The sequence below is a fragment of the Apteryx rowi genome, unplaced genomic scaffold (assembly GCF_003343035.1).
Source record: "Apteryx rowi isolate R43461 unplaced genomic scaffold, aptRow1 scaffold_69, whole genome shotgun sequence".
NCBI classification, from domain to species: Eukaryota; Metazoa; Chordata; class Aves; order Apterygiformes; family Apterygidae; genus Apteryx; species Apteryx rowi.
In genome coordinates this window covers 3,111,867-3,183,955 of record NW_020450971.1, presented here as the reverse complement: position 1 = coordinate 3,183,955, position 72,089 = coordinate 3,111,867, and the positions used below count along the sequence as shown (strand labels likewise).

General features: G+C 40.3%; 1 protein-coding gene across 4 annotated transcripts; it reads right to left on the bottom strand.

Moving 5' to 3' along the window:
- Positions 1 to 28,802: 28,802 nt before the first annotated feature.
- On the bottom strand, positions 28,803 to 70,954 carry CHRDL1 (chordin like 1). 4 transcript variants are annotated; one of them, XM_026086325.1, is made up of 11 exons: positions 70,811 to 70,954; positions 68,746 to 68,858; positions 64,706 to 64,799; positions 44,915 to 45,060; positions 43,798 to 43,891; positions 39,827 to 39,894; positions 38,312 to 38,486; positions 34,757 to 34,951; positions 32,814 to 32,981; positions 31,618 to 31,707; positions 28,803 to 30,334 (listed from the first exon to the last, which is right to left on the bottom strand). In XM_026086325.1, the coding sequence occupies exons 1-11, from the start codon at positions 70,905 to 70,907 to the stop codon at positions 30,204 to 30,206; spliced, it is 1,371 nt and encodes a 456-aa protein (XP_025942110.1). In that variant the 5' UTR covers positions 70,908 to 70,954; the 3' UTR covers positions 28,803 to 30,203. The 4 variants fall into 4 exon arrangements, with proteins under 4 accessions (XP_025942110.1, XP_025942111.1, XP_025942112.1 ...); XM_026086326.1 differs by having other exon boundaries at positions 30,204 to 30,334; positions 34,745 to 34,951; positions 70,811 to 70,907; XM_026086327.1 differs by having other exon boundaries at positions 30,204 to 30,334; positions 34,745 to 34,951; positions 44,915 to 45,057; positions 70,811 to 70,907.
- Positions 70,955 to 72,089: the final 1,135 nt, after the last annotated feature.

Sequence of the window (72,089 nt, the reverse complement as noted above, 5' to 3'; positions counted from 1 at the left end):
CTTGTATCGTGTTGTCAGGGAACAGCTGCATGGTTTTGCTGCTGCCTGCAGATGTGGAGGGAGTATGTAGCGCCTGGCTTGTCTGGCAGTGCTGCTTCGAGTGCACTCATCTGCTTCCTGACAAGGGAACCTCCAAATTTCACCCAGTGGACCTTGGTAAAAATCAATTGAGTAAACTTGATGTTCATGATTTCCTGCTCTCTGCTATTTCTGGTAAGGCTGGATTCCAAACTGGGTATTTGAGTTGCTGAAGGGCTGGGATATTCTGGATATATATGCCAGTTTTGTGGGGGTTCACAGGATGTGCAGCATAATCAATGACCAAGGAAAAGCCAAAAAACCAGCTGGAGCCTTGCTCAGAGTAGGAGAACTTTATTCTATGAAAGGTAATGGAAAACTTTACTGTTCTGTTTTGGTGCTGAGTAATTTGATCTGTGTGGTTATTTTCATTCTTTTCTGTTTACATTTTTAGTGCCCTTTTCTGATTTTTAGACATATATGTACTTTGTCTCCTATCTTCTRTGAGCTCCTGGATAGAATTTTGCTGAAGCCCCTTCCCCCTAAAGACATAGACAAATGCATATTAAAGGTATCTGTTTTTGCAAGAGGTCTGTATTCATACTGTCACTCCTGGATTAATACTACTTGGTTTATGTGTGTGCAGCTGGCTTCTAATTAAACCCCACATCTGCCCTGGCTTTAACACCAGTCAACCATAGTGAAGCCATTAACCCTCTCTGTTACTTCTGCCCTTTGTCCTATGGACACATGAAAGGACTTGCTTGTAAGTAGACTGAGAAATTAAAAAACAAAAGCACAGTCCTCAATTATGCTGGATTTACACTCAGTACAACTGAAGAGAGAAGAAAGAACACGGAACCCAGGTTTCTTGGTGTTCCCTCATTCGTGATAAGATTTTGGCTTTTAGTCTAATTAAGAGCACGTCCAGGACTGAGCTGCAGCCATTCATTCTGCTGGTCAAGGAGTTTTTGCACTACCATGTCTCCTCCCAATCCATTTAGCTGTGACAAGGCCCTTCTAGAGAGGACATACACGCATTGTGTAATGCAGGTTATGCTGTCATCCACCCAAAGCTTCCTCTGTGTCAAGGGAAGCCTTAGTAATTTCTCAATTGCTTTGTGTTGCTTCAGCTGTACAAAAGACCCTGGGAGAGCCCTGGGAGTTTGGCTATGGAGATGGTGCTCTTGATCACGTAAGGCAGAGCCTCACATCTGCCTTGTAGAATTCAGGAGGCTGCTGTCTTCCAAAAGGGATTTCTGTATGATTCCTCTAAATGATAGATGACTGTCCAGTATAGGTGAGAATTCTGTCTCATTTCCATGGAATAAAAAAAGGAATCTGTAATATAAATTAGAAAAAAAAGAGAGGAAAATTTGGCCTCTCTTTGAGCACTTACAAAACTGAATCAGCCCAGCTTTGTGACTTATTATGCAGGCTGCTCTTGATAACTTTTGAAGCTTCATCCAAATGAACTATTTAGATCCTGGGTGGAGTAACACTAATTATGACGTAACGGACCTGAGGTCAATGCATCTCCTCCCAGTGTGTGGTCTGTGAATAATATGTGGGCCTGTGGGTCCCAGCAGCAGTGATCTGTTTGTGAAAGAATTTAAAAAAAAGGGTAGCTGTATCACAGTTAATGCTCCCATTTYCTCAAAGAATCCATTCACTGCAAAGGAGGAAGGAATATGCCTTTTCAACATTCATCTTTTAAAGAGCACYCAGCAGTGAAAGCTCTCTACCTGACTGAAGCTGGGTTCCAAAGCCCGTATGGAGACACCCAAAGAATGTCTCTATTTGAAATACTTGCAAAATAAACTGTGGCCTGGGTATGATGCAGGTGGCTGGCAACTTCTAAATGCAGACTGTTTTTATTTTGGTGCCTACAAATGGATTTAATTGTAATGTTCGAGCTGTGACAATCACATTATATAAGAGGGGATATGAAACAATCTCTTCTCTCTAAACATGAATTCAAGAGCCTTGCTTTAGTTGGAAATTCTAGGACATTAGTCCTGGTTGCTTCTTGGCTCACTTGATGTAGTGCGTAGAAAAGAATGGCTGTGTGGCAGTTTTAAGGGAAAAATAGTGGGATTTTTTTTACCGAATGAAAGTTTAAACTTCCTGTATATGGCTATGCCCCAAAATGCTCTTCAGATTTTAAAATGTTAAGTGCCAAAATATACTGGAGAAGGTCTAAATCTGTGTGTAAAACTGTCTCTCCCTATGTATAGCAGGATGGTTGGTATAATTATTTTCCTGTGGTTTCATTTTGTGAACTTAATACTGTGAAGTTTATTCTTGACCAATGTGGAGGAGATAATGCCTATGGATTACTCCAGAATAAGAGTGGGCCTGGTGGGCATATGTATGTCTCTGGATTTACGGATGTAGGTTTTTCAAATGTCTCAAGTGGGAAAGCTTTTTATTTCTGTAAAGGTTATCCCTCTTGCTCATGTCATGGCCTATGGAGAAGTTCAGATGGGAACCAGGGCACCACCTTAACAAAATTAATGAAAGAAAAAAGCTATGCTGCTCACTAGCTTCATAGCTTCAAAATAGCTGCTTCCTGTATACTTCTGGTCTAGCAACATGCAACATTTAAGATAAGATAACTATCATCATATAAACTCTTTGTCAGCAGGTCCCCTGGGGCCCATTGGCCAAATTTTGCAGCCACATATCAACTTACTGAGGTGTAATAGAGACAAAGAGATGCAGCCGTCAGCAGACAGATTAATCATTTTGGYGTGCTTTTATGGTCCAGTTTTTATTAGCAGAAAGACACCTTTACCAGAGGATATTTCCATTTGCTTTTAACTCAAGTAGATGCCTTATAGACTGTGTGCGTTTGTGTGTATGTGTATGTTTGCTTGTGCCTAGAGTCCACTGTATTTATCCAAGAACAATATCCGTTTCTTCAAATTTGTGTAGGAGCTGAGCATTAAACAGTCTTGCTATGTAGAAGATAAGATGTACATCTATTTCCTGAATTAGGGTTTGTGAAAGGAGGAATTAACTCGCTAAAGGTTTCTTTAGGACCAGTGTTTCTAGGCTATTTTTGCTAAGAAGAGATTGATAGGAGAGGTGATATACTCAAGGGAGAGACGTAGGCTCTTCTGGAGAATGATTCAGAAGAGTAACCTCCTGTGCTTTTTAACTGTCATTTGCATGTTCAGTCCTGAAAAATCCTGTTTTTTCACCAATTGCTATTGGAATATTAAATGTCGCAAGCAGGACTGATTTCAATCTAGAAACCCTGAGAAAGAGGGAAATTAAGTAGTCTTTCAACTACCTACTAGTGCTTGAGCAGTAAAACTCATGATTTTGGAGGCAAAGTTTGTAGCTGACCATTGACTATTATACTATATTCACCATTGTAGTGAACTTTTTTTGGTAGCAAATCCCAGGGATTAGAAAAGAGACTTTGAGAAATTACTGTTGTGGATGAAAACTAGCACCCTGTTAGCTCACCAGTTCTCCTTAACAGTCTGTTTTCTTCACATTAGCCGATCATTTTTTGATTTATGCAGTTGCCATTATCTGTTACCTGGTTTGAGTCACTGAATCGGATAAGCATGCCTTCTGAAGTCGAGAGCATTCATGTTCATGTAGTCTCCCTGGGTTCAGTGATGAATATGATGCACGGTAGAGTCTAATAATGAAAAACTAATAATCAGTTGTGCAATTTTTTCTCTTAGTTTTAATAATGCATAATATGACCTCTGTCTTAGGAAAAAAACTGTATTTATAAACTGTTAAGATGACCTTGGCAAGCTAGGTCTCTGAGGAGATAGCAAGTCTGAACAAGCAACATTTATGTATCGTAACAATTTGAGYACTTTTTCTGCATGTTGATACTTGGCAAGGAATGAACTGAAAGCTGGAGTACATGTAGTTTTTTAGAGGGATGGATGGATTGGTCAGACTGAATAATTTTTTATTAAAGTTACACAGTAATGCTTACTCATACCTTAGATGCAGTTACTAGAATAAAGGTAGATTATGCCCTAGAGATAACAATCACCTTTATTTCATTGGTGCCTGTGCAATTATAGCACCATTGGAGGGATCACATTGCTTTAATTCCATCAGTGTAATCTTTGGACAAGGCCTTTCCCTAAATTAATGAACAACTGGCCCTATCTTCTAATGGCCAACGTTATGTACCATTTTACTGTGGTAACTAAAACATACACTTTCAACTGTGTTCATTTTTGAGTCTCAGTATTTTCAATAACTACATTTTAAGTCATTGTTCCTTGTGAAATTGGAAAAGGAAAAACAATCTTCCTTGTTTCTTTTTCAAGGGAATGCAACATTAAAAGTCCAAACCAGAAACTTTTACCAATGCATTGGTAAAATTGAATTCCAGAGTGAAAACAAATTTTGAAGAAGAGCTCCAAATACACACCTATCTCCTCAATGAAGGATCTCAATGAAGGATGGTGGATAAATCAGAGGCCTTAGGAGAAGAGTCACTTCTGTCCCATAGGCAGGGAATCCTGCCTGACCACCAGGTTTTGTGAAATTTCCATTRTATAGCAGCCACTCAGAGTTTGCTACTGTCATACCGAAAACACACAACTGCCTCTCTTCCAGGTCCAAACACTAGCTTGGAGGAGTGTGTGTGTCAACATGTGAATAAGAAGATTAATAAGAAGCATAACAGCAAGCAGTTTTCTTTTCTACATAACAAACAAATGAGCACCTACACAATATAGACACTCTATATTTGCACAAAGGTCATTTTCATTATTACAGTTATTAAAACTGACCTTATACTAGGAGTAGTATAACTGATAGTTTTGAAGAACTCTGAATTGCTACTGCAATATAAAGAGTCTTTGTGAAAATGAGAATCTGGCCCTTACCTCTTCCCTGTGAATTTTGTAATACTGAACAAATACTTGTTTATGAAACTGCATATTTTTTCGTTTGGTGTTTATTTTGGGGAAGAAAAGCTCCAAGAAATTTCTGATGCTGACTAAATTCTGTGTAAGAGTTGCTGGTCTGAATCTTTTTCTCCAAATCATATTTTCAGTTTTCAGAAGTTTATTGTTACTTTTGCTTCAAGTCATGCTTCTCTGTTGCAGATGATCAAATTGTATAGGAAATCTCATGTCCAGTGTTTATTCATAGACTGGCTTTGCTCCAGAAATGACCCTTCTATTTGATCATGACACACCTTACTTATCCAAGAAAAGTTTATCATCCTCTTAATGAACAGCTGCATTTTCATTGCTTGTTTGGGGAATAACCATCAACTGATGAAATATAGTGTGCTCACCCTTCACTGAATGAATGTGGTCTCCACTCTTCTGTCAAAGAAAACCAAATTTTCCTGTATCCTCTTCTGTCTGGAATGGTTTCAGCAGCATTCCTCAAAAGAACATTACTGGAAGAAGCTAGGTCTGTAAACTAGCTAAACCAACAACAATCACTTTCCTTAACTATTACGAAAATAACTTGGGCAAAGCAGAATTAAAATGGCCTTGTAGCCAGGGTGTTGGTAAATACAAAATTAAATCTGCAGAAGCATGAAATACATGCAACTGGGCAATAAGCATTATAAAAAGGAGACCCATATTTCAGACAACAGTTTTGCTTTCTTACCATATATGTCCTTTCTTCTGGTCCTGAACTGGCATGGAAGAGAATTCTGAATCTCTAGGACATACAGAAATAGCATGGTAAGTGCTAATGATTTTATTATGAGTTTTGGTATTTTTTTTTCTTAAAGTCTCAACTGCTAGAATAATAAGCATCTTGATTTTCAAAACAAGTTTTAGAACTTTTTGTCATGAAAAAAGCTCAGAAACACAAACCTCAAAACTTAAAAACCAATAATCAATAACTTAAAAAAACAAATCGAAAGCCCAAGGTTGATTAAAAAGGGTTGCATTTTGATTTGGCTCATACTTTAGGGCAGGAGAAGTTGACATATTCTTAAATGCTTTAGACTGACAGTCTGTAATATCTCTCATACTTTATCACCACTTAATTATGTTTCTTCTGAAATGGTAAGGGACATTCAAACCTTAACAGAATGTAACCAGTTTTGCTAGCTCCACAAAAATTCTTCTCCTCATATATTCCCACCAATACTTGCTTTGTTGGAACTGGGCTGACTTAGAGACCTGAGACCACCTTTCTGAAGCTGTTGAATACAAAGGCATATAGCCCCATCATACTGCTTACTGGGATCCTTCCAGTGCACTTACAGCCAAGACCAAAATAAGAGCTCTTTCCCTGTAGCGTTTAACTGAGCAAAGTTCTCTCTGATTTGAAAGTTAGTTCTGCCTGAGCAATGAATACAGGGCTAGGCCATACAAATAGTTTCAGTATAGATCAGAAGATTATTATATGTAGATATCCCAAACTAACAGTATTGATATCAATAGAGAGACATACTCTGCTTATCATCTGCAGATGTTGGAGAGGGTGGTTACGATTTGGGTTTTAGGGAATTGGAAACAACCTGATTTTTTTTTCCATTTGGTTAATTGTGAGATGATTCTTAAAACAGATAACAGTGACTAGTTTGGCCAATGAATTTAATGGGATGAAAGGTGAGTATGAAAACAAAGCAAACAAATGAAGGAGAACAAAATAATACAGAATTCAATCAGGATTTGAATAAATGATAAGCCTCAATGCAGAAATTGTTGCTTCTGACTTGTACAAGGTTTAGAATATTTATATATCCTGTGTCAGCCCCTAAATCCATGGTTCCCAGGAAATTTGTTTATGGGTCTTGTTACCTGTCTTGTTGTATAAGTAATCATTTCATCCTTTCTGTTCATAGATTGTTACATTTTAACTTTTTAAAACAGAAAACAAGATTACCTATTGTATTTATTTGGGGGAGGGGGGAGTTTTTTGTTACTGATTCTCTCTTTGTGCCTGCTGCTGTAAGAAGAACTTTCAATATATTGTTTATGCAATAACTGTGGCAGTTTTGTCTTCCTAACATTTTGCCTGTAAAGAACCAAACAATCCCCAGTCCAAGGAGCATGCTCATCAGTCTTGACTTCTTCTATAGCAAGAGTTTTTGCTTTTAAAGCGAAAGCTGACTGAATTTTCTTGGTGTTACAGACATGTGCCATCAAACATAGGTGATGGCAGATTTGTTTAAACACAAATTAAAGAAGAGTAAAAACCAATTTGTGGTGGTTTCTGGCACACAGGTCAAATATACCTTCACATCCTGTAAGAGAGTTTTGTAGTGAACCCAATGCACTTGTCTTCTTTCTCCATGATTCCACTTCCATCATCTTTCCCTCATCTTTTTTGGACAAGCTATTTCCAGCTTCTTTGACTTTTCTTAGGTTAGTTATCTGAGTTTTTTTCCTTTTTCCTCCTTCCTAGATGACATTGTGACCATGCATCCCTGGGTAGGAAGGACACTACTTGTTGAATTCAAGGATTGGCTTGCTATATTCTGCAGAGTACCTCTAAGCTGTACGAAAGAACCAATACTGCGTTAACAGGGCAGCCTGTCATGGAGATCTTCTGCAAGGAACCCCTCATATTCCAGAAATACCAGTACAATGTAGTTCAATTGAACTTCAGCTAGGTTTTTCATGTCCAATGCAACATGCAGGACATGTGGGTATATAAGACCTGTTTGCATCTCTTAAACCTCACATTGTGTGGGGGGCTTTCCTCTGCTCATGTGCAAAGGTGGATTTAGCACATTACTTGCAGTTGTCCAAGTATATAGTTTGCATTATTTAGGAGTGTACTCTAACAGACTGTACAGAGGAACAGGCTAGACAGAACAGCAGACGCAGCATTGCCAGGGTCATAACTGACTGCTAGCAGCATGACGCCAAGGAAGAAAGTTCTTCTATTATTCATATGATGAGACAGCTGAGAAACCTAGCCTGAGAGCAACAGCCAGACAAGCCCCAGAACAAGCAGTAGTGAGGAGGAATTATTTCCCTCCAAGTCTGCGCGGTACCAAGGAGATGTCACAGAGTTGCAGCGACTTGCTTAAGGCTCCACAGAAAGTCAGTGGCAGCATTCAGAATCGAATCTCTTGAGTTAAATCAGTGGTTTGCAAGGCTGCTCTGTAGGCCTTCTATCAGCACGTTACATAATATTCGTCTTATTAACAGGGACCATTTTTATCAAGCCAGAGCCAACGAACCTTAGACTGCTTCAGGGAGGAGGGATGCATTACATGATAATTGCAGGATGCTAGAGCTGTCCAAGAACATTTTAAGTTGAACGTATTTGATATTATGCAGATATAAAAAGGCTGCAGGTGGCTGCTCTCTCAGCTTCACTTCTTGGCTTTTGGACTGTGCCTCTACAGAGGATTTTCAAACACTTCTATGCTGGGACAACAGTCAATGGAAGGCTGCCCAGATACAGCTCGTATCCTACTGGGAGGAGGAGAAATGACCCATCCCCTCATGCTCAGCTTCTCTGTGCATGAGTATTTCATTCTGGCCAACAGACATAGAAAAGGAATAAACAAACGAACTGCACTTTCAGTAAAAGCTCCTACTTAAATAGCTGATTAGAAGAAAGGGCTCCAAACAGTCTCAGTAATAAGCTACTGATTGACTGTAGAAAAAATTAATTTTTGTTAAGTATCTTACTGTATATAGAAAGTTTTTCCTTTTGGCCTACGTAAACAGACAGTTATTCCTGTCCATTAAGTTTTATTTTCTTTTAGTACTACTAAAGGAGTGGGACTGGGAAAAACTGTTTTGCATTGGCTTTTATGAAGTGATGAATCTCATCAATTGTTTATGCTTTTATCGTACTTTATTATATGGATAATTATAAGTTTTATTCTGAAACATCTCATATTAGGCTAATCCAGTCTAGACATTGATTTCTGTGGGCTTTGGAACTTTTTAAAATGTTTTCCAGAAAGGTTTCTTTCATCACTAGTAAATTTGGACAGCAGACAAATGAAATGGATGAAAAATATGTATTTGGATCATGACATGTAAGAGAGGGATCTCACTGCAATAGCCTTTCCCCAAGATATTTGCTTTTGAAGTAGTTATTTTTTAGAAAATCCTTGACTTGCTGTAAAATGTATTATTAGTGAGAAACTTCAAAGCAAATTATTCTTCCCTCCCACTTTTGATTATTTGATAAAGCAAAAGATTCTTAACATAATCATATGGTTAAACTGATAATGTAAAATAGCTTTTTAGCAATTAATATTTGACTGAAAGCCTACTCTAAAGTGAAACCATAATGGATATTTGTTGCACTATCAGATTTCATAAAGAGGATGTTTAGCTAAGCTTATTCGGTACAAACAAAACAATAAAAACAAGCATGAAAAATTCAGCTCTTTAGGAGTTGTTTGCTGTGGAATATCACTCTCTCTGCTGATACTATGGCAGATTTCTCTATAATTCCAAATCTTTTATCTTGGAATATTTTAACATAATCAGTGCTTTTTCTCTGTGAACATAAGGTTTCATTAATTTTTTTAAAGCTGCTGAAAGAGAGAGTAGTACTTTGGCATGGATTCACAACAAGCTTTGATGAGTTCCAGAAAAGTGACTGTTACACAAATACAGGGAATGAAAAGAACTTGTTATCTTTAACAAGAGCTTGATTGGATGTAATAAAAGTTCCTTGTTAATTTACTGAAGTTAGCAGCTATGCTGGTAATGAATTTATAATCAACAACATTTGATCTTCTGCGGAAGCTTTTGCCCCCTTCTCCCCCCAGAAATGCTTCTGGAGAGAGTCCAGATAATTTCCTTTAATAGGGATTAAAACTTTAAAGGAGTGTTGCTTTATGGTGACCCTTTTTGGCAGTTTATCAGAATACTTATGCAGCTGGTGAATATAATGACAAAATTCTGTGGAGGGATGATATTTTTCCTTAAACAATCTCTTCTTCCCCTTCCCTGACATGGGCAACGCATTGTTTACAGCAACGCTGACAAAATAGAGAATCACAGAAATGAGTTACATGAGCAGGAAAGCTTTGGTTGTGTGGGAATGGCTCCAAAAATGTCTTTTGTATAATGCATTTTAAATGAAGTCATTATACTAGAACTTTGAAATAATCAAACAATCCTACCCAAATAGAGATAACTTGTTTTTTTAAGTAATTATGTTACATTTAGAGTTCTGAGAAATTGTCTGTGTTTTTAACACAAATTAGGACTGACATTCACATGAGGACTTACACAAAGGCTCCTCAAATATTGTTCTGCATTTATAGAGAAGTTTTCCTGTTGGCTCATTTTGATTTTATAGTCCTTTTTACAAACTGGTATTGCTGGAATTTGGTGTTTGGGGTTGCGGGGGGAAGGTTATATGCGTGTTGTTATTTTGTTAATTTTCTAAAAGTCTCTCAATCGCCTCTACAGTCCCTCAATTCCAACCCCTGCTAAGCACTATCCTGGTCTACTGGTGTGAGCACCAATAGCAGAGCGACAGATGGACAGGGTAGACAGACGGCCCCTATAATCCATCCTATGCTGGCTTTAGAAGTCTATAAAAATGTAATAAAGAAAAGGGTCTCATTAGCTAGATGCAGGGGGCTGATTGATTTGCAGGCCACACTCAGTTTATAGCTGCCTTCTGTGTGAAAGTCCACCTTACAGTGTGAGTTTACCCTGTTTGCCATGGCTCGTTTAGTTAGACTTAATTTACTTCTGGTAGCGTTCACCATTATTCATGTTTTTGTGGTGACTTTTACCCCAGTTTGGCACCTAAGTATGGGTTCACTCTCATTTTACTTTGTACAAATAAAACTCTTAAGCCAGAGGTCAAGAGAAAAGCTGAGTGAAGTGCTCCTACTAAGTGTGTGTTGTCTGAGACGGCAGGAGCTGTTTAATTGAACAGGAAACTTAATACTGTCAAAACTCTAATTTCTACTTGCATATATATTTGTGCATTGCAACAAGCAACACCTCCAAACACTAAGAAAGGCTAAAGGAAAAGCATTTTGCACATAATCAGTCTCACTGTTTCTCAAAGCAGTCTGTTTGGTATTTTGTTCGTGTGAGTCTTTCCAGGAAAGAGAATTTTTGCTGTGAAAGACATGAAAGCATGTAATTTTAAAATTATAAAAAGGCAGTGGGATTGAGAGAGCTGCCTGCACCTGCAGGCAAACATTGTCCCACACCAGTGGGCAACCCTCTTCCAACAGGCCCATCCTTCTCCCTCTTGCCAAACCTTGCTGCAGGTGGCTTCAAGGAGAAGGGTGAGTGCTCCTGGCCCCGCACGGCATAGCCAGGGAAAGGCACGTTCACAGAGCAGCGCTTCATCTRTTCAGCCATCCCGTCATGGACTGCCGAGCAGGCAGCTGCTGCGATGTGGAGAGCGAGGGCCAGTTCTTGGCTCTGCTGCTGGCCTTGGGTAAATTGCATTATCTTCCTGAGCCTCAGTTTCCCAGTCTGCAAAATGGGAGCGAGGACCATTGTCATCAAGAGGTTAAAAGCATTTCTGTTTCAGATAAATATGAAAGAAGATTTATTTTAGATAAGACTGGGAAAACAGAATGTCTTGCCCATACAGGATGTGCTTGTTGAGAATCCCGCCTAAAGAGATGATGACATATTCATAAAGGTGAATGATTACATGTTCTTTATAACTGTTGATCCTGTCTTACAGAACTGTGGATATTTTTGTTCATATAATCATTTAATATTTCAATGGATCTAATTAAGCTCTTTCTCAATTATCTCCTGTGCCTATAAGTTCTAGAGATTCACGTTCTTCATTAAATGTTTTCTTTTTATCAATTTTGAAATAGTTGCCTTTAAGTTTTATTGGATAATACAAATACTTAGTAAGAATAGTGTTTAATAAACATATATAGTAATTTAAGGAAAGGACCAGTCTTAAATTAAAAATGCTTATAAGTGCAGTTGATGAAAATTGTTTCAAAATATTTGGGATTATTAATATTCAAAAAAACCCATAAAAGGGTTGTTATTTGAATAGCTGAAAGCTCTCACAGTCTGTATTAATGACATTTTAATTCATTTACTCTTTCTTATTGGATATCTACAAGCTTTTCTTTAACTTAAGAGAATAAAATGAGAAAATTGGCAAACTTAAAAATAAGTAACACTGTTCCAGCCAAAAATGATTTGCTGAATAGTATCATCATGCCAGAAAAGATCTGAGTCTTGAGGTCAATCAGGGAATTCCAGTTACCATATAAAATCTTCCATAGTCTTTAAAGTCCATTGGGAAAATTTGTCTGGATTTTTAGCTCAATCTCATTTATTATTATTACTACTATTATTATTATTCTGTCTTCTCCCTCCCACTTCCTTTTCATTCAAAGAAACACACAAACAAATAAGTAACCCCCATGTGATACAGTTAACCAGACAACTCATCCCTACCCTTTGATACCACATCTACCCCACGGAGTTGATTCTTCAAAGCCATTGACAGGATTTGAGGAGCCAGTTTCTGTTAATTTTAATGGGGATTAGACATCCATCCCCTAAGGCAACTTTGAAAAATATCCACCAGATTCTTTATAGCTCTTCTTGGAGGCAACAAAACAGTTACCAGTTATTTAACTTTATTTCCCAAAACAATGCTAGCATAAAATTAGAGGTCATCTTACCTCCTCAGATATAGACAGCCCCATTTTTATATTCAGCTAAATTTTCTATTTCATTTCTATTGAGACAGTTTCAAAGGGGAAGGGCAAGTTTGGAAAGGAACTAGTAGATCATCTTTGCATGCAAAAGAAATAATACTTTGGTTTGTGACAAGTACCTTGTAGCAACCGGTTTATATCCTGTTCACCCTTTCTGCACAATACAATGACATCCTTCTGCAGAAGACTGATTTCCTTCCATCCTGCTCTGAGTGTTTTCTTTAAAACATAAGTTTCACCTTAAAAGTGTAGGCTTTCAAAATAATCAGTAAACCAGGGAAATAGAGGGGAAAGGGAGAATTGCCTGTTTCAAGCAAACTGAAGAAGAGTGAACCCAGGTACCTCTTCTGTTCATTGACACACATACCCTGGCAGTAGCCTGAATTCCCTGTCTCATGCATTGCTGCCATTCTGTCTGGGTGGACTCTGTGCAATAATAAGATCAAACCTCAAACCTTACGTTAGGCCAGCTTCCTTAGAGGTGTCTGCTTTGCAAATATTTACTTTGAAAAAAGTAAGATGTTTGCAGTGTGTATAAACAGAAGTATCCTTTGTTATAGCAACATGGATGGCTGCTAAATTGCTTTTAAATCGCCTTTGTTTAATTTATGTTCTGTGCTGTCTCCCATATATATGTTCCTTAGTTATGTTTTTGTCAGTTGTGTTTTTTTTAAATGTATTATAAATCTGTATTTCCCTCATAAACCAGTCTGGAAAAGGGCATCTGTACTGGAAACTGTTTTTAGTGACTTGACACTTTGGCTCTTTTATGTTGTGAAATGAGTTGTAATTTTCTTAACATAGGCCAGGCATGGTACATAAACCTCTTCCCCCCAGGGAGGCTTTTATGTTTGATTCCTTTAGTGGCAAAGCTTTTGAATTTCTCCCCTTGATTGACTTGATTATGATCTTCCCAGTATATATCCTTCATGTTGATGAATTCCTGGTAGGTATCCTCAAAGGAGTTTACAAGCCTCAATGCTAGATGAAACAGAGGAATTAAATGATCCCTGCAAAAGCTGCTACTAGTGAAAATGGCAAGTTGAGTATTAGTGCTAAAGATATTTATTAATTATTTGGGTGTCTGATTTGAGATACTGGGGAAAGATTCATTTTTAGACAAAATGCTCTGAGGTGTTTGCCAATTTGACTCTCAAGCTGCACGCACTAAATCGGAACCCCATTTGGAAGTGCAGGTCAAAACCTCTAACAATGTTGTCTTGGCTTAGTCTTCTCTTGCGCTGGGTTGTTGCTGGGATGGAGTGGACCTGACCGTCCTCAGGGCCGGTCTCCTACTCATGCAGTAAAAAGGTGTTGGTAGAATCTCACTGCTGCTGGCAGCAGCAAATCCAACAGCCTGTGTGTAACCATTCAGCAGTGTAGCCACCATGGGGACACTTTACAGCCCTGAATGTCGATTTTGCAGGAAAGGATGCTGCTTGCAGTGTATACATGGTAGGCAATCCTTCCATCTTCTGTTACTCAACATGTTGCATCAGAAAAGGCCAGATTTTGCCTGAAGAAACATGTATTCAGATCTTCATAATCAAATTTCTGTGACAGATATGGTGGGATTCCTTAAGAGTTAGCTCTTGAGAGTCATTGCTACCCAGCATAAGCCCTACACACAAGAAGTCAACTCAAGTCATCCAAAACCTTGTTTTGTTCAATCGTGTAGACTGGACCACACAGCACTAACACAGTTGCCCCACTCAGAGCCTTTGCTAGATAAAAGGCAGGTTACCTGGGGATGGAAAACGTTGTTAGAACTGACCATGTTGATATAAGGGGGATAAATAACATATAATGCCTACATGTCATATCTAGCCATTTACTTGTAAGTGTGCTCCCGGTAGGGGTGGCTGGGGCACTTTGAACCCGTTGCTGCGACAGCCTTGGTGAACTCAACAGCTCTGGAATATGCATGCCCAGAAACAAAATCAGGGCAAGATATTTTGACCTTACTATAATTTTTACTATTGGATTTCTAGTGTAAAGAAAGATTTGCAATTTTTTGTATTCAGGGAAGAGAATCTGTATTGACTGTCTAATGGTTAATAAACTATCCTGATCAAATGATGAGTAATTTTTGGCACCCAGTTTTACAGCCTTTTCTCTTTATGGACATAAATGTTTCGGAAAATTAGTGCTTTTCTAACTGGTTCAGGTTGGATGCCACAAAAAGTCTAGCAGGGACTTACGAAAATCTGGCAGAAAGGTGGTGATTCTTCTGGGTGCTGCACATTTAAATGTAAGATACCTGCTTTGAACACGAAGGAGGCTGAGAAGCATTTCCATTAGGAGATGCTTCCTGAGCCAGACTGACCTGCTCCTTCCCCTCTCTGCTTTCACATCCATTCTTTGTTTTTTCTTCATCTAAAATAAAGAGAGATAATTGGAAAAGGAAGCTAAGTCGGGAATGCCATGTTTTTCACACACTTTTTTTTTTTTGCCCTTATCAGAAAACTATAGTTTGTTGGACTCTTTCACAAACTAACTCAGCTTGGCTGGAAGCAATAAGAAAGAACTGGAAGAGCAGGCGGGAGGTTCAGAGGCATAAGTTTCCTGAAAATAGGCATCAATTTAGGCCTGGTCACCTATGTATATAAATTGTTTTCTAAACAAGTAAGATGATAGAAATAATACAGAAATGAAATAAAAGAAAGCATGAATCCCTCACAGTGCAGAGCTCTCTCCCTCCTTTTACCTCATCTTTTAGCCTCTCAACTGTCATTTGTCATTGTTATTGGAGCTGGTTGAAAAATTTCCAAATTTGATGAAATCTGTCATGACCTTTTTTCCTGACTTGAGAAATAAAAGGATGTTTTTTTCAGGGTGGGGAGAAGGGTTGTAGTCACTAGTGAAAGCCAGTTTCTTTTTTTTTTTGACTGGCTTAATGACTGTTTGGGGKTTTTTTTGACTGGTTTATTGTTTGTATTTTGGTAGATCGGTGTGTATGCAAAATGATGCCAGAATGCTAGCAGTGCATACTGCCAGAAATCAGTTCTGATTTCCCTCTTTCTTGCTTTCCCATTATAAAATTAGCTSTGGGTGACAAGAAATATGACTAAAGAATAAGGGAAGCAAAATGAAATGATTAGGGTTTTAATTATTGATCATCTTGTTTACATAAGTTCCTAATCTATTTTTAACTCTCTGGATGTCAGTGGTCTCCTGTAGTGGTATTTTCACACTCACAGAGAGAGATCCTTTTTTACCAGCTTTTCAGTAGATCAAAAAAGGATAAGAAACATGCATTTGTTATGGTCTTGGGATGTTGCTGGATCCTAGTGGTAACCTTTTGACTTTAACCTAGTGGCACAGTTACATCACATCCATACCTGTTTTCCCCGGGAACTTCTTGCTAGCTTTTTTGTGTATTGAGGCAAATCCATGTTGCAGAGAATTGGGATTGTTTTTTCCCCCAAATCAAATGTTACTAATTCTGTCAATGTCTCCAAAGGAAGATGGGAATGTATCCAATACAGAGCTGTATTTTCAGATGGTAGGATTAATAAATGAATGTAAATTGCATAAAAATAAATTCAGTGAGAAATCTCTGAAGTTAGCCACAGTTTTTGGCATTCACAGGCCAGAGAAACATACAGTATGAGAAGATATTTCTCCTTGCAGTTTCTGCTGAGGCTCTGATGTTTTCAGAGCTTTGTAGATATTTTCAGACCAAAAAAATGAAATCTGATGATTCAGTTAAATTCTGGGATTTGCATTTTTGGAGTGAGCCACAATGAAGTTTGAGATGTCTTGTTTGTTTGTTTCAACATGTTTTGGGGATGATCTGCTCAACAACAATGAAACTGGAGCTTGGTGTAGTCTGTAAAAACTTGGGTATGGTGCAGGATAGCTCCTGAAGGTAGGATTGGTAGATATCTGCCATCTGCCCTTCTTCCCAAGGGGCTTGTGCCATTACTATGCCAYATATATTGACATTTGTGAGCAATTTAGGGGAACCATTTTTGTGCTGTGACCAGGTGTGTGGCTGAGTGAATGTTTCCTAGTCCACTCTAATGGTTGTGGTGGGGGAAATATGTCTGGAAATAAGGTTCACCCTGCAGAGGAAGTATGCCAAAAATGGGAGCCAAGATCATAGCAGAAAGACTTGCATGCAAACAAACGATGAAGTGCTGCACAGGGAACTGCTCAAGAATTTGTTAAGTCRATCAACTTTTGTTCAGCCAGAGGCAAGGCAAGACCGGTGTGGTGGCTTCTTCGCCCTTTCTTTTCCATTGTAGATCCTTTCTTCTTGTCTGCCATCAGTTCAGGTGTCAAAGCTCTCTTTTTTCCCCCTTTCCTTCCTTCCTTCATGTCATCTGCTGTCAGGACTGAAGCTCTATATATCAGAAGGGTTGATCTGAGGAAAGCAGAATAACCACTTACAACATCCAGCTCCCTAAAACCACAGGTGCATTGTAGGAGTTTCAGTCTTTGTTTTGGCTCCTTTTATTTCTCCTTCTATTCTTCAGGCTAATGTTCTTGCCGATAAGATGACAGAAAAGCCCCACTGTTTTCCAGTAGCCTCTAGCATTTTGAGCTGGTGGCCAAAACTAATTGGATTTGTGGAAGGAGAAAATAATGAGGAAAAATGTAGATGAGGTAAGGGACAGGAATAGAATGTGGATGAGGGAAATAAGATCCTGGGAACAGTCAACTCTAACATGGCTTTGATTCTATTAACCAGTGTGAATTGAAAAATACATATTTATTATTGCCTTGTTTAGTGGTGTTGTGTGTTAACAATTTAGCTGTCACCTAGAGGCACTTTCCTGAATAACAAGATAGGGTAGTGGGAATAGTGCGTCCCCACTGTACAGTATGACACTGTATTTCTCCCTTACAGCTATGCTCTTTCTTTGTGGCACAAGTTTTTTCAAAATGATCATCTGTCGTCACTGCGTCTGCCCTGATATGATCAACTGCGTAAATAAAATATTTGAGAAAGAATGTGTTTTGCAGTCCGAGGGGCAGAGGAACCAGAGGGCAAGGGGGGCTGACGAGCCTAAGGAAATGATAAGGCCGGTTAGCAGGAGTGATGGGGCAGGGAGGAGAATTCCCTGAATGGTCCAGGCCTGAGACAGCGGGGCAGAGCAGTGCAAAACAAAAGTGCAGCTTTAGGAATGAAGGTTGTACTGAACTGGGAATATCACAGAACATTGATATATGCTGGATACGAGACTGAATTAGCTGCAGTGGTGATACGGTGGTATAGTGCCACAGCTTCTGCTCAGTCACTTGCATGAAGTATATACTCCGCTGGGCTGTCGGCAGGCACAGCAGACTTCCCTGTTCTCCCCCCAGTAAATCTGCCTCTCCTGTGATAAGCTAACAGGCTTTCAGAACTTCCTGAGGTCTTCCTTGGTGTAAATCTGGGTTTCTGCCCTACATTTTGGCATGTTTTGCCAGGGAAAAGGGTAGAAAGGTTTCTCTTTTTGTTGAGAATATGAATACTGGAAAAACTCAACATAGAAATAATATAAATGTGGACATGCCACACCGTAGCACCTGATGACTCATGTAGTTCGCTCCCCCATCCCTGTTCTTCTCACTTGCACAGGTGAGCTATCTCTCATGATGCTGCATGGCCAGGTACTCCTGTGGTGCATCATCTCTGTGTGAGCAGGTCATGCATGATGGCAAACGTGATATGATGAGGGAGACTTCCAGAGGAAAGTGGGGTTGCAATGTACTTGGACTTCAGCTCTCACGGGGTACCACGGAGATACTCCCTAGTAGTGATACTTTCGCTGCCAGTTTTCTTCCAAAGCTTCGCAATTTCCCATGGAAAGTTTTTACAGGGAGAGACTGTTTAGCCTTTTAATTAAGATACACATTCTACACAACCTTCTAACGTTTTTGGACTCTCTCCTATACCATATTCTTGGGCGGGTTTGGAGCGTTACATGGCTGTGCTGATCGGATTCCCAGAGCCCCCTCGAAGGGGGTGTACTTTCAAAAAACTTGGCTTCTGTTGGACAAAGCATAAATTAGCAACACATGCCTCCAAAATGTGAAAGCTTGAAACCTTCACTCCTTTAAAACCCAGCTCCCGTTGGTACTAACTCCCCTTTCATTGCAAGATAATGAACCTTCACTTCTGTTATGTGCCCTTGCCTTCAGCGTAGTTCTCTGCATAGCTCCCGTCGTGGTCAATTATCTGGCAGGAGAGGCCCACGGCAGCGGGGACTAATGCTCAATTGTTGTTGTGGGATCCCTATGCAATGTGCAATTGCTGGAGCTCATTTACAATTCTAACACATCCAGCGCACCCTGCATTGGGAGTCCTGTGAACTGCACAAAAGTTAGAAAGTGGCAGCACTGTTCCTGGCCAAAAGCTCATTAAGATAGACATCTCCGGCTAGTGAACATCACACAGATGACACAGACAGCTCGCTCCAAACGAGCAACATACTTTTGTTCTGCCTCACTAGGGCTTTCAGATAAAAAGAATTCAAGGCTACTCAAAGGGCCAGCTGTGATATGAAGGGAACAGGTTTAAAATAGCTCTCACRGGCAGTAAATCCTTAATGATCGGGTCTTTCATTGGTCTTGGAACATTTGAGGAAACTCAGCCAGCTAAAATTTTTGTTGATTACTTTAACAGAGGACCTTTGTTCATATTATCATGCAGAATAATTAAGCCAATGCAAGCAAGTCCCCTTAGCTATATGCATAATTAAATGTTAGACTGTGATTAAGCAGACTGTATTGGCACAGAGAGCACCTATTCACTTCATAAAAGAGTTCCATCACTGCCTTAAACTTGTTTTCGCCCTCTTTTATTTGTTATTATTTTGGAAAAATGAACTTTATACAAGACAGAATGATCAACTCTATCTGCCAGGAGTAACATAAGCAGTAACTGTATGTTATGGTGACACTTTACAACTCCAGTCAACTCTGCCGGGGTTTTGTCTTGGTCACAGTACGGGTTTGGATCAGAGAACAGCAAAAATGAAAGAGCAAAACAAAATTAACCCCAGAAAAACAAACACTACAAAGGGTAGTTGAAAATATGTCCACTCTTTTTGAGGCAGTGAAAGATGTTGGGTTCCTAGGGAGGAGTTAATGAGATTTAATAGTGGAGAAAAGAGATGTAAACATTTTCAAAGTAGTTAGTCTATATGGCAAAATTCAAGATGTAAGAAGATTTATTTTAACTTACTTAAAAGCTCATTTCTCAAGGGTTATGTCAAATTTTCTCATTTCCTCCCTACTTTTGGCATCTTATGTGCAGTAGTCAAACCTCCAAATTGAAGAATTTATGATTATGTGGCACCTGAAGCTTTGTCAGAAAGAAAAACCCTTTGATCAATAAAATATTTTTATTAAATGCACTTACAACTGTTACTTTGCTGGATTACCTGTCTCATTTGAAAAGCTTATCATTAAACATAACATTCTGAGGTCTCTCAAGCCTCATCACCCACTTTATTTTGGGATTCTCTCTCAGCTGGCAATTGGTGGAAATAACAGTTATGTTATTGGCAGGAGCACACTGGCTTTTCGCATATTTTTGCAGAAATAGGTCAGGATCCTTTTTGATATCTAGGGCAGCGGAGCTGGAGTTTTACACAGAATTTCTCCCAGATAGGACATCAAGAATTCTTAGAAAGTGGATCTTGGTTCTCCTGCTTTTTTGGTCACAAAATCTTGCTTTATTAGAATTTTTGCAGGTACAAGAAGTCAGTACAAGAAGTAGGTGTACATAGATCTACGACTGCGAGGAAGCTGGTAGGGAGGAGACACGATAGAAAGTGGGTTTATTTTGTTRCAAGGGAGATGTCTATATTTTTTTGACTCTTTGGCTTTATATTTATTGAGACTGCTAAGCATAAGTATCTATGTGAGGAAAAAAGGTCTACTGTTAATGTATATTAGATAACATGCTTGAATGTTGTTGTAGACCAGGAGAGTAGTGGCTTTAAGATATGCTAGCTGACTGAGGCAACCCCAGAAGAGGTCTTGGGGTTTATCTGGACTATCTGATGTGTATTAGACCAGAGAGATCTTTATTCACAAGCAAGGTCTTTGGATGTGTTTTCTGAGATGAAAATGAATTCACAATAAGAGCTAGAGTGAGATCCTCATTTACTGTGTTCATCTCGTTGCCCTGAGTGAACTCCGAGTGATGACCACTCCGTAGTCTCTTTACTAATCCTCTGGGCTGGACAGTCCCCTGGGAACTTCTGTTTGGAAATCTATTCAGTTTTCACAGGTTGTTTAGATCTTCTACTTGAAGGTTCAGCAGGAGTAGCAATGCCTGACTTGCAAAAGGCCTGAAAACAATGATTTAAAAAATCGATGCTTTAAAAAATATAAAGATGAGAAAAACCTTTCTCTTTACACTTAAAATATGCTGATGTCACATTTTTCCTACTTTTTTCCCTGTGCCTTCCAGCCAGACTTAAGTGCTTATTCCTCTGTCCGGCCAGATCTTCCTCTAATGTGGAATGAGACTGATCTACACTAGTGGCAGGATCTGACCTGGTTGGAGTCTGGCTGGTGATTAGATTCTTTGCTTTAAGAATCTTCTAGTAGACTGTTTTTGCTGGAGCTTAATTTTAAAGGTACTCTTCTAGCAAATGCTCCTTTCAACATTTTAATCATTGGCAAAATGAAAAAATGTCTGTTCAGAAATATCCTACTAGATGGAGAGGCCAGAAAAAAAGAGCTCCAGTTTTCAACACTTAGTATTCAAATGCAGTTTTGCAGTTGTCAGGAGTATCTCTGCTCTTTAATTTCTCTAGGGTTTTCTTAACTTCCTGCTTGAAAAGTAAATTATTAGTGACTACTTTTTGTTAGGTACTCTGTGTATTAGTATGGGCAGTGGTCATCATGAGCATGGTAGTTATGATAGCTTTGTCTTTATTAAGAGTGATCTCATCATAGACATCATTTGGWTGGGGTGAATAATTCCCAACACATGCTGACTAGAAAGAACTTGGGAGCTTGTTGCAAGCTTAGGTCATGGGAAGAGCCCAGTCACATCAGCAGGAGACTCATCAGTGCAAAGGTCTCTAAAAAAAAGTCTGACTTTGCATTAAGAAGAAAAATCAGGGTGGGAAAAGCTGTTGTAAATTCTTAAGTCTCTTTATAAAAAACAAGGCTTTGACCATTATTTCAATTGAATCTTTCAGTTATTTATGGTTGCAAAATAAAAAAGACTCTAGGMTAGGTTTTCTTTGAATTCATAAAAAATCCATTTTTTTCCCCTCACTTGTGAAAACAATCCATAATTTATAAACTAAGCCTTTCAAACAAAGTAACAGCAGGGTTTTTAATTCCAGAAATTTAGCACATTGCTGAAGTTCAAACAAACCTTTTTTTAAAAAAAAGTTTAGCACTTGGTTATAGTCATTTACATGGTGTGAAGTGAGTGAGAAGGGCTACTGGTAGGATTTGGTTGCATAATTTTACAACTATTTTACATTGATGTAAATGGCAAAGTTGAAGTTAGTGGGTGATCAGTCCTGGTTGTAAACATCCTGTAACGTTTCTCAATGCAGTCACTGGACCATTTTTGAAAGGATGCTACTGTCCGAATAGCTTTAAAAACAAAGGTTTTGTGAAACTAAGCTTATGTGAATAAATAATATGGCATTCAAAGCAAGGAAATATTTTCTGATAGTATAGAATGGAAAGCAGGATCTCAGGTACTTGCCAAAATAGAGCTTTCTGGAATGTATCATCTCTTGGAGCTGTACATGAGTCTCTAAGAAGAAATTTTTCTTAAGTAAATAACTGTATTTACAATCAAATCTTCCCTATTCTAAAAAGAACTTTATGAAGATTAATTGATGACTGTTGTCTATCAGTTTATGAGATATTTGTGCAACCATAACTATAAATACTTGTCTTTCAGTTTCACTAGTGAAACAATGGCCAAGATCTCACTTTTCTTGTTTTGTGCTTCTACAGCCTTTCTCATTCCCAAATATCCAGAGCACACTACAAAACATGTATATAGAGACTGTTTCAGTCTCCACTGAAGTGCAGCTACACTGAACTGCATGTTTAACAGCCTGCAGCCTGGCCATGCTGCACAACACTTTAGTACAGGAAATGAAAATAAAAGCCATATTAATTTCAAGTTACATATTTTAATTGGAAAGTCTGAATTCTCCCACTTAGGGATGCAGAGCAAAAATACACCCCTGTACATAAACCTTAAGCATCGCTTAACTCCTATTTATGCCTTTAACATTAGAGCTCACATAAGGCTAAGTTGATTCATTGCCCCATCCTAGCTGTTGGCAGGGAGGAGAACTGAGCTGGGGAAGAGCAGACGAGAGTAACAGTGCTGGCTAAGGAACACTGTGTGGCTGGGAACCTGCCTGGGAAAAGTATGAAATGTACCTTCGGTACACTAAAATCTAAAACACACTAAAATGTGTTTAATGCCAGTACTGTATGTATCAGTATGAATTCTTCAGCCTTCATGGGAACCTGAGTTGTGGTTTTTATGTTTTTCTCCTCCTAGATAGTTCATCTCACAGGAAGAGACTCTCCCATTCTATTTCCAAAAGTTGACCAAGAAGTTTTGTACATTGTTTTTGCTCTCCTATATGAGAGCAATGGATGAAAAATCAGTTTTCTCTGTTTTCTTTTAGGGCTTAGTGCTGGTCAGTGTTGAGTATTGTTACTTTAGTTCTGTGAAAGACTTACATGTATGCTGGACTCCAATATTTCTGTGAACGTGCATAAAATGAGAACTGTGCGTAAGTGAATTTGTGCAAATGCTTTGTCGGATCAAGTCTGGAACAGGGTTTGGCAGGCTTGAACCTCAGCAAGGAAAGTTTGGGGGATGAACCTGCAGGCCTTTCATCCTGCAAGGTATTCAGCCAGCTCCCTGGTTTCAGTGGTATTGCTTGAAGAAACACTAGATAGCAATGGGCTCTCTTTTGCTTACGCCACTTTGAAATGAAAATAAACTTTACTCTGTACCTGCAGTTACACTGGTTTAATTAAAAGATATGATTTAAAATTGCTTTATTTAACCTTGACTTTAGTCAATGTTAATTGGTGCAATATTGGTGTGTGAACACTGAATTTAAAGCCGGTGTGCAACAGTTTATAGGATCACATGGGCAAGCTAAGACGATAGAGCAAATTTTAAAGTAATGTTGTTATACCTGCAGAGGTGTTTACACTGACTGAAACAAACTGGTGCAAGTTTAGACAACAACTCCTTTTTTTACTCATCAAATCAGAAGTAACATCATTTTCCAAGTCTCTCTCCTCTTATCACCTTTCTTTCTTTCTTTCTTTCTTTCTTTCTTTCTTTCACCCAGTAGCTGTACGTGAAAATACTTGCATGTGAACACAGGGTTTGATCTCATGAAGTTGCACTTGGTGGTGACTAAGGTAGACGTTGAGTACCGCTCAGCTTCTGAACCGTATGTGGACATAGAAAGATTTTCTGCCCTTTCATATTTTGACTGTCCATGCACTGTTGGGACAGGGGAAGGAAGAGGTAGTATTTCAGTTCCTGGTTATTTCTAAAGCTGTTACTTTTGTTGCTTTGGTTTATAAAAAGCCTTTATCTTTGAAGGAGCTTGATCCTCCATTGTGTATAGAGTATTCTAACAAATAGTTTGAAAATTAACAGGCACAAAAATGGAGTGCTCAAAGCTCATTCCTGTTTCCTTTAAAGGGGCTGGGACTTTTGCTATTTCCTTCAGTGAGAATAGACTGCAGTTTTAAATTATCTTGGCTTTAATACAGATGATTTCTTGGTGTTGTGATCCTGAAACAAACAAAAAACCACCAAGACAAACAGGAGAAATAAAACTATAGGAGATCAGATTGATCTTGGTGGAGAGATCAGCTGACTATAGGTGCCGCYTGAGAAGCCCTTTAGCTGCCCTGGAAGCTTAGTGTGGATCAGATGTTGCGTAGCCAGGTACTATCTCATTGCTTCTTGAGCTGAGGTCAACTGAGGACAGAGTTTTTACTTTGAGTGGTAGTTAAATCAGGCTCACTACCTTGTCTGATTATATTGAACTGGTATCCAGTGTTTCTACATTAAAAACTGTTTTCGTGGGTTAAAATCAATTGTTTATTTTTGCTCTGGATGCTTTGCATTCTTGCTCGCAGTTGGGTTGGTGTTATGTGAGAAGGGCAGGGTTGTGGGTGCATACTCAGATACTCATGTAGTTGCAGACATACTTTACCCAAGAAGTAGAATGGTCCAAAACCTCAGTGCAGAAGATGAAGACATTTTTCAAACCCAAAATGAAAGCAGTAAATGGAAGTAAGGACTGACTTTGTCAGCTCCCACCCCTCCCACAATAAATCTTCCAAATCTTGGCTTTTATCACAGATGGATAACACAATAGGCACCACAACACACCAATATTACGCAATACTTCATGTGCTATCAATTATTTTGGAAGTATTCATCATTTGAATTGTGAAATGGTTTGACCTTTTTTCCTAATGGAGAATGTATGAAGATAGGAGTCTCAGGCTAACACACTCTTTGTCTTCTAGTGTGGGGGTGTATTTAAAACTTATTTCAGAAGAGCACAGCACTGAGCAGGCCTCTCCTCTGGGTACCCAGCCCTGCCTGCTTGGTCTGCGGAGTCACGGGAGTCAGAGATGGTCTCTGTTGTATGACAGGCAAAGAGGAGGCAAGAGAGAAATCAGATCCTTTAGTGTGCTGCTATACAGCACTTGCATGTTGTGAAATGAAGACGACACAGAGCTCATCTTCAGTGGGAATGCAGCTGTGCGACCCTGGCTGTTAGTGACTTCCAGCCTACAACTACTAAGAAGACCAGCACCTCTCAGTCAGGTTAGGCCTGGAGAAAGAGGCTGGTGCAAGAGGAGATCAGGCTAGAATAGGTACAGATGTTTAGCACGTGATCTAGTGGAAAGCAAGAAATTTCTTGTAACAGATGCCTTGTTAAAATAGAAAGGTAGCTAAGATGAATATGCAGGTTATGATGAAATAACAGAAAATAATTTCATGAAGAATTTCCAGAGATATCCTGAATTTCAGATTTGATGCACTTTGATCCCCAGTGATTTGCTGTGGAACCACTTTGAACAATCACCTGATACTCTCCATTTTAGTTACGCTGTTAGCCATGTGTGAGTTAATATTTTACACTTTTTTCTTATTTTTTTTAGGAGCATCTCTTTTTATTATTTAGCACAAATTCATTCCATTAACATTTTCCCAATTATTTTGAGCTTCATCTAGTCACAGAAGGCAATATATCCTGTACTGTTCTCTCAATTGTCAATGTATGATGTCTTTTTTAGTTGGATGCCTTATATGTTAGTGCTTTGATTTTCAAAATTAGTCATGGTGGGTAGGTGGAAGCTGAATTAAATTTGGTATTTCCCAAAGGTCAAACACAACTCTGAGCAGAAAATCTCTATATTGCAGGTCCTATGCTGTCTCCTCAGGCATGTGATTGTTGTTGCTCTACAGACAAGTCCTGAAAGCAGACAGACAGGGCTCTTGAGACTGAGGAACTAAAGTAAGCTGATAGTTTGAGCTTCCTGCTGATCTTTCTAATTTGCCTGTGTGCATTACCCAGATTGTGATCATTTTTATCCATTTTCAGGTTAGCTAGGATGAGTGCTAGTGTAATTTGGCTTGCAAAATTCTGCAGAAGAAGTTCCTGAGAGACAAGCTGAAAGATGATAACCCGGCTAACACTATATCACATCTCTGTACACTGGTGCTAGTTCCAAGCCAAATGTTTAGGAGTAAAGTAGGCTTTGTCATCCGGAGATAGGCTGCTTGGCTGAGCATCACAAAGTTCTTTCTTAGGGGGCATCCTTGGAGAAACTGAGGCATGGGGCTTTGTGGTGACATGCCCACCTGAAACATCGAAATAAAACATACACACCTTTATAAAGTGCAGGGAACTATATGGAGTAAACATAAACTTTGAGTGCTCATTACCCTAAGGTATTTTTTATATTTGCCTGGTTTGTGTTAATGAATACCTAAAAACATACTTTTTTCCTACAAGTACCCTCCCACTTTTTATCTCTCATAATTGGTTTAGTGGAAGCGTAATGGCCTAATTAGGTTTTATCCTTCTGTATATTAATGCACCTTAAAGGCTCCAGCAAGAGGCTTAGGATGATGGAGCAGCAAAATGTGAAAATGAAGTCACGTGTGTAGAAATCTCATTAAACCCATTCTTTCTACAGTATTGAACTACATTTCTGTTGTAATCAGGAGAATCTAAACTTTAAAAATACTAAATCTGAATTGTTTTTTACAAGCGGGGCAAAATGCATAATTGAGTAACATCAGAAACAGAGAAAGATTAGTGTGAGAGATTCCTTCATCAGTTATTAGGGTAATTAACAGACATCTTTTTTCAAGAAATCAGTTCTACACAGAAAAACTATGCAATCAGTAGTGATTCTTAAATCTCTTCTTCTCAATGTGAAGGGAAATAGTAACTCTTAACTGATCCTTTTGAAACATTTAGTCTTCAAAAGAATAAACTGCTGAAGTGCTGGTGACACAGCTGTCCCATTACAAACTTTAAATGTCTGATTTTCACATGTACTGAACAGCCAGGACTCAGTCTTGGTCCTGTGGATGCTGAGTTCCTTCAAATGGCAAGCTTTTAATATCTTGGTCTGAAACTGCTCCTGTTTTAGTATCTTTTCTGTTGATTTAAATAGGAGCAAAATTACCACCCCTACGGATTAAATGCAGCAGCATATAACAATAGTTAACTAATTGTAGCTAAATCCTGCGTGTGGAGGACCATACAGCTCCACTGAGTTCACTAAGACTCCCATGTATGTACCCCACCCAGCTTGTCAGGCCTGGGAGCCAGAGTTGCCGATTTAGGCTTTCTCTGAGAGGTGACAGCAGCAGAAATGCAAATAGGAGAACTGAAACAATATATATGGGACCAACAACACCATACACGAAATGTCTTGTTTTATTAACAACTTTAGAGTTTATTAATTTATAAAATCAGGTCAAAGTGATACAACAAGTACATAAATAAGTACCATAACAGATGTACATCCCATGAAGAGAATGAAAAACCATGACACTGTGTATTTTATTGCTGTAAGTAACCAGAGACTGTAAAAATGCAACACTGCATTTACTAAATGATGCTTATGATTTTTTTTTGCTTTTCTCAAAGAGTGTTTATTATACAAATAAATACACAATCCAGACTCCACCTGTCCTGTCACAAATACAAAAAACAGGCAGCCTTCTTCTTCTTCTTAAAAAAGTTACAAACACTGTACACTTTCCACTTAGTCTTTGTTCACCAACTTCTGCTACAAACAGACTGTCCACGAGGTGGGCCAGACAACTGTGTCTTCTGACTGGGTTTCTGTCTACAGCTCCTCAGAATGCCTTTTACAGTGTCTTCACCAGAAGAATGATGTTTCAGTCATGAGTTACTAGAAGATTTATAGTAGAATCTAGCACTTCTACAGCACATTTCAACCCAAAAGATGCCAAGGTTCTGGGTAAACTGCTTCTCCTCCAGTTACATTGCAGTAACTTCTAGTGTGAAACACACCCCTGCTGAGCAGCACACAGCAGCGTGATAGAACTTAGGACACACCGTACCCCTTTTAAACACCAGGACAGAATTTATGAAGGCAGAAGGCTATGTTCCCATTGGAAATTTGGCTGGGACAATTCACTTAGCTCTCCTTTTTAGGAAAAGTGATATAGGACTTCTAATGGCCAGATGCTAGTTAGGACTTCCTATGTACAGCATGATACCAGTTCTTGGTCTTGCTTCTATAAGGTCTTACTGATATCAAGCGAGATTATTTTGTTCTTGCAAATCCACCTGGATGCTGGAGGAGCTCCCTTTTTAGCATGTTTTCCTGGTGTGCAGTGGAGCATGCTGATCACATTGCAGTGAGGGAAGTGTTCCTTAATATTATCTGCTCTCTATCCTGGCCTAGAGACAACTTGGTGGTTATATATAGGCAGAATCACAAAGGACTTGAGAATTAGAAAGTCCTGGATCACCTTCTATATATTTTCCAAATTCCCTTCGGCTTTTTCATCATGTTCATGTCTGCCCTCCTTACATGCCTTCTGCTCTTCGTGGATATCCCTCCAACACGCTTCCTCCAATCCTGCAGGCAGCACAGGCAGGAGGCCTGGCTCTGGGGCCTCTCTGCAGAATGACAGACCTCAGAATCCTCACTGTCACTGATGATTTCACTCCCTGTGAGGACCAAGCCCTGGTTGAGACCATTTCATAGAGCTGTGTTTCCTAATGCATGTTTGAACAGCTGTATCCCTGTCTACTTGTGGAGTAGAAAACGGGGGCAAAAGCAGGCAAGAGGCACCTTCATCTTGGGAACAAATTCAAGAGTGCTGCCACAAGCCAGGGTGGCATGATTTTGGTGTCTCGTCAGAGAAAGCATTTTTCAAAGTGATGACCTTATACTTCTTTTTCTGGAGATGGGAGCCACCTTTCTTAAGCACACCATAGGCGTGCTATACTCGATTTAACCTTTGAACTGCGTATCTCAGATTTCTTTTACAGAAATACAGCAACTTGCACTCTGTTCTAAAGGCCTGCTACAACTGCTTGGTATTTGTCATGGGAGAGGTTTGTCCTTAAAGTTTGTTTGAGAATTGAGAGGCCACCATCAGAAAAATGCAGCAGTTTAGTTTTGTTACAAATTCGAATGAATCAATTAAGGAAGGTCACAATTCTAAGGAGTTACTAATCAGAAAGTTTAACCCTCTAGGAGTTTTGACAGTGCTGGAAGTACTTCACCACCTTCTGCCACATCACTTGGTAAGGCAGTATATCAGCCAAGACCATGTGTTAATAGGGCCCACAAGAATGAAGTTATTAGGGCTGTGATAGGGAGCTAATGCGTTACATTTTATTTAGAGAAGTGGGTGGTGGAAACTGAGTGAAAACCACTTAAAAGTGAACGTTTTCTCAAATTGCTACAAAAATATGGTGATTGCCACTAACACCTGCTGTTCAGTTTATGGACTCAGTTTGTTCAACTGCAAGACATCATCCCAAAGGCAGGCTGCTTACGAGTTTGTTAGCTTAAATCTGTTTTTTATGTCTCCAACACAAGTATTGTATCATTTGTGTTTTTCCTCCCCTTCTAAAAAATCTATGAGTCATTTCAACACCAGAAATGGAATAAACTCAGCACAGGAAATAATACTCTCTGTAGCTCCTGCGTATTTATTAGGTGTCCTTCTTTTCATTAGTTTGAATAACTTGCCAAATAATAGTAATAAAAATGTTCTGTTTTCTCTTTTTAACTTGTAAAGAAATGCAACTCTAAGAAACTACAGTCTCTCTTTCTCCTTCCCCCACCAGTAATACAGAGCCTCCTAGTCTTTTTGAGGAGATATTTAAACGGTTGACACAGACCACTACACATAAAGCAGCAAATTTGCTGTGCATGATGTGAATAATTACTGCATTATAGTTTTGGTTTTTAGGGCAACTGTTGATTTAAGCAAAATAAGCCTGCAGTCCAGCTGCAGATCCAAGTTTTCATAAGTTTTCTTGTGTTTCTCCCTCCAGTGCTGTCTCCCTTAACAGTGACCCTTTTCAGACTTTTCAAGGTACAAAACCTTTACCAAATCCTCGAGCTCAGTCCTGCACACTCTGCTTTCACACATTTGGCTGATCTGAGCTTCTCCCTCGCTAAATATTTTCCACTGGCCTGAAAACAAAAATACAAAGGAGAAAGATACCGACTTAGAAAGGGCATAGAGAACTTTGGAGTCATTTACAAGCACTCTCTGGACAAACTGATTCACAATGGTCAAAGAGAGAATGTCTAATCCTCCCATGGAAAATATTTGAAGCATCTTACAATCATGCAATAGAGTCCATGCAAAATAACTTTGTTAAAAAAATAATCAAGGAGCAGAATATTATGCCTTTCTTTAATTCAGTAGTGCTATAAATTGACCCTATTTATTTCAACCATTTCTGAAGTGAGATACTCTGGTTTATGACTGAGTGATGTGAGAATTTATATTTGGTGGTAAACTGAAGTATTTAAAAGTCAGGAAGCAACAAATCTAAGTGTTTCATGCAATGTGAACTCTGCCTACCTGTGTATAATACAAACTGTGTTTGTTAGATATTACCATTACTTTACATTTTTGGTAATGTTAATAGACATGCTTGCTGTTCTGGTGACTAGAATACTATAGTACAGGTGACAGTGACTGGCTTAGGGAAAACTGAAAGGAAAAAATCAGTAAACTCTTTACATGAGAAGGTGTCTACTCCTCATTAAGCCTGTATTATCAAGAATAGATTATTCCTGTGAAAAATACCTCCCTGCCTAACTGGAACCTCATAAAAAATGGCAACTTGTAGTGCAAAAGAACTGGGAGCTAAAAATGGCTCTACCTTAATTAAACTGTCAAATCAACTGTCATATCCCAAGCTGGATGAAATGCAAAAAAGAACTGAGTCAAGAGTGATAAATGAATTACATCTCCTTTTAAAAAACAGGTTTTAATAATGAAGATATTATTAGAAACATAGGAATAGCTTCTTTCAAATATAACATATATATAGGAGAACTCCTTTAATCATGCTGAATTTTTTCCTGTCTGAATAACTTTCAGAAAAATTATGGTCGCTTGAGATGTTGCTTACATAAAGCCAAATTGTGCTGCTGTGCTACAGATCCACTGACATCAGTCATAGTACTTCAGACTCATGGCAGTATGAGCAGAAAACAGTCTATCCTGTATGTTCTCAAAATGACAGGAGGCTAACACAGCATGGACATGCACCATTGTTATATGTATCTATATTTTTAATTGCTGCATTTTAATCATTTTGATTTATATTTATAAAATATTGAAGCCATGTATTGGAGGAAAATTAGCATATCTGTTTGCGAATGTAGAGTAAAATGGAGTGTTTTTCAAGGCTACAATTATATGGAGAAAAGAAACCTGAAGCAGTCAGAATTTTACTTACTAGGGGTTGTCCTTGTTATCTGCTTGAAGTAGGGAAGTTCTTCGAATTCGCTCTTGGATACTTTCTCAATGTAGAAGTGACGCAGAATCCCTTCAGCAAAGAAACGAGAAGTACATGTTAGAGGGAGCGTACGGAGTGCTGTGGGCCTGGCTTGTCGTTCTGCCTTAGCGTAGAGTTACTACCGTGTTGAGCCATGCTGTGAAATCATCCTTACCAAWAACTTGGATTTTCAGCCTATTCACTTTGACTCTGTTTGCTACCTCCATGTTTTTCTTCTGTGAGTTTATGATTGCAGAGAGTTTCTGAGGGGGGTGAGAATTAGCTGATTCTTTTCTAACATAGCTGAACCTTTCCTTAGTACGAGTAAATACAAGATTACAACAGAAGCCAAAATCCCAGCGTCCTGAAGAAAAGTAGTATGAATTTGCTGTCAGATATCATTTTGCCTGTCAGGAGCCAGCAGACAACATCACTGTCAAATCATCATTTCTTGAACACACAGGGCAATTATTAACCACCAGACCCTCTGTGAGTACTCTGCTGGTCACAGTTTGGGTTTGGCTTTGGCTTTGTGCTTTAAAAAGAATTCTGGAAATGCATCACTTACATGGAAAAGGGTTGCACCATATGAGTTTTTCCTAAGAGAATTACATGCTTTCTGCTTAAAGTAGATAGGATTTGTAGGTGGCTGGAGAAAATAATTTTTATTATACTAACTGTTCAGGACTTGCGGAAGTGCTTGGGCTTCTGAAAGGTTTTCTAATTTTTTCTAACTGCTAAAAAGTTACTACTTCCATCCATAAAATGCTTCTTGACGATATTCTAGATCATCATGGGTGTAGTAACACATCACTAAGGCTGATTTCAGTGGAAAGCTTGTTCATCCATCCTAAAGAAGAAGCTTCAAGCAGTTGGTTAAACCCTGGCTATCTATTTCTCACAAATAAATTATACAGGGTTTTCCTGACAATCTATTTGGCTTTGCGTTTTTGCTCACAATGAAGGCTAGGAATTTTCAGAACTAGAATTTGGGGTTTTATTAAGACTTTTTGTATAGCAAAACTTGAGTATGTTGGAAGGGGCTGTCATGGCGATGTCTTAGATAGTCAGAAGGACAGCAGTCAGGATGCTAGGGTTGGCTTGGGATTTTAATGGAAGATGATATGCTGTTTAAAGAAAGAACTTGCCTAACTCACCTTTTCTAATTGTCCACACATGTATTTCTATTTGAGGTGGCTTTTCAGTCTCTACTGCAATTTTTCTGATGGTTTCTCCTTCCTCTGTGAAAACGGATTCATAGACAGGCAATGTCTCTTTGCCACAGAAGTAATCTTTATTGTCAAAGCTTTGACTTGGCACTTCTTCTGTTTAAAAAAAAAGCCCAAAACACGTATTACAGCTTTAACCATGTCCTCCAGAACTTACTAGGCACAGACAGGCAAGCAGGTTTAGTTTAAAAGTAGATTTTTCATATGTATAGTCATTCAAATCCATCTCCAGCTAAGCCCTGGACATTCAGTAGTATTCTGTTCTGCTTGGATCTGAGTGCGTGTGCATGGTGGCAAGATAGTATACGGATTTATAAGCCAGTTTCATAAGGAAATGAGCTGTATATAGCCATGCTATTGGTCTGTCAGTATCCTCATAATTTTTGAACCTGTTGTCCACTTTTCAAGCAGATCTGAAATAATGCTAGAAGACTCAGAGGTAATTAAACAACTAAATGAAAACCAGCACTTGGACAGAGTGAAGAGACCTGAATTAGTGTTTTGCTGAGGAAAAGGGCAGGGAGAACTGATGTATTCTGCATTTTGCTTGGCAGCAGCCAGCTGGCCAGTTGGCGCACAAGAACTTGGCCAGCCAGTAGGTCTGGGCAAGCCTGGACTAGCCACGGTGCACCTTATCTCTGGCCCACCTGGTGTAATCATAGGGAATAGAATTGGAAATTGTAAATATTTTGGTGATAATTGGAAGTTGGGCAGGAATGTAAGAGAGACAAGATGCAACTTAGAGAGAAACTCAGCTTTTGTGAGTTCTCCTGCTTGTGGAAAAACCTAGTAGTAGGTACATCTTAACACATACAAGACAGACTGCAGAGAAAGGGTCAACTTTCCTAAAAATTGGCACATGGGATCTCAAAGAAAAAGATAGTAACTTTCTTTTTACTATTACATTTTCCATTCAAGCCTGTCAGCTAGATTTTGCTGACTGTTCTTATCTTCAAATGAGCCCAATAAAAGCTGTGGATCTCTGATTCACAAGTATCCAGAAGGATCCAGCTACTCACCTCCTACCTACCTGCTGCCACTGCACCACGCTTTTCCCCAGGAAGCAAAGTGAGGGGTGCTTTCATTACCAGATATGGCTGAACAACTCATTTCCTCAGAGTGTTTCTGCCCAATGCATCACCAAACAGGAATGGGCCATACAAATTAGAAAAGAAGTGTAACGGCCCAGAAGGGGAATAGGACACTCCTTTGCCCTTTATATCACATGCAACGTGGCTGGTCATTTGGCAGACCACCCAGTAGATTAGCAGATTTTTCACTAGTTGTAGGCATTAATTTTACTAAGTAATGATACAGAAGTTTAATGATTAGTGCAGCACAGAAATGTAATACTAAATTTGTGTTAAGTTAGTATTTATCTTAAGGATTAAGTTATGTAATTGGGACAAATCATTCTGTAATCAGCACTTTTGAATCCTTGCAGTATGTTTTGAAAAGCAGGAATGATAGTATCTCCATGCAAATTTTGCAAGCTAGAAAATGATCTGAATGTTCTGAGAGCATTGCAGTTGGGGAAGTATAGGAGAGTCTTCTGAGGSTAATGAACTTTCTGTGCATGTTTCTGTAATATTCTCTGTGGAAATGAGTGTCAAGAAGTCATGCTAACACTGGAGGGAAAGCCAGTGAGCGATCAGAACGCCCCAGCAAGCCTCCTGTCTGCAGAAGAGCAGTGAACGGGAGGGCTGGCCAGACAGCTCGGTCTGTCCCACACTGCTATCCCTGCACACAGGTAAGAGCAACAGGCACAGCTATTGCTATTTTCATCAGACCTCCTTGTGACCAGAAGGCCTGAGCCAAGCCCCTTAGCATGCACAGCAAGAAGGTGGTCTGCGATCAACTTTTTGTTTTACCTGGACAGACTTTACAGCATTTTCCTTCTACTTTCTGAGGGTATTTGCAGGGATATTGTTCTGGACAATGAATTTTCTTACATTCTTGTTTGGTGACGTTGCAGGTGCACAACACACACTCTACAATTCCAAAGGCCCGGAGATTAGGATGCCAAGATTCACCATGTGAGTATGTTTTGCCATTTGAAACACACACTACGAAATAAAAGGAAGAAAAAATACAACTGGAAAAGGTATGCTCACTGGCTACTCCCCCATGAATATTGGTTTGATTCATGCACATTTGTTTAAAGCAGTATCTCTGTACGTAATTCATTAGTGTCTCTGGCCCATTTCTCTGCTTGATAACTTTAGTGGGAGTTTTGCCCCTATAAAGACAACGAGTCTAAGCCTTTGATCGCTCTTTTCTGAGCAGCTTTGCCTTGATTCCAACTCTGCCGACACCAATGTCCCTGACTAATTTCAGCAGAACAGTGAAGGTGGCTGATTCTAGTTTTTGACTAGCTCCTCTCCAGTGCATGTGTTTCAGTTGTGCATCATTACCTGGCTTATAAAACTCACTCCTTCCCCTTCCTGATCTCAGTCCACATATAGGACACAGCTGCTAAACTGGCTCTGGCTTCTAGAATTAAATCTGCACCCGACAGCATCATGACATTTGCTTCTGAGCCATCTGCACAACTTTTCTCACAATTAGCTGAACACTGCCTTTGCAGGGAGAGCCATGCTATCAGCAGGATGGATTAGTGCCACCTGGGACTTTTATTGCTTTCACATGGGACTGCCTGCCACACAACACACAGAGCAAAGCAGCAGAATTTTGAAACTGATGTTTGATTTTTTTTTTTTTTTTTGGTGGAGATATATATGTCTATAGGTATGTAGAGATGTTTGGTTTTTGGAATCATAAGAAAACATTAACATGAAAAGATGCATATGGGAATAAAATTTCATTCCAACAGCATCTAAGCATCTCAAAATATTCATTCATCAGTGCCCCTGAGAGAGAGAGAGAGAAATACAGCTGGCAAAATGAGAGTGGAAAAAATCCATACCTGGTAGAAGCCAGTTTGGGTCACCCTGCAGCTAATGGGAATTATATCACTTTACACCATGTCTGCATTTGCCCTATAAACCTTACTTCTTTCTTTTTAAATATTTTATAAACACAAAGAAAAATGCAAACTAATCCTAACAAGGTGAAAGAAAGGGCACTGCCTGATTTCTAAAAGCAACTAAAGTGAAGCTGGGGTATGTTGTAAATATTTTCAATTCTTCTAATATGCCATCATTTTTATTAATGCTTTTATTTGTAAAATATGTTCCTATTTTGCCTGTAACTTTCAAAAGCAATTTAATTTTTATCTGTAATCTGAAATTTACATCTAACTGGTAACAGATGTGACCAACTGGCTTATACTTTACTGAGTTACTGAGATTTATGGTGGGTGTTCTTTGTAATGTATTGTCTTTCATGGGGTTATGCCATCATTTGGTTTATAATTCGCTACTTTTTAACTCTTTCCTAAGTCCTGCTTTTATTTTAAAGGTGGAAAACAGTTTTGTTTCTCACATAAAAGCAAATTAAATGTTATCTGTATGCTCAGAACATGAGAGAAAACAAGTATAAATGAGATAGAACTGATAAGTAYTTAGCTGCTCAGCAGGTTTATTACATGCTTAAATAATGTATTATTGGTTATATTTATGCTTATATAGATTTTTCCCCAATTAGAGTTTTCCAGATCCTTTATGGACATATATGCTCTATGATTTCTCCCTGACAGAGGAAGGAATAACACTTGATATTGGTTGTGTAGATATATATTCTTGCTGTTTTAAGGATATGTTAAACAAAGAACAATTAACAAAGTACTCTGAGGTAGCAGATGAAGCCTCCAGTAGAAGTCAAAATACGGCACATATTCTAGTTCCCAGATGCCCTGTTTTCAGTGCTCTTTATGTTCAGAATTATAAATTTCTATCCGGGCAACTGCACAGTATTTGCATGTCAGGAGAACTGTTGTTTATTTTTTAGCTTGTTGAAATGTGTCTCAAGGGGCATGTGCATTAATTAATAAAATACTTGTTAATTGCACAGGAACAAAAGAAAAGACATGGTCAGCATTCTGGCTTCTGTCATGGGACCTCTCAGACACTCTCCAGGCAGTGACTGTCTGAAGTTGTGGCTGTTACTATACGACATCCAGAAATATGCTATTTGTCTGTATGCTTTTTGTTTGCTGAGACAAATCAGTTAGAAATTGCTTTGATGATGTCTTCATGTGTGAATTACATGTCAAAGATATTGCACTGCATGGAGATTCCTGCTCCTAGATTCAGCATAAAACACTGGCATGATCTGAATGTTTTTTCATGGTTGTTCAGGTGGATAATAAAGATCCTATGGCCAACATTCCTTCTGTTAGTTAATACCTTAAAAGATTAGCTGGCCATAATACAAGGGCTTTTAACTCTTTGTGGGTTATTTCTGAGTGCATACTGACTGGTATTTGTGGATAGCTGTTCTTTACATTTGCTCTTTTACACCTATTTCTTTTATGGCTTCTTAGTCCTGTTCCTGCAAACCTCTGTCCACTTAAGTACACCCACAGAAGTGACCACAAATTGAGCACCCTACCCTTTTTATTATACAAAACCTGCTGTCCCCACTAACTGGAGAACTGATATTTTCCCTCCGTTTTCTTCCTTCCTGTAATGCAGCAAGAATATGGCCTAGCCAAGGTTTGACGTATGGGCTTAAAGTCTTGCTGTCCCCATAACCTAATACGTCCTGTATTATATTAGAAGGCACCGATGAGTCTTACAGTGAGATTCATTACCTTCAGTATCTTTGCCTTTCTACATCTCAGACATCCAGCCTAGGCTAATTGCCTACTCTCCTCCTAGCATTAGTCACGGAGGAGCAAGGCACCCCCTGCACCCCAGTGTCTCAGACAACTTGCTTAAGGTTGGGGCAGTCATGGTTTTTCTGCCTTGAGAATAATTCACTGTGCCTTGGAGGCAGCGAACTTCCTGATACCATGGCAAAGCTTTATGATCTCATATTTGTGGGGCAGTTTAAACACATGCTGTTTACAGGTACTTAAGCTACAAAATAGGAGACAACRTAAAGAAAACAAGCACAAACAGACTATTTCCTACTGGGCAAGTCACTGTGTGAACCAGTTAGCAAATCTAAAGGCCTGGCGGTGCCAGCTGTCTTTAATGGCGTAAAGCTCTCACTTCCCTGGTCACAGCAGCAGGAGTTGTTAGAATTACGCAGCACAGTCCTGCAAAGTAATTCAGAGAGCAGCATGAYAGTGTGATGCCCAGGCAGAGTGCAAGGCACCAACTGTCGTATGTGCAGGCTCAGTCAAGAGCTGCTTTCACATCTTTAATAATTTGTTGTTTTTCACCTTTCTGATTTGCACTGGGTCTCTTGGTACCAGTGTGAATTTGCAAGACTCTGCTATATATATGGGGAAGTCTTTTAGAGCTATAGGTGACAGATACCTGACCCCGAGTAATAGTGTAAAAAGTGTTTCTCTTTACCTCGTCCATGCTTATGCTTGTTGTTGATGACAATTTGTACTATTGTTCCTGATGCTTGCTGGGGATCTGGGAGGACTCCACGGTTGCTCCTGCTGTTGGGAAAGCGAGGAACATTGCCTGCCTGCCTAGCGGAGCTGGGCAACGGGTCGTAGTGGGAGCGATGGTAGGAGTGTCTCTGTTTGGAGACAGAAAGAGGGCAGGAAAGTTAATGTCTCGTTCCAGTGAGCATGAGGAAAGAGGCTGTTCTAGAAGCTGAATTCAGACAAGTGTGTTGCCACTATCATCAAACAACCTTTAAATATAATGGATGGCACCTTACTAAATAAAGGCCACACAGGTTTTGCAGATAGTTAATACGGTAACGAAGTCATCTGCACATATATAGTTGGAACTCATCACTGTATATGTCAGTGCAGATGTCTATATCTAAGTTGGTTATCAAAAGTCCCTAATCAAGTCAGTGGAGAGAAAGGCACTTTTAGAACATGATCTGTCCAACCTGTTGTGGATCTCTACCTCAGGGAGAGATGAATCACAACCCAGAAGTGCCTGTTTCCCTCCATTTACTGAAAGAGAGTTCAGAGTTAGACCTCTGCTTTACCCCTGTGTAGGATTAGGTGAGAAGAATTATAAGGTTGTCTATTTTCCCTTACCAAAACTGCTTTGTACAGGGGATCTGGTGGCAGAGCACAGGTTGAGAATGACTGTCCAGCTTCTTGTTCACCTGCAGCAGCTTTGCACTCTCATTTAGGGCCAGGTTTAGCCAACCTTGCGCAGACTAAGCAGAGCCTTACTAGAAACTGTCTGAGCTTGCAGACTGGAAAGTTTATTTGCAGGAGAAAGTAGTCTGTGCAGCCTGTTTTTTAGAGCAAAACCACTATGGTTGTTTTCAGAGAATTATTTTCCAAAATACCCATGGGCATGAAGGGAGAGTGTGTATTACAGCAGCTACATTGAAAGGCACAGTTCTTCTCGGTAATCCAAAGACCTGTTGGTTCACGTGTTTAGGTGGTGCCCCTAAATGCTTAAAAGCTCCTCATATTCTCTCTGAATGCAGTTATAAAAATCCTCTCTTATGGAATAAATTGTTAATGGTTACTCTTAACACTGGAGATAGTGAAGCCCCTGAAGTAAGTATATACATGTGGATATGCCAACTGGGAAATAAGTGTTTGTCATTATTATTTAAAAGCAATGCTTTTTTGTATAGCAAACAAAACACTGTGGAATTTTATTCTCAAGAGGCATATACAGCAAAGACCAAATCCAGAGCCCCCAGGAGCTGATCGGCATTTGTCATTCAGAATTATTCATGAATTCAGGTTGAGTTTATTAAGCAGTTTGCAGAAGTGGAAGAAATCTGTTTTGGGCTAGATTCACAGAACCCAGGATGAAGCAGTAGATATTCTTGCAGCTTGTCAGACCTGGCAACATCCTTTTCTCTTTTTTCCCCAAAGTACTGGTAATGCACAGCACAACAGGAAAATGTATCTTTAAATTGTGGGTCACACTTACAGCTTCCCTGTTGGCTGGCTGCCGGAAGATATCTCCGTCGGAGTGCTCCCATGATAATTCTCCCTCTCCTGTATGTGAAGCAGAACAGTATCAGTTAGGGGAATAATTGTGTAATGTCTTGGGAAATACGTAGGGGAGAAGTCTCACCTAGCTTTACAGCTAAATTTAAGGTGCAGGTTGCATTTGTGTGTAGAAGTGGCTTCATTGTGCTGGATTCTGTACGGACCTAAAGGAAGATCCCTTTCCAGATATCTTGCAAACTCAGGACCAAGGTTTACCATCAGATTTATGTGGCTTAACAAGATGCTTTGGGCAAGATGATTTCCAGCAACCATTTGCCTCTGTGTTCTCGGGCAAAGGCAAGGAGCCATGACTTAGCTAAGCTCACAAGGAAAGGCTAAACTGGGTCACCTTCTGTCTAGCACAGGCACAGTTGTTGTTGCTCCGTTGACATGTAACTTGATTGTGAACTGAATCCAGAGTTGCATTCTTGTAGCTGGCTCTGAGGTGTAGCCATTAATAACTAACGTTACATTATATATATATAAAGAAAAAAGTAAGCCACATTTTGTGCTGCAAATGTTCTGACCCCATATTTATATATTTTTTTTCCTTCTTATTTGTTCTTCATTTAATAGAAGTGGATAATTCAGACTTCATCTCCCAGGTATGATTATGAACCAGGGAGGCTCTGTCATCTGTTTAGGAAGGTCACACCTTTGTTGAAGACAGACTATTTGATAAATAGAAATGATGGCCGTGCTGAGTGCATGACTCACTAAACAAAAAGCAGAAGCTGTTTCAGGCACATGCAGTGAGTTATGTCAGGATATATGAGAAATTGGCCCGCTAAGGCTGGATCCCATCTAAGCTCATAGGATCCTGTATTTGCATGTATGGAGTATGAACTGTTCAGCCCTGCTGTTTTGAAACAGGCAAATAAAATACTCCAGAATAAGACTCAGTACACTAAGTATATTCACAACAAAGTAAGGACATTCTGACTTGTGTTGTAAAAGAGAATGGGATTTTCCAGGGCACCTGCAATTTGTGCTTGTGATGCAGAAGGAATGAATGCTTTGGAGAATCCATGTGAGGGACTTACGGAGCCAGGCTCTGGTTCCTTACAACCAAACATGTGATTCGCCAAAAGGAAAGTTGGAAAGAAGAAGAACCCCTCAGTTTCTGTTCAGGAGTAGTGTCTAGCTGTTTTCTGGGTAAAGACAGCTTCATAAATACAAACATAACTGAGCATGAGCCACCGCAGAAAATATAGCAGGGAAAAATCAGTTCCGGCTGGAGAGAGTATGGTTTAAGTAGGTTTTAAAGACGTATCAAGAGATATTCCTTGATAAGATGAGCTATGGAACTTGAACTGATATTTGATTCTTGGAAAATTTATATGAGAATAGGAGAAATCATTTAGTGTGGAGCTGACTTTGGAATTTTCCCCAGCCTTGGAGTTCAGATATAGGCACAGATAAAAACTAGTGGCTTAAAGCCGAGCTCCAGACATGCCGAGCGTTGCCACTGGAATGCAGTGCAGCACCACATCATGGGCCTGGTGGTTTGCGTGACTGGCACAGATCACTGCCATGCACGGACTCAAGCCTGGGGCCTGGAAGCAGGGTAGCTGCAGTATTTAGGAGTGGGTGGTACTGGCTTGGGTGAGACATGGTGCTGACACAGGCATGCTTCCAGTCCTGGAGTTAACTCAGTCACATTTAACTCAGTCGGATCCATCATGGATCCACTACTTTATTGCATGCTACATATTGTCATCTTGCCCTCTACCTATGCAGTTTATGAGAGCTTTCCCCTTGACTTAATGGAAGCTGGATCCTGATGTAAACTAACATCTGAACTATAGGGYTTGGAGCCTTCTCTAGTCAGTAGGAGAGGAATGAATGGGATAGTCAGCAAGTTTGAATATATTATGTTAGTATTTTTTGGCCATGCAGGGAACAGGAATTGACTCTCAGTTTCCTCCCCATGAGCTGTGCCGGTGTCTTGATGCAGACATTTTGTTTAGGTTTGCATTTCATAGGGATCACGGGGGGAAAATAAAACAGCTTGTGCCACATTGAAAAGGACAGGGTTAGTTAGGAGAGAAAAGATAATTTTTAAGGTTTTTGTATAAGAATTATAAACAGTGGAATACATTTTAAGAAAAAAAACCCTGCATAAATGGAGACACTGGGTCTCTTCTACTGCATAATCCAATTTAATCTCACCTCTTATATGAAAATACTACTTCTAATGAGCTTGTTTTCCTTAATGACTGCCTCTTTGGTTTCAGTGACCGATTTCTCCAGCATAAGGCTAGTTTACAGCATAGCTAAGGTCTTATACTTTGTACTTTGAAAGTCAGTTTGATTTTTATAACTGTAACAGGTTGGTTTCAAACCTGTATCACCATGAAAAGAAAATTATCCCAACCATCCCAAGGAACCAAAAATAGCAGTCAGGGGACATATACCAGGAACCAGATGATTACTTTAATTGAACTGTCAATGTATTACATTTAAACCAATATATCACTAGATTTCATCCTGGGAAGCCAGGAATATCACTTTGCCTGCTTGAGATCAGAGAGCTTTAAAAGCAGTTTGCCTGCAGAAATGTTTCAAAATTTGTAAAGAAGATAYTGGGGAGTAACATGGCTAAGCAGCAGAGGATGAGGCACAGTCTCGGTCTTCTCCAGACAGCAGAGTACTGCGTAGAAATGCTCATCCTTGCTCTGACGGAGCTGAGGTATTTATGCAGCACACAGCATTGCCCTGCACAAAGATTAGTTGAGGTCCTGCATGGTGCCGCGCTTCAGTGAATTAGCACTGCRTCTCGGCAGAAAGCTTGCTGCACTGACATGACTACACAGTTTCTGTTCAGCAATGTGCTCCTTCGAAGCCTGCTCTACTGCCTCTGCACCAYGCTGACATGACACCCTGCACCACACCATGACACCGTGCACCACGCTTTGCTAAGCACTGATACACCCTGAAGTACCCTCTTTCTGGCTCTGGCCCTTCACCTCTCAGGGTTTCTGCTCCAGTCTGTGTAGTTAGTAAGCTCCTTAGGACAGGGACTGTGAGACTGTGCTAGTCTGTGCTTCTAAACTCTAGCACCATATACAAAATTATAAAATTGACAATATAATACTCCTTATTTTTACCATGCAATAGTACTGAGTTCAGGACATAGGTGCACAGAGATGCAAGCAGGAGAGATTTTCAAAGCAGCCTGGCGTCACTCATCTCAGTAGAGTGGCACATCTGAAAACCATAAGCACCATTAGGTGCCTGTCTGCATCTTTGAGAACTGTCCATAGGTGCTTAGATACCCTAGAGATGGTGATTCAAAAGCCACAGTGTCAATGGTGAGATAAAATACATTTAGAAATTCTCAGACATTTAGATAGGCTTTTAGACAGACATTTAGGCTTAGACATTTAGAAAGGCTGGGAAGGCCGGCGGTACACTTCTCTAGAATCAAGTTCCCTGTGTGTACAAGATTTAAGATGCAATTACTAGCAAAATACCAAAATTACCTGAATATAGGTTAACACCCAATTTAAAGTGGAGCAATTGGCTTTATCCTATGAATTGAAATTCTTGTGTCTTGTACAACTAGGGCTGGTCTGGTAATTGGTCAGATAGAGGCTTATTTTTATTTCAGAGCTGTTCTACACAGAACAATGGCAGCTATTTCAATGCATTATTTGAATCCTTGATTTACCTTCTTATGGGGATGCAACTTTGTCATCAGTGCATTCCCTCCTTGTTTCAGTTTAGGAAAACAAAGCGAGCAATGTTACCCTGCTGGAATGCAAGGTTTAATTCCCCACATGCATTGCATTGTGAGTCAACGGGAAACCTGCCGACCTGAGTGACAGTGCACCAGTCTGAGAGGGGTCTGACAGGGGAAGAGGTGAATTCAAACCCGTGTCCTTCTACAGATGTACTGGGACTTACCTCTGCAAACCGGACAGCAGGACTCCGGAACAGAAACTGGGAAAGAGCAAGTTAATTTGGGACACGTCTTCAACCCACAGTATACATTCCCTTCCTGCCAGTGAAACACAAGGAGCATTTAGAAGGAGAGGCATCGATTCATATGATACTGTATATGCATTTTCTGTGGATATATATACTGATGTTTACACAAATGTCACTCTAGTATCCAAAAGCAAAATGTCAGACCAATGAAAAGTCTGAATAGCATTTCTTAAATTTATTGTCACACAGAGGAAAGTCCCTTTTTTAAAAAAACACACAGGAAAAGGGAGAGATTGAAAAAAGGGAGGTGGGGGGAAGAACCTCAATGAATTTAGGCTCAAAATATGCCTGACATCGTTGGGACTAAAATGACCCGGTGTCAGCTAACCCCCCTGCTGTCCCTCTGGTGTGTCTTACCATTGACCTGGAGGGAAGACTTATCAGTGACTGAAACCTTCAGTCACAAAGTCCCTTCACTACTTGGCCTGTTAAGTCTCTAGTTAATGCAGAATATGATGATTTGATCAGAGGAGGTCCAGAGTTGTCAGTACCTCGTACTGAGAGCTGGCTGGTTTGAGAGGGTGTTTTGTTCCGACCGGAGCTCGGGAGTGTCACTGGGTGCCYGCTGGGATGTGCTGCATCTGAGTGGCGATGCCTCGGGGATGGATTTGTGGCCTGCTGGCAGGTTACAGGGCTCTCCAGTGCCAGCCTGTGGGGTGCTCTACCTATCAGCTTAGCCCAAACGAATCTAGTTTCAGTCAATGACTTAGGGCTATATTTTCCAGGCAGGTTGAAGTGAAATACTCTCTATATGCCGAGCAGCAATATTTTACCTGCTGCCTGCGCAATGTAAGCTCACTTACAGCAGATGCTTGACAGGGTGAGCTTTGTACACTGTGTTTTAGTAAGAGGCGGCCTGGCATTTACCAGGTGCTGCAGACTGGCTCTGAGCACTCCTGTGAGCTTCAGCATTAATTCCCAATCCCCAGCCTCTGCTGTGCGCTATGTATTCCTCRCATTTCAGTGTCCTGTCCTCTAGAAAGGAGAAATGAAGCATAGAGAGAGCACGGCTCTGTCAAACGATGTTACTTACGGAGCAGCTGCACTGGGCACACTGGTTTGCTTGCCTGCTCTGGAAAAGCCCTTCTGCCACAAACATTTCGCCATGGTGGTAGGTGGTGCCATTGTACTCGCAGGATTTCCCGGTGATTTTGCTGCTTACTGAGAAAAGGGAGTCTTCTGGAAGCAATGGGAAAGGAACACTTCATGTTCATGACAACTAGCAATATCATGAGCGCAGGGAAAGAAAAGCTTCCCTTCTCCCCTGTTTATCTTACTTCTTAGAAATGGACAGGTTTAGTCATGCCACAAAACAAAAGTGACATTCTCAAGCTGCTGAACATTAATAATTCATACTTTAACTGTCCCACTTGTTTTAGGATTTCTATGATCAACTGCAATGCCAGCACTGAGGGCCATGCCTCATGCTGCTGTATTTCCTCTTGCTCTGTTACAGCATTTGCTGCCTACTAGGGTAGGCAAGTGCAGTTATGCGCCCACTTATTACCTCTATATGTTTTTTCATGCTTTAATGTAGAAGGCATTAGGTTCTGTATATATATAGAATCCCACTGTCACTAATACCTTTTCCAGCATTGTTTCCCCCTTCTTAGGACTGGCATTATTTTATTAATGATCTGTAGTGTGGTAGCACTTAGGAGCCTTAGTTGTGGGTTAGCAGGTTGTACCATAGGGCGTGCGTGATGCTGCCTTCATGCCATCCACAGGCACAAACCTGCTGGTGCACAAACTGCTGATGGAACTGTGTCAGAAGCAAACAGGCCCAAGAATAATTGTACCATGGAAACATTGTTCCCAGTGGCCTTTACGTTTTGTTGTTGTTGTTTATAGTGGTGTTTTCAAAATGGGAAAAACCTATTGAACTCAGACTTCAAAAGCCACCCAAAAAGCTGCTGTTTCTCTTATATGCATATGAATGGCAGATGTGCAAATTAGTACACTTTGTTTGCAGAACTCAGTGCACAGGATGGAGTGCACAAGGTGGCAGTGTCAATTCAGCTCCGAAACCTGCTCTGCACCACACGGGTCAGATTTTCTTCTATGACTTAAAGCTATCCATACCTTATCTTAGAACATCCCCTACACTCTTTTAACTATTATCAGTAGACAAACTGTGCAGAGGAATTATACTTCACCTACAAAATGTAAGTCACACTGATACTTATTGGGCTGTGATTCCGGCACTATACATTATACATTTAGGGAGGAATAACCCCATGCACCAGTACCGGCTGGGGTTGACCTGCTGGAAAGCAGCTCTGCAGAGAAGGACTTGGGAGTGCTGGTGGACAAGTTAATCATGAGCCAGCAATGTGCCCTTGTGGCCAAGAAGGCCAATGGTATCCTGGGGTGCATTAGGCAGAGTGTTGCCAGCAGGTCAAGGGAGGCAATCCTCCCCCTCTCCTCAGCCCTGGTGAGGCCACATCTGGAGTGCTGCGTCCAGTTCTGGGCTCCCCAGTACAAGAGGGATGTGGCACTACTGGAGCAAGTCCAGTGAAGGGCTACAAAGATGATTAGGGGACTGGAGCATCTCTCTTATGAGGAAAGGCTGAGAGAGCTGGGCCTGTTTAGCCTGGAGAAGAGAAGACTGAGAGGGGATCTTATCAATGTCTACAAATATCTTAAGGGAGGGTGTCAAGAGGATGGAGCCAGCCTCCTTTCAGTGGTGCCGAGCGACAGGACGTGAGGCAACGGGCACAAACTGAAACACAGACACTTCCATCTGAACATGAGGAAAAACCTCTTCACTGTGAGGGTGACAGAGCACTGGAACAGGTTGCCCCGAGAGGTTGTGGAGTCTCCTTCTCTGGAGATATTCAAAACCCGACGCGATCCTGTGCAACGTGCTCTAGGTGACCCTGCTTGAGCAGGGGGGTTGGACTAGGTGATCTCCAGAGGTCCCTTCCGACCTCAACCACTCTGTGATTCTGTGATTTACATTCACAAGAATTTAGCATCTCAGCATGGGAAGAGGCATTTTGAACAAGAGCTCTGTGGAAGTAACAGTGGTGTGTTTATTCTCTGGAGCCAGAATCACTGCAGATTTCTAGGAATGCAGCTGAAATTTTTTTAGTGGGTTTGGGCCTTCAAGTAAAAGAAACCTAACCTGAAAATTCAGGTTTTGCTGTAGCCACTTTCCTATCTATCAGATAGCCGTGGGGAGATTTTTATGTGAAATTATGCCACCAGAGAATGCAAGTTTTTCAGCTGGGAGCTCAAGCAAAAGAGCAGGAGTTTTCTGATGATAAGCACTGGTGTTTAACACAGATATTCAGAGCTTTCCATAAGAGCATTTTTTTAATGTTGGCACTATCAAATATTAATAATCTTTTCAATGGTAAATGTCAAATCTGACTGTGAAGCATACACATCCTACAGTATTTGAAGGTCTAGTAGGTTAGCAAAGAACCTTCTGCTGTGCCCCAGAGAACAGCAGAAGAAGCGAATTTAGCCAGTTAGGGCTCCTTGACTGACATTTAGTTTCTCTTCAGGAGATAGACATAGTATTTGCGTTTCCACCTTTGAGTCACCAGAGATAGCATTATTTCAGTGCAGTCAAAGGAGTCTAATGATAGGTTTCCAAAATCTTATAAATAATACAAAGCTTTAACAGCATCTGTGCTTGGCACAGGAGTGCAATGCTTTCAGCATTTTCCGTATGGTTTATTTGTAATACACATTCTGGAATGGCAAGATGTATGCTCTAATTAAGACATATCTTGTGTAAGTCATTAGCAAGAGATTCAAGTGAAAAATTCAGCTACTGTCACGTTAGGCATGGATACTGGAAAAAATGAATAAAGAGGCACTTCTCAGGACTCTGCCTCCTCCAGAAAGTTGTGTCACCACAGTTTCTTGGGCTTTCTGGGAATGACCTCATAGAAAGCAGAAAGACAGACTGCCAAACCCTTGGTTATCCCCTTGCACCTCAGGCAACTGGAAGAGCAGTACAACTTGAAAGAGAATGAAAGGAGAAATGAAAATGAAAGGAGAAATGAAAGGAGAATACAGATGGTTCTTGCCTGGATATGAGGGCCTGYTAATGCAGCCTCTGCAGGACATTGCCTTGCCTGTATGCAATGCCTGTCCAAAAGCAACCAGCAGTGTTTGGCTCATGGTCTGATGCTCGCAAAGTCCAGTGCTTGAAAGGCTCATCAGGACTTTTCAGAGAATTTGATGAAGAGAGTAAATTTTACTGCAGTTTTACCTTGGTATGCAACACTGCTCAATTAAATCACTATGAAATCTCCAAATGCCTTTAAATTGTCGATTCTAAATAAGGAAGAGGGATGGTGAAACTTTTGTTTACATGATGTTTCTACTTTTACCACAATATCCATGGGACTGTTGAACTATTGCAGAGTTCCTGTAGAATCCCAGGCAGCAGGAGATTAGGCCTTGCATACCACATCTGAGTCTAGACACACAAGCCTGGGAGGCAACGGCTGCTGCTTTTCCGGCTAGAAGAAGGGAAAGTAGGCAGCAGAGGGAGAAAACCTACATTTCTTATATAGCCAGTGCTCACACTGATTCTGATTTCTGCCTTGGTTTCCAGCACTGTCAAGTTAAATGATCACCGTGAATTTCCTAACCTGGTCAAAAAAAGATGCTTTAGATTGCTGAGTTATTCGTGGAGGAAGAGGCTAGGCAGCAATCAGATGGCTTGCTCTGGACCAGCTCAGGCCAGCAGCTCAAGGTCTGCTGCTGCATTGTTTGCTTAATGTTAGGGCCTACATGAAAAATAGATGGACTCCTTGATAACTATAATTTTCTCTCTGAGACCCTTGTAGGTCTCACAGAGAAGGGACAGGAAACTATGTGAGGGTATCAGAAACGTGTCTGAAGATGATGCAGGCTGGCCATCTGAGATCGGCAGMGGACCAGGAGGGACGTAGTGGAATTCTGATAGCGAATTTTCTAAATGGCACTTCAGGTGGGAATGGGATTATTTGTCCCAGGAAGATCTTTCAGTAACAAAAGTAACATCAAGAAACTGTGCCTTGTCCAACTCTGCTGCAGATGCTAGTGAAGAAAGGCTTTCATTTTAAATGGAGCTACTAAAATGTTGCTTGGCCCTGCAACCCTGCAGCAGATAGTTTTCCTCACATATATTTCTTTTAAAGTTGATCATAGAAGTTAGGCCTACAACAGATAAATTCTAACATATAGCCCAAAACAGATGTACATCTGCCTATCGTGGGAATAATGGGACTGGGACTGAATTCTATCACTGTTCTGAAGGCTTATTTGATGTAATGACGATAACCACAATCAGTTTCCACCACAGGTAATATTATTTTAGGTCCTGAGGCAGCACATACCTGTGCACATGATTATCTTTTAGCACATGAACTGAATGGGGCTATTTGAGTGCATAAAATAAAGTTTGGAAGAAGGTTTCAGAATTGAGACCACATTACTGTTATTGCAAGCAAATGTATACCATCATATATTGGAGACAACATATTGGAGAGTGCAGCTGATCCTCTGCAAACACAGTATCTGTCTAGAATTGCAAGGAAGCTTTGTTTATATTGCATATCTATATATAACTTCTGTCTGGTGCAATTTCTCTCTCTCTTTCTGTCTTTGCTAGTGTATTGCCTTTCTACAACTAGGATTTGCCTTGGCTTCTTTTCTAGTGCTCTTTAAATCATACCTAATTAGAGGACTTCAGACTCCCTCATGATATCATGTTCTCCTGTAGAATGTGAAATTAGAGTGATTGTGGATTGTTTTAGTAAGTGCCAGGTTTCAACTTTGAAAAATCTTGGCATTAATGTTCATATCAGCATACAGTATTCTGTGCCTCAGTTAAGTTATGTTAGAATCAGATTAATTAACCGCAAATATACTGCATTGCTCAAAGCCCCTGTTTGTAAACCTTATTTCCTAATGAGGGTTGTTCCCAAAACTTTATCTGGCATTTTAATGGTGCTGAGTAACATTGCTTTAATTTGCTGCTTATGCAAAGTACCAGACAAACCATCTGTGTGAGTCCTTTTAATTAACAGGGYTCAGTCTGAGCTTTTCTTTTTGGCATTCACAGCACATCAGTGGAAGCAATATAAAATGCATAGGGCAAAGATATTATAGCATCAATGGAAAAGGAAGTCGTCTTGTTTCTGGGGTTGGTATTTATTCTCTAAGGGCTCAGACTTCACTACAGAGGATGATAAGCAGTGCTTACTTACATTTGCCTGTGATTTTAGGGGGATCAGGATAAGACCATGACTTAGCAATAGTACTGATTTATCACCAACAACATTAGCATTAGGTAATGCCAAGGAGCTAAGATATGCAACCTCAGCTTAGCACATGACTTGCTCTGGATTTGAATTTATCCTGTAAGTAGCTTTAAAGATTAAACATGGATGAAGAAATCTTTCAGGTTTTACAAACAGGCAACAGAATACAACTGCATCAAAAATGTGATTAGTTTCAAATAATCTTTGTTTTAAAAGCAATTGGAGACTATGGCTACTGTGCTTGAATTATTATATCCAAGTATTCTTCTCTTCCAAACCTGGGATTTCGTCCACCACTAATCTACCTAGGCAGTTTTTCACTGATTTACCATATGCACAACATGTAAATCCTGGCCTTAATGAAGTCAATAGAAAGATTTTCTTCTGAATTTAGCCTAGGTTCCTGCTGTAACTCTCTTTGCTTAAGATTATGTGTGAGGGAATGGAAGCTCATCCTAGGAGGAACTATTGATCTGGACAAGCAAGATTTATATCAGTTCAGATCTACAGTACAACCTGATATGAAACTTCCCCCGAAATAGAATTGCATATTACTATATTTCACTTATTCCATGAACTATAGTCCCTTTGGCAGGGGGTGTGAAGAAATAGTAAGGCAAAAAGTTCATCATGAAGGCATGCTAATTAACTGTGAAGTGGCAGCAGGTGCTGTGCTAATGCTTTCCCAGTAGTTTGTGACAAAACAGTGTTAGATATAGATTTGATAAACCACAAGAGTTTTATGGAAATTTTCTGGTTCAGTGGAGTTTCTTAAATCACAGATTTTTCATGGAAACCTGCCTGGGTTCCTGATGGTCTGTCAAGGACTTGAGATTTCCATGGTCCAAGGTTTGAGGGCCACCACGCTACATATGCACACCCTGGCCAAGGAGCCCAGGGCTCCCTGGTTTCGGGAGCTTCCAGGCTCCAGGGAGCCACTGATGCCATACTCATGGATCACAGTCAGTTTTGCAAACATCATCATTTAGCTTCTTCTGTTTATAACTGTATTCCTTCCTGGATTCTTATAAAAGCTTGTTCCTGAGATGCTTTACCCTTACTTGGATATGGAGCAGAAAAGCAGCAGTTATCTGCAACTAATCCCTTGAATAGCTGAGAGAAATTCCACTGGCAGTTCCTGATGTTTGAAACAGTGGTAACTTCTGTAAAAGTATTTCTGTGCAGAGAGTGAAAAACAGTAACTGGCTAAGGGCAAACTAGCTTTTTGGAGAACTTCACGGAAGGGTGACTTACTTGAGGAAAGGCTTCAGGATCCAGACCTTACTACAGTCAGTGAAATTTTCAACTTGGATCCTTCAGGATGAAGTCAGGAGGCACGGATGCAGTAGCTAACAAACAGCTCACACTGTTTCTAACTAACTCATAGGCTGGCAAAACAGCCTCAGAATCAATGGGCAATCAGAGCATGCTAATTAGTAAGTTATTGTTTATTATGTGAAGTCTGACCTTCAAGACAAGAAAATCCATTGCTTTTGGGTGGCCTTAGCCGTTGTGGACAATGAGACCAAATAGCTTGGCTTTCTCAATGTTATCGTGCTGAGTTTTACTGATCTGCAACTAGTAATAGGCTGAAGTGGTAACAGAGGGTCCTCCTGAAGTGGAGGTTGTACAGGTTTGGCAAGGAAGGCGTGAAGGCGAAGTTCATGCTTCTGCTTACCTCTTGGTATAGTCTGTTAGGACCCTGCACAGCACCAGATTAAGGGGCTGTGGATTTTTATTGCATCTCTATTGAGATACTTTCTTGTACAATACTCTGGCTGTTCTCGTTTGTACTTTCCTTAACACTCTCACTATTGCTTATTTTAGTATCAGAACATCTGGCAAAGATCACTTAAAAAATCCTACAGACTCTTCACTTGCTGACTTAGAAACTATTTTTAAACTGCAACAGTCAGAGTCACCTACTGTCATTTACTGAAAAAGATGGGCTTTTAACATCAAGCAGAAACACTAGGCACTCAGCCTGGCGTGGGTTTTGCAGTTTGTCTGTTTTATGAACCACCCTTATAAAAACAATCAAGTGCTAAACAATATGAAATTAATCATGAGGTTTAATGCCTTAAGAAACTTACCATACTGGGAGCTGTTCTGAAGATGGTAGTCTCTCTGGTCTTTTATAAGTAGACAGATGACTGATAGATTATGAATTTGAATCCAGAGAGGATTTTGTGAAACATGTTTGCTGAATCCACACGGAGCATAAGCATGTCCAGACCAAGAGAATGAGGATTGGTTCTGGCACCCTATTCACTAGGTAAGCAACTGCATTCTGCTATGGTTCAGAGGCAACTGTTTGCACTGATGTCTCTCCTGCCTAGTCCCGTGTACTCACAGCGATCTTCGCTACTTCCTGAACACAATTGGGAGAGCCAGTTTCGTTGGAACAGGTACTTCAAAGCTCTCAAGGTTGTATCCTGGTGCAGGAGACTTATCTTTGGGCACCAGCTAACAGGTGTCCTCACATGCTGCTTCTGTACGGAAATCAGGACACCCCAAATACAACAACATAACATCATGTGAAACAATAATACTTGCCTTGGCGTTTTAAATTGGGGATTTTAAATTGGCGTTTTGGGGGATTTTAAATTTGGCATTTTAAATTGTAGGATAACTACTCAGAAGCAGCATATAAAGAGCAATTATGAAGAATCTTAATTGAAATAAAACCTAGTTCTTGAAAATGTGCAGATCATGAGCATTTCTAATGCTAAAGGGGAGCACAACTAAACTGTGAGAGAACTGGGATTCATGTTTTGCTTAGTGAAAATTATATGAAAGCTGAACCTGCTTAGGTACATACACTGTTCAACACAGTGGGCAGCACTTTGATGACCTCAGATCTGTGTTTGGAAAACCATTTGTTTGGGTAGGAGTTGCACATCCCCCTAGCTCTCCTTGATAGAAATTTATTGTTAGTTCTCCTCCTTCACAGAGTCAAGGTCTTTTCCCTACAACCAAAATCATTCTCTAGGGTGACTCACACAGAAGTCAGCAGAGGATGAATCTTGCTTATCGAGTCTTTGTCCTGGTGTTTTCTATAACAATGTTAAAGGCTAATACAGCAGCCTTCACATTCCACTGTGAAGGATAAACTCCTAGGAAGGCCCAAAATACTGACTGAAGTAATTTAGAATAACAGTAATGGGATAATTTATTCATGTGCAGAAAGTTACATTTCTGGATAAAATCCTGCAGATGGAGTTGCAACTTAYAAAGTTGGTTGAAAAAAAAGTCCTGGCAGCAATGGAGAATAAAAAGCTAATTTGCACTGATTGCAATTCATGCCAGGAGCTGGAAGCATAAAATGCAGGGAGCAGAGCGTTGCAGATGAGATGCTGGAAGTTTGCTTTATGTTATGCACCTTGTTACCTCCCTAGCTCTCTTCGACTGCTCCCAGCATGCAAGTTACAGTTGCCAAAGGCCTACCACAGTGCAAAAAATGCTGTTTGTTCCTATACCACTGATGTATTTTTCATATGAAACAGGCTATCATCCACAGTGGGTGTRCATCTGTCTCAGACTGGATTTCACTTTGTGTTTGTGTATGGGGCAGGGGTTCCCAAAATTAGCCAGCCTGAGTACTGTCGTTAATAGCAACAGCTCTATCCTGGGCCAGGCACATGCAGAGTAGGAAGCGTGCCTCCCACTCCAGCTTCTTCCTTTATCTGAAAGTGGAACTGGGGCTAGTAGTGGCAAAAACAGTCCCTGTCTTTTTTGCCAGGCACCCATGACATTGGACTGACTCATAAATATCTGTTTTGGAATTCCTGGTGCAGAGTGTTAGAACTTTGCTAAGGTCCCACCTTGCACATGGTGARCAGGACCTTTTACACCACAGTATAGATTAGTCCATTGCTTTCAAATGGGTCCTAGTAAGACCAGGGGAATGACCTCTGGGAAAAGAACTCCTTAGTGAATAACTCTGGAGACTCAGACTCAAAGTAAACAAGGTATAACATATTAATTTTGGGTTTGGGGCAGCAATATTGAAAATTAATTCAAAGCCTGTGAGCTGTGCCTTGGTACAAAACATTTCTCTTCAGCAGGTAGTGCTTTTTCACCATGTTGAGCTTATGGAGGAGAAACTAAACTAAAAGGAGGATCCTGACAAATGAAGTGGTGCTTGATTGTGGATGAGAAAGCAACAGTGAGTGACATATCAATATCAGTGAGAGTGTAGAGGGTGCAGAAGAGAAACAAAACCAGTAAATCCAATCGCTTTGAAATTACCTTTGCAAGGTGACCTGGGCTAAACTCTTCTCTCCAGCTTGAAAARGATATGTGTCTCTTCCTGTTGCTGGAACAGCCTTTTTGACGCATGGATAACCTTGTTTAGATGTGAGCAGTCCTGCAGCTGCTCTGATTAACACTATCTGAACCAGCCTCCTGTCACCTAAGGAATCAGAGCTCTGAAAAAGTGGTAAGGAGTCCTTTGAACCCTGCTGCCTTAGTGTCTGCGTCCAAGAGGTTCAGCCAAAGCTCTCCCCAGTCCTGGAAAGAATCTAAGTGCTAGTGACATTCCAAGTAAAAGATAAAGAAACCTGCTCTATTTCTTAGGCTCTCCCCTCTACTGCACATAAGCCAATAGAATATGGTTATTATATATAAGAAACAGCTACTCAGTATCAGACAGATATTTGGAATGGAGGAATAAATATGTGTTGAAAATCTGATCCTTACAAATTCAAAACAGAGCAGCCTGAGACTTAAAGAGGTGAGGGAAGCATCCTGCAGAAAGAGATTATAGAGCTTGCTAAGAGAGTGAGAGTCAGCCAGATTTTGATCTTAGTTACGTTGAATAAATCTGAAACAACTCTGTTGATCGGACTAATCCCAGTGCTTTGTGTTCAAACTAAACTGTATTTAAAAATATATTATTTTCAAAAAGATCCTCATGCTTATATGGGAAAAGGATCACATAAATAATATTCATCTGTGTTTATGCAGTGCATTTCATTCACAAATAGCAATACTTTTATATAACACAGAACATTTGCCTGTTTTCCTGCAGTCCCAGTGAAAATAAGGTACAGTGATAGCAGTGGGCTTGCTTTGTACCCAGAGATCCAATTAATGCTTATGTTGTGCTCCAGAAGGGCAAAGAAGCGTATAGCTGGGAATCTGGATTTCCTCCTTCTGCCAATGTGGTTCATTTCCCCCAAAAGTCCTTTGGTGCAGGCAACATTCTCGGATCATATCATGGCATGACTGTGCTATGCTGGGGCAGCTTGGTGAGGGGGGCCAAATGCAGAGGGGATAAAGGAAACAAAGATGACAGGGAATCTGCGTAGCACTGGCAGCTCTGTCTCATATTTCTACCATATTCCTTAGCATTTCTAGAGAGGGGACTATATCACAGTCAATAAATGCATCTGTTTTCATAGAAGGCTTAGTCCACAAACTATCAAAGCTAATAGAAATCTGTTGATTGACTACAGTAGACTGTGGATCAGTCCTCATTCCCTCTGCATTTGGCCTTTTCCCTCAGTCCATGCATCACAACCTAACTGCTTATAAATCTATGATTTAAAGAAACATAGATGATGTGTGAAGGTCCCTTTAAAAAACAGCAAAAACAGTTCAACCATGTTGTTTTTAAAGCAGTGGCTGAAGCTGACAATAAATTTGGATTGAAAAGCTGTGCTGTCCAAAAACTGCAAACACAAGTCCTAAACAAAATCCATATGTGCCTCTCGGAGATGCAGGTGTCAAAGATATTAAGGCACAAAATGCTTTACATTAAAATAACTTCAAGGACAAGGTTAAGCTCCAAAAACTCCAATGTAATTCAGAGTTAAGCACAACAGTTAGTCTTTAATATGATCAGATGGTAGAAAGTATATGAAACTCATTGCTTGAAGGAACTAGTAGCACCTTATCTAGGTAGTATGAACTTTCATACAGATTCAAGCCAAAGATGTAGTTTCAGTTTAAACACTCAAAAGGTTACTAGTTGTTTTTTAGCTTTCTAGGGCTAATGTCAGGCTCTTCACATTATTTTAATATATTTTCTGCAGCTTAATTTCCTGTGTTTTCTTTTATAGTGGCATAAAAAAATGCCCAGCAAAACTCTGAAGTAGTTATAAAACACTTTCTAGGTTGCTCCGTTTTAATTCCTGGTCTAAGGTTGAACCATTATATGAATCTATCAATCATTCTTCCAGCCAAGGAAGCAAATTGAAAGAAGTTTTGGTGCATTTTGAATCCTGTCTGAAGTATCTTTGAAGCTCTGATGAAACAGTTATCTTGGAAAAATTCTGAGCAACCTATCATGTCAATACAAAGACTGGAAGTTCTAGTCCTGTCCTCCATRTGTGCAGATACATTTTTTTTTCAGTGCATATTGGAAGCTGGTTTACAGATAGATTGTTTGAATTTTTAGCGTTTAAAGGAACAAAATGGAAATAAGTGATAACCTTGATCTGGCAGTGACAGMAAACATTCCTTATGAAGCTAGTATCAAAGGCAAATTATAGAAAAAAATGAATATTGATCTGAGCCCAGGTCAATATGAAGAATTAGACATTTCACAAGAATGCCTATTTCATTTTATTTCCAAATCAGATTTTTTCCAAATAAACAATTTACTTGAACCATCTGACAGTTACCCACTGTTAGGACTATGCATAAACCAGGACATCTCACTAATTTCTGATGCTGTGTAACATTCTGTGAGTCCTTTATATTCCAACTTGTTTGTACGCACAGAGTAACCATAAACAGGCATGGCTTTGTATTTCTCTGACACCTCCACAGGAGTCAAGTGCAGACTGCAGAAATTTGAAAATTGCTTTTATCAATAGATAATAGTAAGTAGTTCTCCAGTTATGACTACTAACTGGTGTGTATGTTGGTGTGCCTGTTCCCCAGCCTCCTGTACTGTGACTGCCAAAAGCTCAGGTCACAGGTTATTTCTGATTTCTTTTTCATCATCTGAGAAGTACAAAGGTGGGCTGTGAAGGCAGTGGCACAGCTACCAGGCCTACAGGCAGTGTGATGTCATGTATTAAAGGTCTCGAGATTCAGATGCTGAGGTAAAGTAACAAGAGAAGGTAGAGATGGACATTGGAGGGGAGCTGAGCATGCACTGTTTCTTCCATGAAATGAGGCTCATGTCAACCATGTGACAAAGTGGGCAGGATGCTGAGAATGTAGCCAGTTTTTCCCAAAAGTGAGATGTGCCTATAGCTCCAAACTCATATTTCTGTCAATATTCTCTTATTCAAGTGCCGATTGCCTATTCCTTGGTGTCAGGAAAGCAATCCTAGTAGGACTCACTGGTAAGGTGGTTATGAACTTCAGAGAGGAGTTCATCAGTTAGAGAATATAGATAGGTATTATTCTCTGAATGAACAGTTCAGACAGAAGCATGCATAAAGGTTTTAAGTGGTCAAGATTTTCAGGAGTCTGACTGTTTCTATATTATCAGACGGACAATCCAGCTGCTTCCAAAACTGTAGACAATGTTGTATGAATAAAGAATAAAACAGGTAGGACTTTCAGCATGCAGTTGATTCATTAATGTTCATTAATGTTCATTAATGATTATGAAGTCTTCTCACTCTTGTATTCCAACAGTAATTCTACAGAACTCTCTTTCTGCACACTGAGTTCTCTTTTTCCTCAATTTTTTAGCACTGTATTTTTTATGGAGACACTTGAAGGGACTTTCAGTTGTACATGTGGTACACTACTCCATCATGGCTAGATTGGACTTTGTAGGTGACATTTAGGTCAGGTGTTTGAACTCCTCCAGGGCTAATGGTTGATAGATACAATGGAGCTATGTGAAGGCTGCCCTACTCACAGTACTTTTAGGAACCGCAGTTATTGTAATGTTGTACTTTCAATGCCAAACTTAATTGATGCTTGTGCTGCCTTTGATCTTTTTCATCTGAACATTTCTGCCAAGATCTAACCTTTCTCAAGCAATGATTTATACAGAGATACTCCTCCACAAATCCTTAATCCCAATTAGTCTGAGTATCCTTGATGCATCAAACACGATGCTCCAATCAGCTGTGTGTAGTGGACTTAGAATTCAGTATCAAAATCACTAATATGCTGTTGATGTTTTCCACCAATGATGTATTTTATAAGATTTCTCCATAATTTTTCAAGCCTTTCATAAAATGACAGCTCCTATTGCTGTTTCTTTTCATCTCACAGACTAAATCTAGGCCTTTAGGTGGTCTATAAGGTGCCTTTTTTATTGTTATTTTCCAAAAATACGCCATGTGTCGACTTTCAGTAGCTACAATATTTGCTCCTGTCAATTCAGATTTCAGTAGGGATCACAAAAGAAAGAAATGCTGTCTGCACTTTATTCTTCTTATGAGACTCTCTCTGTGGCCTTCTTCCTTACTCCTCTCACTATTGTATAGAAGAAAGGAAATCACAGGCTCAGAGACTGTGTGTACTACTGCCTCAACAAAATCTCTCTGTGGGGTAAGATGGAAAATGGGTCTCTTGGCAACACAGTTCGTGAAGAAATTTGGTTGTTCAGGGACTTATGCAATAGAGGGACAGATTGGTATACAGAGAGGAAAAGAGTTTCCATGGTTGAAGCTTGTCAGAGTTGAGAACCCCCAGGATCTTTCATAGCAGGGCACAGATCTGATCTTTCAGACAGTGGAGAGTTTCACAAGTTACATGTGAAGTCTGGATCCATCTCCATATTCTCATAAAATACTCAGGTGCTTGAACCATCAATACTGATTCAGACAAATCTTTTAGAAGGATGGTATGCTCTTTGACAGGTTATTCTGGAAGATTTTTGATCTTGAATATTGTTAAAATATTTGGTTTTCAATCTGAAAGTCAGGATATGAAGTGTTTCTGACTTGAATTTCAGACAGTTTAGCATCAGTTGACAGAGGTGCATCTTACCTGGGAGATAACAGCTGTTCTTTTACCAACAGCATGGAAAACAGCATCTGCTCAGTAAAAGACTACCTAAACATCTCTTAATATTAACATTTCTTCTTAACGTTTCTACTCCAGCCTCACACCCTTCTATTTAAGGCAATTAAAACTCCTTGTGACTCCAGTGAGATCTGGACCATGAGTTTCTCACTTAGTAATATGAGAAGGGTTGGTGGTTGCAGTAAGAACTGTGTAGAGAACAGAAGATTTAGGAACAATGTCCCCCCCTCCTTCAAAATTCTTTGTGAAATAGATTGGGGTTTTTTTGAAAGGAAGGATGGGAAGATTGGAACTGAGAACCTGAGAGCTTTGATGTGTGAGCTGGGTAGAAATCAAAACCTATCCACCAAATGTTTTAAATTCAGTGTATGTGCATTCTGCAAAGGAAAGCCATTGCACCAGAGCATTCCAACTGCCCAGGCTGAAGATTTTGGTTGCAATTCAGTGCAAGATGCATTGTATTATACACATGCTTCTGTGTTTACTTATATGATATAGGGTCAATGGGAGGTGTAAGTACTTAGCACATTGCAGGACTGAGTTTTTAAGAATATCTAAGCTACAGAGTGCCGTGTGTTACCTGGGCTAGCTCAGCAACAGGAAGGCATCAAGTAGAGGTAGCACTGAGCTCACTGCAAGTTCATTTTCTGTGCTTCTCAAGAGGGTTTCACCCTGCAGTGAGCTCTGTGCTGTCCTAATCCAGGGTCTAAAGTAGCTAGTAGTTTGGAGGCATGGGTATCACTAAGTCATGCTGCAGTCTACCATGTAGACGTAGCCTCATTTATTTTTAGGTGATGTTCTCGGACCACAGTTGTCAGATACCTGATCTGGTCCGTCTTTGTGTTTTGTCCAAGTATTTATATATGTACCACCTGGCATTTTGCTGTTATATCAATATCTAAGGAACAGCAAAAAGTACATCAGAAAAGTAGTTTGAATTTGATACAGACTGAAAAATCATAGTACAATAGGAGCCTAAACATAAATGTGTTACTAATCATGAACTTTCCTGGAAGCCAGTATGTTCAGTCAGGGCAGCAAGCTTAAAAAATACTGGACCCAGATGGGCTGATTCATACATCAGCGTGCAGTCTAATCCACTGAGAAATCAAACCAGGAAATGGAATATGGAAACCCTGTCTAAATCCTGCAGTGTGCATCTTTACTTCTAGTGTAAGCTTGCTCCATCTTATATTTACATATTCCAGAGTGTATTCAAAAATTCTAAAACTTAAACGAGAGTCCAGATGCTTTCAGTAACAATCGTTCAATGTAGAAATTATACAATTTAGAATAAATGTTCCATTTGTAAAGGCACTGTCCATAATAGTGCCATAAAGATGCTTTAAGAACTTGTACATCAAGTTTGTTTTCATGACAGGAGATAGGAGGTCTGAAGTCCTCTTGGTAGCACCAGAGCTGATCCAGCTCTAAGAATGGCAGTGAATTATCTCCCTAACTCTGTAAATCACCTCTCCTCTGAGGCTGCCTGAGAATCCTGAGGTGGGAGAAGGGAGTTCAAGCTCTGAGGCTGTGGTAAGATGTGCAATTTTAGTTCCAGCTCAGCTGATAACCCTTAGCCCAGCTTAGCATATCTGACTGCAGAAAGAGTACCAGTGCATCTGATGTCCTTTTGGGGCTCAAGGAGTGTAAAAAGAGTCCCAATGAGATGTGAAGCTAGTTTCTTTGGTCACATGTGTGTGATGATAAGAATATAATTCAGATAATAAAGTAAAATATTTTTCAGAGCTGCAAAAGGGAGGAATATTTAGTTCTGTGGAAGACACAAGGTCTGGATTTTGCCAATACTGTGAAGAATAAGTTTCAACAAGCTATGAAAAAGCTAGCAATGAATCTGTGGTAGAAGCTGGTAGGATAAACCACTGGCAAAAAGTGGAAGATGCTTCATAATATATGTCTGACGACTGTTTAGGATTCATGGTGGCTGGTGCCGGGGAGACAGGATACAAACACTGCATCTCTTTGTGCCAGCAAGACCAGTGTCACTATGGATGCGGGAGACTAATTCCAAGGGGAGAGCAGTGCCAACTTTTCTCAAAGGAATCCCTTCAACAGCTCCTCCACTTAGGTAGTTATGAAGTTCAGTTTCCAAAGAAAGTTGCCGCCTCCTGGCATTACCTCTGCTTCATTAAATAAGGAGGCACTTATTTGGGCAGTTACGCTCTACAAGGCCTGCAGAAAGTCAGGAGGAAGAGCCTGAAGTCACTGTGACTAGCACTACTCATTTCTGAAATGCAGCTCGAGAAACAGGGGAAACATACGTGACAGAACATAACGAGCATTTATGAGAGTGATTCAAATCGATGGCTGATGGCCAGAGCTTAGGCATCTTCCATTACAAAATAACCAGTGGAACCTGAGAGGTGAAATTCCCGCGTATCATGGGATGCTGCACAAAAGACATCGTATGTCAGACACACGGAAATGGAAAACTGGAATGAGATGTGCAAGAATAATGACTGAGATTCCTATTCAGGTCAGGCATGAACATTACCACTGAATACAGAGCATCCAAATATGAGGTATGTAATCACTGCAGAATGCAAATAACCACGGAAATCCCAGAAGATTCTTGTGATTTGCCTAACATTGGTGCAGATCTGTATGTGAATTACAGATTCAGTTAGGGAAAAAATATTGCTTAGTGGCACTCTTACTCATACTTTTTAATGAGCTACTGCCCAACTCATACTCCAGCAATTTACAGCCCATCATATGTGGCAGACAGGCTACAGCTGGATTCCAGGAGGAGTTAAGGGAAGATAATGGATCACAATTCAGGAAGGTATCATGCTGATAATTTTCAGGATTTATCAGTTTAAACACAGTATAAAATGCTTGCTGAAGACTGTATGAATAGCAAGAACTTTATTTGATAAGAGATTTGAGAGTTTACTGGGGCCCTTACTCTTTCTCACTAGGTTATTGCAGAATGCCTTAAAATCTTCATTGGGATCACCACGTTTACAGCCATATGAACTGAGAAAAGCCAGAGTTCACTACCAAAAAGCACTTGAATCAGAGACAATCCATCTAGAAGCATTTATTATTATGTACTAAATACTGAACAGAGATATTAAAAAAACACTTTCTGCCCCCAAATGTCAATTACACRCAAGAGTGGGATTTCTCTGTTTTAACTTTAGCTGTCAAAAAAGTAAGTATCTAGCATAAGCTATTTGCCTGGGCTCCCTCAACAGTCAGTGGAGAGAGAGAGGCATCTCCAGAGAAAAGTTCTTCTCATTCTGGATAACGGAATGAATCACCCTCTGGGGACAGTGTGTTTCCAACAGCTATAAGGGTATCTAGATAATTCCCTTGCCTGTTGGAGTTTAGAATAGTTGTAAAAACAGACCAGTTTTTGGATGCACAGGTCCTTCTTTTCATCTGAAAACTAAGGAGGGGGTTGTGTTTCCAACATCTTACCCATTTTATCTAACTATACTAGTTGATCAGATAAAAGCTATTTACCTTACAAACTTTCTTTCCTAAGTGTTAGACCATGATAGCTAAAACTGTCCCGTCAGCTAGGTGCCAAACTGGTAGATCTAAAGTTGGATAGGATGGATCTCATCCCAAGACACAGGAAGAGTGAGATTATCCAAAGAACGCCCAATAGTTATCATCACTGCAAATGAGAATACAAGCAAGAAGTGGCTGACAGCCTGCTGAAGCTACAGTCAAACCCTCCATACCAGGGCCAAGCGCAACTGCTGTCCCAGCAGGTCTGTGCTAGCGAGGAAGAAAATGATGTCTAGGTGCAACCTAAGTTTTTTCAAACCTTTTGGGGATCTCCAGGGTGCTGCTGAGACATAACCTACCTAGCCACCGATGATAAAAACAGTAATGACAAGAGAAAGAGACTTGAGGTATCGTTCTGTAGACTTACTGTGTACTTCAGTGGCTGAGAAGGCTATTGTGGAAAGAACTGTTTTGATAATATGATGCCTTGTGATCAGAAAGCCATTAAGATATAGTGACAGTAATTATGACGCGTCTGACCTTTTTATCTGTAAATTGGATCAGGTTGCTTTCCTTGACTATACAGAGGTATGTGGAAAGAAACACTGCTTAGAATATAAGATAGAAAAGACAAAGCACTGGAAATGTCTTGGAGGAAACAGGCCTGCACTGATGAGCAGGGATTAATCATGTAAGTTTGGGAAGCTGCCRTATCTCTTCAATGATAACTGGCATTTAAAGGCACATGCTGCTACAGGATGTGTTAAAACCAGCCTTGTGGACTGACAGCTGTTACTATCATATGGTATATATACTCTTTGTACTCTGGGACAAGGCAGGAATATGCTGCAGGAAGGATGGGACTCACCTCCCTGAACTACAGACAGTAACAATGTAGGTGTCTGTGTCCAAAGCAGTGGTCTAATTCTGTTACAGTCTACAGAAAATATCAGAGCTTCCAGGATACAACTCATCTGACCCGTGTAGACTTCTGTCATGACACCAGATGAGTTATGCACTGGAAATGCTTGTTTATCCTCACTGATTACAAGGGGGTTCTAGATACCTAGATCAGATATTGCTATCTACGTCTGGTCAGATGAATCCTACCAACAGTAGACCAGTGGGTTCCATTTACACTCCAGTGAGTGCAGCCAGTCCACTCCAAGCCCTGCTGAACAGCAAACTGATTCCCGCGTGCAGGTCCCTCCACCCTCTGCTCACAGGTTTTGGTCAGGGAACAGCTGTTTTCCTCGGACAGTGAAACTCCCTCCGGAGCGAGTCAAATAAAAACCCTTTCTACGATGCTGCATGAATACCCTTTTATAAGTGGAAATGAGGGGTGCCACTAAGACAGACATTTAGGGAAAAGCCCCAGTCAGATCTAGCAGCCATTAGGCCATGTCGGGAATGTTGTAACAGCCTTATGAAAGATCCTGCCTAGTCTCTTTCATACAGTGGTTCTTAATAATGAGCATATAATAAATGTACAGTCTGGAGGAATTTACTATACAGTATCCAATTGGATTTATATAGTCATAAACTTCCACAGCACTGCTTCTATGATTTACAACACTCCCTACTAATTATGAAGCAATGCCTGGATATGAGAGGTAAAAGGCAAATGTTACCAGACTGGTTGTATAGTGATATTATACAAATGCACATTTGCCACAGCAATTTAGAATTACGTATTAACAGAGAACCATTGCAAGTAACGATGTGTTTTAGCCTGCTCTTATGAAAAGTACCAAGTAGAAACTGTAGGAAGGCTGTGGGACAGGGTGTTTACTGTGATGGTGTTCGGAGATAAGAGAAGGAGTGGGGAGGGGATGCTTCACAGACAGCTGTGAATGAACTTCTGCTACCTTCTGCCTGGTGGGAAGGGTTTGGACTTAGCAGCTTAGCTGATCCTTTTCAAAACCTATACTTCTGATTTTCTAAAAAGAAACCACCATCAAAAATACTACAACTCACTATAGAACAAGCCTACCTCATGACCTGAGCGGGTATAGAAGGACGTTTACTTCACAGAAGTTTTCCAGCACAGACATTTCACAATTGCTGTTACTCAGCATAGTAAATAGCTATTTCAGAAAGGATCGTGTGTCCTCAATATAAATTACCTGGGCATCGTGGGCAGCACAGCTGTGGTACGTGCACAGGAGAAGGACAGTGTAGGCTTGGGCATCGTATCCTGCTGCACAGTACGTTTCCATTCTGCAGGTGGAACATAATACAGTGCTTTAAGGGAATGGGCCAACTTGCAAGTTTCTGTGCTCTCCATTCTACACCTAGATACTTGAAAAACAAATGCTTTTTTTTACAACATTCTGATTTCACTTACACTGGGGTAAGCCCAGACTATTTCCACTGCCCCTGAATTTATGCTGAAGGTCAGAATGTAGCATAAACTCATACAAACATTAAAATCATAGGAAGTGCTTAAAAATGGATTTCAACAATCTTCGTCTGTGTTTTCTTTTGAGCAGATTATGCTTAAGACTTGTTTTTGCAGAGCTAAGACATAGATAGTGAATAGTAGGTCTCTGAGATATCCCCTACTGAGGGTTAGTTCAAGACCGCAAGAGACAATAGTGTCTGTAATTTTTCCTGAAAACTGTGGAGAGTCTTTTGTTTTCATTTGATGGGTTCCCTGGTAGACAAAGAACACCAGTTGGTAAGTAGCCATTTTTCTAAGAAATACGAGCGAGTCTTGAGAATAGTGTTCATTATTCATGTCATTAACATAATATTCTATTTGACCACATCTAAGTTTGATTTATAATTAAAATATAGGGAATTTTCAGTCTCCAGTGTCTGTAACCAGAAAAGACTATCCATTTCAGATTCCCATTTCCCATCAATAATTCATCCTCCTAATTTAGCTCTGAGTTGCTCATGTTTATAGCAAGAAAGATCTTTCAGCATGAACACTGATACTATGCTATGATTGTAGTTTTGGGTGCTGTTAGAAATAAAGCCACTTCATTTTCATATGCCTTCTGGAGCACTGAAATGTTTCCAGTGGAGGTGCAGACTGAGATTTCATATGTGTAGGCTTTTCTAGCCATCTCCTTCAAAATTATCCATTGACTCCTAAATATCTGTGGACTACAGGCTGGAATCATACTGTTAGAAGATCATTGCTAGCCATAGACTATGTCTGTGCATCTCTGGAAAGAGACTCTAAAAGTGATATTRTCATCTGTTTCCAATATGATGACTGAAATTAAATATACTGACTTTACAGAGCAGGGCTGGAGACTCTCTGAGAGACAGGGACTATGGTTGGGCTGCATGGCTCCTGGCCAGCAGGCCCTCACCTGGGAGCCTTTAAAGCACTGGTGCGGAGGAACGGCTGGCAGGCTCTGCTGGCCCGGAGCGCGTGGCTTCCTCGCACCATGGCCCCCCTTCCCCTTCAGTCACTAGTCCTGCAAAATCTCCTGATGCCTATGTTCGCTTCTTGTGCACGACCAGTTGTGATAAAAACTCTGCAGGCCAGCTTCTCCTCTCGGTGCTGCCTACAGTACTCCGCCGTTTGCAGCAGGACCTAACTATTTTAATGGATCTTATGCTTAATGAGACTGATCTTATGCTTAGATTCACAGAGATATTTGGGAGACCAAGCCCTACTGGCTCGAGTGGGACTTAAGCTCCTATACACCTTTGTGAGAGAGAACCATGCTGAGCGTTTCTGCTTCAGATACCCAAAGAATAACAATGCAGCTCTCTTCGTTTGCTGTATTAGCAGTGCTAAATGCAAAGAGCATTGATTTTAGCCCCTGAAGTCTGCAGATCTGACTTTGAACACAAGCAGGAGGCTGCTCTATTTTAAAGAGTGAAATAATGATCTGGCAAATTGTGAGTGCTTTAATTTACCAGACAGTAACAGTCAACAGTCTCCACTGTGTATTTGGGGAGGGGGAGGAGAAGGGGAAGAGGGTGAGAACACTGAATTATGTTTAGTTTTATTCTGGTTTAAGTGTGTAAACTCTAACTTGTAAAAACTACTACTACACACACAAAACTAGGATATTTTTTAATGCCATGCTGAATAATTTGGCCTCTGTTTGGTTAGGTTTGTCTCGCCTTTTTCTTAAACATCAGAAGTGTGCATGCTGGGTTGGGGGGGAATTGTTTAGAGAAGGTGCAGAGATCCCTCTCGGTTGCCTGGCTGATGTGACCTGTTTTGTGCGGTGATCATGTGGATCATGGTGCTTGAGGCTGGCAGAGAAATTTTCCCTTGTGGTCACAGTGGTGATGAAGACCCCTGGGGATGTGTTTGCTTTCCCTCCAGGGTGAGGGAGTAGATGCTGGTCCAGACTCTGTACATGTCCTTTGCCTAACTGGTTTCCTGCCAGGGAGTTATAGCGGGTGACACTCGGCTCCCTTATTTGCTGTCTGTGGCAAACTCTAGTTTCATTTCTTTATGCTGTAATGTTATCAGGTCTGTGCTTGTGGTCATGGGATGTTATCTAATGCTTTATATAGCCTTAATTTTATTAATATTATGAATTACTGAGAGTTTCCTGCTGATCTGGAGTTCTCACTGTAGGCTAGTGCTCTGGTGGTGTTTCTCTTGCCCCGGGCAAAGCTCGAAGAAAGGGCCGGATGCTGCGGATGCTCTTTGGGGGTTTCCTCCCAGGCAACGACACAATCTTGTTCCACGGACCCCCCAGCGGCCTTGCTGCTGCAGCGAGCCCTAGTTGTGTTTTGCACCCTCACTGTACGTCAGAGGTGGAACAGGGCGAATGAGCAAGCGGAGCCCAGAGCCACTTCGGGCTGCAGGTACTGACAGCTACCACAAGCAGAGTTTCCATCTCTGCTTCCCTTGTTGCCCTCTTCTGTCACTCTGGTCTTCCACATCCGTGTGAGAAGGAGAGAAATAAAATACATCCCGCCTGCTGGCCTCTCGCAGTGCAGGGGGATGCCTGGATCACAGCAGTGCTGCTCTCCAGAGGAGGGTTGCATGTGCTTTCCCAGCCCTCCAGACTCTCTAACATCTTCCTGAAAATCATTGAGCAATGATTTGTATCCACATCTCTAGGGTTTCCAGCGATTTCATCCCCACCCAAGGCACAGCCTTCCAGCAGTTTAATGAGTGTTTTACCACACACTGTTTCTGAGGGAGTTTTAAGCTTTTGCATACAGATCAGCAAAAGTGATGGAAACTCCTTTTAGCTTTAAAGGGAGGCTTTTCCTCCTCTTCCTAGTRCACTGCTTTTGCTCTTACAGATGCTCTGTGCACAGATGTGAGATGCAGCCAAGCTTGTGGGACTACTGTTTGTATATCTCTGCACAAAAGTGTAGTAGCAGATCCCTCAGAGCAAATCCTGCACAGGGGCCCAATATTTTACACTTGCAGGGGGGAGAATAGCCAAGAAGATTTTATTTCACATTAAATACAGCAGGCAAAATTCAGCATCTGGCGTGTCTCATATGTTAGTGATTAAGATCCCTTATTGTTTAGTCATTTTTAAAGTACTCCAAGGGACAAATTCTGCCCTCATTTTCCTGCCCCCCCCCAAGCTGTGTAGGACATGCTTAGGGGGTCTATGACTGCTGTGTCTTAGCATCAGGCATCAGCTGACGGCAGCGAAAGGGTTTGTCCTTTCACGTCCTAGCCAAGTCCCTCTGCTCCCYGTGCCCTTTTCTCGTTTCTCATTGCCTCATTCTTCTTTCCGAGATTTTTGTAAACGGTGATATCCCTGCCTGTTCCTTCAGCACRGTAAGGCAGCAGATGCTTTGACTGTGCAAATGCCTTTTGGAAGATGTGGGCACTGTCTTTAGATCAAAACACAACYGAATTGTACTCTGCATAATCTTCCATGTTGGTGGAAGTACAAGGATTATACRGATGTAGGAGGATCTGGTTATTCGAGGTGTAGTGCTCTGCAATGAGCACAGCTTGTGGCTAGTTAAGGAGCTTTTTTGTCTGTCCTGTGCAAGCATTTGTGCCAGTATCGGCCTTCTCTGTTAATGCTTTCCCTGGGCTAGGATCACCTGCCTCTATTTCCCGCAGCTTCCAGGAAACTCAGCATGAATCAGAACCCCCGAGCRAAACCAGCTCCGGGCTCGTCATGGTGTAGATACAAGGTAAAGGCTTCTAGTCAGTTAAGCAAGCAGAAAAAGTTGTAAAAGAGCAGCAGCTGAACAGYCCTACCTCGGAGCAGAGACAGTTAACACAGTAAACAAGGCCGTAGGGTTCTAGATAAGGATGCCATCTTTCTCCTACGCGGTACTTCTTATCTTGAAACACACAGTATGTATCTGAATCTGTAAAACAGTGAAGAATTGAAAGAGAGGTGAAGAAATGATCCCATTCCGTGCTTGAGAAGTGTTTTATGTTTGCAGCGTTCTCTGTAGACTACGTTTGAGAATGATACATAAAATTTGGTGAAGATCTACTTTTTTTCTTTCCCTGGAGAATCACACTTTAAAATTGGGATGCCCTTAATTTTTGATGCTGTTGTTTCTAACTTCCCAAACCAAAATAAAGTGACCTCCCCATTCTCTCCAAAGTTGCAGCTCCTGAAACAGCTGGCAAAACGGCTTTCATACACGGTGAGTTTAGCCTTTCACCTGTGGAAGATGTAGTTTCAGATCCTATTTAGGTCACAAAATTAAAGCTCTCAATTGCTCAGACAGGTTCACAGGAAACAAAACCTTTTCATTGCAAAGCCAAAGCAAATGCCTCCACTCAGGAAAAGCCCAGGCTCTAGAGCAGAGGGATTTCTGAACACAGGGACTACAAATGGAAGATGTGCACATTGCATTTACACTGCATATTCAGTATCACCATATTTTAACAACCCAATCAAATAAAAGCTTGTCATAGTATTTCAAAACACTTTGTGTTGACTTATATATGCATCAGCTTCCAAATTATTTAAGATCTTGCTTTTCACTAAGCACTTGTAATCTTGCAAGTACAGTTTTGCAGAAGTCCATCTACCTACCAGACATTACTGCCCTGTCTCTCACTGTCACATTATAGTTTCATGTTAAAAACTCAAATCTCTTCAACAGAAAGGGTTTTATTACAGCAATATTTCCATGAGAGAAGTACTTGCTGTTATCTTAATGATGTCCAAGCTCAGCTTGATTCACCACCCTCAGTATAAATGATGCTTCAGAGTATCAGACAAACTACCTGTCTTCCAAGAGATAATCCAAGAAAGGAACGTGTTTAACATTCACTGGCCTAAAAGAAGGTAGCAAGAGGTAGGGATTATTAGTAGCAACTGTGAAGCGATCTGCTTTCACTTCACACAAAAGCCTGACAAATGAAATGCAGGATCTGGAAAAGCAGCTGGCTGAAGTGGAGGTTGATAATTTCTCACGCTGCTTTCTCTGAACAGGGATACCTGCACTGTGTTTTCTTGCGAGTAAAGAAGGCCTTCTCTGAACCCTTCCCCCCCCCTTTTTTTTCCTTTTTTCATCTACCTGCTTAGAAGCAGAAGCTGCTGACACCGAGACTGCAGTTTTTAACTACTTCTCAAATGCAAGCAATGTGCTTTGCAAGAGGAAGGCCAAGACCTGGCATGCACAGGTGGGGAAACCATTCCAGATAGCTACTAACAAGGCTGTAGCAGTCAGTAACTCCTACAGACTTATTTGGGTAGTTATTCCTCCTTGCCATGCTTTCTGAAATGTGTTAACATCTCCCACAGATGACAGGCCTTGTAGAAATATTCCCTTTGCTTTGTTTGTGCTCTTTTCAATGCATCTCATCAAGTTTTTGACAGTGCGTAGACCTTTAATTTTCTCAAAGGATATATCTAATCCAGTTCATATGAGGTTGTTTTTGGAACACAACAGAGCAGTCTTGGAAGAGCTTCACGCTATCTGAAAACCTCAGCACAATAGTCTTACACATGGGACAAAATCCAGATAATCCGTCAGATGTTTATAGAGGTCACTAAAATGGAATTAAGCACTCCCCTGATTCAGAGCATTTGAAATTAAACAGATTCTTCAGCTGATGTGTTATGTTCTTTAGGACGCACTGAACCTGTATGGCTTTAGGAAAATGCACCCCAAAYGTGGGTGTGACCTGTTTCTACTAAATGAAGGATTAGAAGGAGGAYGAATGCTAGAGGGATTTGAGTGCAATTCCATGGCTTAGAACATTTTTGTTTGAAGATCGTTTCCGAACCATATTTGTCAGATAGAAGGAAAATTCCAAATGCGGGTGAATGTGACAGCTTTGTTTGAAGGTTACTTACGTTTTACTTGTTCTAGTTTACCTCCGTCTATGAAAAGGAGACAGAGCACAATGAAAAAGATAAAATGAAAATTCTCCAATCTCCACTTTCTTCTCATCTTTATCAACAAAAGTGAAAAACGGAGCCTCCAAAGTAGAGAACGTTGAGCTGTTGGGAAGAAAAGATTAAAAGAATTAAACTAGAGGCTGTAAGATGTTTAGTTCTCTGACATGATTTCAGCCAGCACACAGAAATCCTAAACTGCCAGAACCAAAAAATCTGTCTGTATTAGACATCTTCATTTAACAGAAAAAGCTTTGGCTTTAGATCAGTTCATATTTGGAAAAGGGACCTCATTCCCATTCATGAAAGCTGAAAAATGGGTATTACACCTTAGAAAGCCCTTATCTTGTCTCAAAGCAGAGAAACCCGGAAAGGAAGCAAGCTAAATTCTTAAAGTTCTCTTTCATGAGAAAAATAGTTGGGGAGATTTTCTTGGAGAGCAGCTCTTTTGGATGTAACTAAGGAAATACAGGTGTCAGTTGTAACGTGTTTGCTTCTTCATAAAATTAACCTTGGATATACACGGTACCTTAGCCCCGCAAAGTGGAAATACCTACTTGGGGTGAAATGCTGGCCGTGCTGTAGGCAAAGGGAATTTTCTTCATTGAATCTAATGGGCTTTCACCACTATTGAATTCACCCCCCCCCCATCTCCCAGCTACTATTGTTCTGGCATTGTGTATAATTAATTTTCCTAGCGTTAACCCTTTCACTGCCTTGAAATCTGAAAGTACAATATAGGAATGACATGCCATCTTCATTCTTGTAGATCTTTACTATCAAAACCTCGCACATGGAGCACAGCTTGATGTATTATTGTCTGAGAGGTGCAGAGATAGTATTGTGCTTGCTGCAAGCACCTTTCTATTTATCTTTTTCTGGCTTTTTTGAAGATGAATTATTTTATAATGAAAAAAAAGTGAGTGAATAATTAACTAAAGTAGAATTTATTTATTTTTAATAGCCAACATAAGATTCAAAATTAAGAAATATGTAGGCTCTTTACTGCTCATCAGAGATCATTGCAAAAGTATTATCTTCCCAAAATACACTTGTCCAAAATTTACAGTGTTGAAAAGGACTGGTTTTGATTTTAACAGCCTACAAGTGGATTCACAATGAGTTTTATGAAAGTGAAAAAAAGATTCACTATTGGAAAAATAAACAATCTGCTTTGTAAACTAATTTGACCGCTTCAAATTTCATGTTAATAATAGCCCCATACACGAAGAGCTTT

Excerpts from the sequence above, each read along its gene's own strand:
- CHRDL1 (XM_026086326.1), bottom strand. The coding sequence starts at position 70,907 with ATGAGAAGAAAGTGGAGATTGGAGAATTTTCATTTTATCTTTTTCATT. Across the intron at positions 68,859-70,810 it reads TAAACTAGAACAAGTAAAAC|ATTCAGATACATACTGTGTG; the intron begins GTAAGTAACCTT and ends ACTGTTTTACAG. Across the intron at positions 38,487-39,826 it reads AGCCAGCCAACAGGGAAGCT|AGACACTCCTACCATCGCTC; the intron begins GTAAGTGTGACC and ends GTCTCCAAACAG.